Here is a 72089-nt window from a genome sequence, read left to right on the forward strand (position 1 = left end):
GACACCAATCAATCTTCCTTCTCTGCATTTACCAAATGAAAAGGGTGTGAAATGAGCTTGTTAGCCTTTTAGTGATTAAAAACAAAGTTAATTGTGATGGAACACTAACCACAATTATGGTAATCAACTTTAAAATGAGAATGAATCCTTAATATTAGATTCAATTTTGTTAATCAGAAACTGGATTTAAGAACTGTTACTTGATTAACTAACCAAGAGATGTAAAGAAGCAGGGAAAGCCTGAACATGATACATCACTCAAATCCTTTTGGGAAAGGGTAAATACTAGAATATCAAGTAGCACACAAAAAGCAGCTGTGCTCTGCAGCCACCCACTACTAAAGGCATTTGGAAAACACACACCAGCAAGGGAAGGCATCCAATCAGGAGAAGCAATAGGAGGTTGTATCTTGGAGCAAGCAAATGAAAGCAACATGATACAGGTGTCAAGAGGCCTTGGAGAGAGGAGGCAGAGTTCAGATTTAAGGGTTATAGGACACAGTTAATCTGCCTCTATAGTGGTGCTTATTTGAGGTACTGCAGGTACTGCCTTGCATAAACCAGTAATTTTCACAAAACTTCACAAACTTCACTTATTCCCAGACTGTGAACACAGATAACAGGGACCTCTGAAGCTGAGTATCTAAACTCAAGCAATGCTTGCTTTCCAGGCAGTGGCAAAGGCCCAGAAAGCATGGGATTTTTTTTCCTCATCCCATTCTTAGCATGTCAGCACCATGAGCACCTAGGAAGGTCTACTGATCATCGTGCCTTGGGGAAATCCTGTGAGAAAAATGTTTACGTTTACAGGTATGTAAACATCTGCTGATGCAGTGCACACTTAGGCTGGGCTGTCCTATTGTTCAGGAAAGATGTGTGCATTGCTTTAACATAATAAATTATTACCTCATCTTTATTATTACAAAGGAAGCCCTTGGGGACTATATCTGGGCTCACAACTCTCAGCGTTGCATTCCCTAACAGCACCAATTGCATTAAAATCAAACAGATGAGCTCCATTTTGCAAGTAAGAAGCAGAAAAAAACAGTGGGACTCCTGAAGAGTTGGAGGCAAACAAGCACCAGGACTCACAGTGTTCCTTAAAGCCACCGGTGGCTCTGGTGCTGCCATCCCCACCACCGTGGAGATCTCTGATGCAACTTCACCGATGCTGGGAAAGCGGTGCCCCGAGCCACAGGTGCACTGAGCACCCACTGAGGCCACAGGACTGACTTGCAGCCACCTTTACTCTGGTGACATTGCTACCGCAGCCTGACTTGCTGCTGTCTTTGTTACGGATCGCTGCTGATTCGTGGTGCCACGTGACGGTGACTTAATTGAAATTTGTCATGACTTAGGTAGTGGCAATTTAGATTTGATTTCCAGTATTTGTGAATTTTATCAAAGTAGATGTGATCTCGACAAATGGATTAATCTACAGTTTTCTTTCCATTTTCAATAGAAACCAGCCTTAATTTTCATACATGTAATTTTACTTGCAGAGCAACTCTTTGCTCACAGACCCTTCTTTGACCAAGGCACATAGGTCAGAAAAAATAGATGCCAAGTTATGATACAGAGACAGACATTTGTAAATGCAGATACGAATTTTCTTTGTTTGCCTTTTATGCGGGGGAATAAACCCTGACTGAAGCTCTATAGTATGCAGACATCTAGTGGTTGGATAATATAGTGCAATTAACATCTTTATAGGACACCTGTAAAAATTTTGTGCAGTCAGGTCACCATCTGAATGCCAGATATCTTGGGTCCTGTTGAAAACAGATTCTTTGGTTCTGCAAGTCCTTTTTCCATTCATTAGGGCCCTAGTCACGGGTATTTTGAGATGCTCTGGCCTCGTGTGTTTCTAAGATTTCATTTTAAATTGTGCAGAACTGGGGTGGTCAAAACATAAAATGCCAAGTAAACAGGAAGGTTCAAAATGCTGCAGCACATCTGCTAAATCACAGCCTATAATTTCACACTGAGACTCATGCACTTGGTAATCATTACTGGCTTCCCTGCCAAGAGCACACAGCTCTCAGGGTCTTTTGTGTTTGTTTTTTATTTGTCTCTTGAGTAAACATCTCCTTATCTATGTGAATTACTACATGTTTCTAAGCCATGAATAAATCTTTCCACTACCTTTGGTTTGCATTTTTTTTCTTTTTGCTCAGCCACACATATGATTATCCAACTAAAGCGACCAAGCCTTTTTCTGATTATGATTCAAGATAATGAAATTCACTTCCAAATGACCTGTAGTGCATCAAAAAAAAATCTGGTATCTTCACCACATGAGGTTAAACACACATTTTCCAGAACTGCTTCATACCTGCTATTTAAAATAATGCTGACGTGGTGTATCATATGCAGTTGTATGTGTTTCACTGACTTATCATAGCTTTCATCTGTTTCATGCTCACCACTGTCAGATGTTTACATGGGAGGCACTTCTGAAAGCACTGTTTGTAGTGTATATTTATATTAAATCCTAAGGGAGGCAAAGAGTTTATGTCTATGTAAGATCAAGATGTTTTTGTCTCCATCTCAGACACAAACACCACCTTAAATAATAAGCACAAGAGTTGCTTAAGTGCTTGAAGCTCCAGCCTGCTCAAGTGCTTTTACTTTTTAAAAGAATGGAGTTTGTGTTCTGACCTTATTTCTTTACTGTCTTCCAGTGGGTGGGCAGGGGGGGAAGGTAACCCAACACAGGGAACATGGTGAACAGTCAGCGTTTGGGATAAGGACTGGTGCCCGAGGACGAGCAGCCAATTCCTTGGCATTGGTGTGAGAGGGACAGAAGAGCAGCAGCCTCGGGGAACAAGGCTTGCTAGACATGGTTTCTAATCACTGATTTGGGAGCTGGCTGTTAGTGAGAGGGTTTTACCCAAACCAGAATGAACCACTTCCAACACAAGCAAGTTGAGATGGAAACAGAGAAGGAATATTTCCAACCACGTCCCTGCTACAGAAAAGGACACTTAAGGAAATTTCTTTATGCTGTTTTTACTTTATGCTATCTTTATGCTTTCTTTTTTCTTTGGTATTGGATGCTTGAATAGCTCGCTGTGTACTTTAGAGGTCAAGTTCTTTTCAAGTTTATGATATTTCCCTTCTTATACCTTCTTATACCCCCCCATCATCAGTTGTTTGCCCAATATTTGGGGAGGACAAGGGCCTCTCTGGATCAAGATGGGGTCAGGCTCTGGGGAAGTCCAAGCAGAAATAAAGAGCTGCCACTGCCTCTGTACACAGCATGGTAAGAACATTGGTGAGAAGGGTTTGAAGATACTAGACAGAAGGGCTACAAAAAATTACCCAGCACTGAAAAGCAAACCTTGCAACAGAAGTCATCATCTCAGCAAATTTATCAGGGAGAAGACAAAAGAGGTGACATGACTACTGAGTCAATGCTGTTTTTTTAACTTTGCAGATAAGGTTCTCCTGGACAAGGACCACATGTATTGCTGCAGGTCAATATGAAGATTCTCACTCTTACATGGCAGACTGCTGAGACTTTTTCTTATGCCTGGCATCATACAGACAGCCACTCTGTGATCAGAGACAAATCCTCACAGGATACAGGGGGAAACGGCATTTGCAAAGTGTGTGTAAAGATAAGTTCATTAATACATCTGAAGCATTCAAACGACTACTGTAAGAGAGAAATCCCCATGAGAAAACAAATGATTATGTCTTCAGAGCAAGTCTTGAACAGCATTCAGCATAAAGGACCTGGGACTGAATAATGAATAGTGAGGGAAAAGAGAAGGGAACGGGACTTTAACCATGTTCATTAAGCAAAGGGAAAAATACCCAATCAAATACCAACAGTATATGTACGGTGCTGATGACCTGTTGTTAGGCACACAGTCTTCATACTAGAATTTATTAATTTTAATTAGAAGTTCTAAAATTAATTTTAAATTGTCCTCATTTTAAAAAGTTTTTCTATGTATAGCATTCTAAAGATAGGAATACAGACACAGATGTGTGCTTACACTGACAGTTACGGTTTCATAAAGAAATGTGCACACAAACACTTCCAAACACGTTCTGCATGGTCCAGCCTCAGGACATGTGGTGGATGGTTCTCCAGATGCCTGACATTTCAGCAGGCAGCACTGGTGTATGAAGGAAGAACACATTTCAAAGCTAAAACTCCATGGCTGATCCCACCATGAAACCCAGCCAAGGAGGAAAAGGCAGGCCAAAATTTGTCCTCTTTTCAGAGTCCTCTAACAGGCAGGAGCCCAGGACCATACCCTGGGGTGCAAAGTGCATCGCACCACAGTCTGAAGTCAAGCTGAGAGCTTAAAGCCTCTAAGTTTTCCTGGGAGCTTCAGAAAACTAGAGAGGAGCCCAAAGAACACATCACCTGCAGAGGGAAGATCATCAACAGCAGAAGTCCTGCCCCAGCACACCTGCCTTCTCCCAAGAGCTGGATTTCTTCCTGTTCCCCATACCTTCCTAAAGTTTACCAGAAGGCGGCAGAGCCAGATTTTGCCTCATGAGGCACATAGCTGCTTCTAAGTATTATATCATTAATTTCTTGATCAACAAGTGTGTAACTGCTCAACACCTCTTGGAAACTTGTAATTCACATTTCTAATAAATCTTTAAAATAATGTGGAGCATCACACACATTCACACTTACCTTTAAAAATACTTCCAGTGCAGATAGCAATCTGATTCAGAAGAATTTTAGTGGCTGTAGGCATGAAGAGGAAATTATTCATTTAGGGCCTTACACTATCCTCAGAACACCTTTATCAGTTTTTATGATTTCTTAAAAATGTTAATACAAAGGCAGGCAGGTGGAATTCTAATCAGAGAGTAGCAGAGCCTCGCCACACTCCATAAAACCTCTCATCAGTGCAGTGTAACTGAAGTAATACACAGAGAGCCCTTCCTGCAAATTCCCCCTGTAGATTCCTACCAAAACCAGAAAGACTAATTTAGCTTTTCCCAACACACCATGAACGTGGGTTCACCAATCTGTAATTAGAATGGGTGTGTTTTGTGAATGAATTTGCTGTTACAATTAAATTTAGTTCTAAAGAAAAAAATACAGTTATAAGTATTTTTACCAGTGGGGTTTTTTTCTCTTTCAAAGCCAGGCCTAAAAAAAAAATTCTGACAAATATTGAGACAAATTTACTAATCTCAATTTCTCAGTAGTAGTATTTATATGACTAGAAGTTCATTGCACAAGGCAATGCAGGAAAGAACAGCAAACACAGGAAGGCAGCACAAGGAAGGGAAATAATGGACTTTTTGGTGGAGACATTACATCATTTGCTTTGCAATGTATCTGTATTTCACAGACAGAATAATATCAGCCAGCTCCAAGATAAGGAACACATTTATTTAGAGAATAAATCTAGTTCAGATTTCATCATAATGTCAATATTTGCCATATTAATACTTCAGTTCCTCTCAGTTAATACCCAGTAGTTAATAATATGTGGTGTGCAAAGGGAAAAGATCTTCCGAATGAGCTGTGCAGATAACCTGGGAATTGCCAGGTTCCGAACGCGGGTCACTCTGCATTTGGAGGGTTCCTTCATTGCTGGGTGCAAGGAGATAGGAATAGGTCTTTAACTGGCAGAAACCAGTTGATTTCCACCCCACGGGGCTTTGTTTTGGGTTTTTAATTCAAGATTTTAATACCAAACCTGACCGTTAGGACAAATTATCAGGCTCCTGTCAAAAACTGCGGACAGTCCAGCCTAGGCATAGCAGGCCATTGCAGCAGACTTTACGCAGAAACTCCTCCCTGCCCTATGGCAAGATGTGAACTGGCGGGAGGCCAGGCTCTGGTGACCAGCGTGTTGGGGTTGGGCTCTGGCTGCAGCTGCCTGGGGAGTCATTGATGAAGGAAGAGGGGCAGCAGCCCATGAAGCTGCTACATGGACATTATGGAAGTGCTGAGGACATTGCAGATGGAAAGCTTGGTTTTGGCCAGCACTGAAATCTTGAACCCCTGGACTAGATAATGGACTTACATTTCATTAAATTTGGGTGGAAGGAGGTGAAGGACTTCCTTAAACATAACCCTAAGAAATACAAGTTTCTATAGGCCCAAAGAACAAGTTGCCAATTGCTACTCTGCTAAGCCCAAAATAAACAGATGACTTCATGGTGCACTGCTTGCTGCAAATTTTCTACACATTTATTGCAATGCACGCTGTCAAGGGCAGCTGTGTGTCTCTCCAAAGGAAGCATGTGTTTCTGCAGTACACACAGTTATGAACACATGAAGTAGTCAGCAGCATCCACTCCCCTCACCCAGCTCACATGTGGTGTCTGGGTTTGTCCTATTGTTGCTGCTGTCCCTAATATACATGTAAGCGACTCGGGAGGATTTGCAGCTCATTGTTCAGCAGCAGCTCTCCCGTAACCCTTGACGAGGTGGATGAAGCATGCCTTCTGACACGGCATTTACCATTGCCTGCTGATGACTTTGTGACTGATGACTCAGGGATCTGCTCCAAGGGAGTAACCTCCCCTTTGTGAACCCTCGGTTTGCATCTCTATCGTGCCCCAGCCTGGATCTTGACATCTGTGCCTCCGGTGTTCTTCCACTCACATAGGTCTCTGCATAAACCTGCCCTCCTCGTGCTAGTAAAGTGGACCTCACTGATAGCTATGGTGATAAAAGCTACTGCCCACCACAACACTGACTCTGTCCTTCGGATCTTGTTGTCTTGCAGGAATCAGAAGCTATGAGCTTGACTAGCTGGCTTAAACTACCGTTCCCTTATCTGTTCTGTCAGATGTGTCATGTGTGGCCCAGCGTGGCAACCCCCATGCTGTGCAGCGAGCTCAGGACATGCAGAGCAGGTCCCCAGACCACCATCCTCAGCAATGTACAGAACAAACAGAACTGTCATAATTCACAGGAGAACAAAGGCTGATCATTTTCTGCCTGAATTGAACATGTCTTTGCAAAGATCCATGACTCACCAAGTAGAAAATAATCCAGATGATCCTGTTTACTGTTATACCAGTTAATTTTCCTTATTTCAAAATTGTCCTTTATTTCAGTAAGATTCCTAGTAATGCAAATGTCATTCAGTCTTATTTAGATAAATCATCTTAAGTGCCTAGGTTTGGCAGAGAAGTGCTCTTTCTGCCCAAAAATTAACTCTGAATTTGTATAATACTCTCTGTGAACAGTGTTTTTATTAGCTTTATGGAATGCACTTCCCCTCTACAGAAAAGATGGTTACTGAAAGTACAAGAGATGATACGGAATAAAATTAAATCTAACGTTCAAAACAAAAATGAGTATTTCTACATATCAACATTCATACCAAGCTTAAAATTAGTACTATTTGGATCACAGACCACTATTGAATGCTATGGCAAAGAAACTATATAAGCAATGATAATTACCATTTAAAAATAGTTAACAGTGTGAATTGGAAGATTTAATGTGTTTTCTTCTTTTAATGTACAGCCCCATTCCCAGAATTTCACTGGACCATGCGGACAGACCAACTGGCACAGCTGTCTATCAAGGCTGAATTAGATGAAGACAAACAATACAGGCTTTGTGGTTCAACTGAAGCAGCAGCCTCAAAAGTTTCCATTTCTCATCTGAGGCACTGTGGGAGCATTGTCTTCCCCCTCTCTGAAAAGAGAATGGAACAATTATGTTACTGAAATTCCTCTGCAGTAGGTCTGAAAGACTGTTTATGTCCAGCCAGGGAGACAGGGAAAACTAAAAGCTGGGATTTCATGACAGCAGGTGGGGGCAGTTTCAGGGTATATACTTCAGTGACATAATGGTCCTGATTCTTCTCTTTTAGGGTAAAGCCAGTGATGGAGGATTTACTAGCAATGGAGGAAATGGCAATAAAAATACAAAGTTAAATGCAGTGCTGAACTTATTAACTTGAAACAAAGCTTTGCAATTGGCTTTCTGAATCAATCGGGTAATTGATTCTAATGTGGAGAGCATGGCGATAAACTAGAAAGGAAAATATACTAGTCACAGAGAATTTTTTACTGTTTACAGTTTTATGGGCCCTACCAAGTTAAGTGCCAAGTAGACAGCTCTCAGGGGAGTCAGGTGGGCTCAGGAGATAGAAAGCAATCACCCAATTTGTCCCTCCTAATAGCAGTAATATTCATGAGCAGCAGAAATAAATCTATACTTGGTTTCATGCAAACACATATGCATGTGCTTCAGCATAACCTTAGGAAATCAGCTGCTCAGGTTGCCCCAGCGCTCTCGGTTCAGAAGTGGTAGGTATGAGAGTGCCAAACCATTTCATTCTCGTTTACTAGTAATCTCATTTTTTCCTGAGGTTATTTTAGTGCTAACTATAGCTCAGTAAGTACACACAAAAAATCTGTGATTGGGTGCAAACGGTCACCTGAGGCTACAACTGGTTGCAGGAAGAGTCAACACATCTGTATAGAGTTTCCTCTCATATTTTTAGGGAGGAAGGGAGTGTAGAGGCTGTCAGTCACCAGCAGTGCTGTTAAGAATTCGGAATCTGTGCCACGATTTCCATGTGCTCCCTGGTTACCATCCAATACCCCCAAAAGTCATGGTGTCTGGCAGCAGGACCATTTGATGGTCAACTTGAAGAACTTTCTACCAGCTGCCTCCTAAAAGAAGCTGTAAGCCCTTCACAGAGCAGCTGGTTTTAGCCACAGTTACGCTCTACGTAATAGCACAAAGGATTCCCAGTTCTTTCTGGGGTTTGGTATAAACGTGTAACATAAAAAAAACATCAAATAATAACAAGTTATTCTCCATCTCTAGAAAAACTCTTGGCATGTTTCTCAATGGGCTACTGACAGGAGGATGCAGGGACCAACCCCTCCTTCAAGTGAACAGAAAGGTTCCTTTTGTGCGGACAGAAGTGATCAGGGAATTAGACTGAAAAATCTGAGCGAGGAAGCTCAGCAGAAGCCAAAAACTTTGTGTTCTTAAGGTTCTGTGTAGGCAAACTAATGCTGTGACACAGTGACACTTTCTCAATCTCAATTAGTGCTAAACTAATTAAAAAAACTGTTTTATACACTGCAGTGAGTAGTATCTCTCTTCTTTCTTGGATAATCCCTAGTGTAATGTAAGGGTGATTGAGTATCTAATTGCTCCTTAATTGAATGCACATCTTGTACATTTTTCACTAGTTCAAGCTTAATGCTTTTAGTCCAAAAATCAAAGTCAGTGAAATTAAGTTGAACTGGGATTTGGGCAGCTATTGTATTACTGGATTACATTTGGAAAGGAGCCTAATTATGAGCCAGTCTGAAGAATTCAGTGGTGTTTGTTATAGAAATACTTAACATATTGTCTGACAAAAGACTTTATATATTGGTAGCGTTGTTACTCATGTTTACCCTTTATTCTTGTTTAAGTGTAATTTTTCTGCCATGCTAAATTAATAGCAGTGGTCTATAACATATGTGGTCAAGTAACACACTAGGCTAAAGGTTTATGTAGGCATGAAGATGCCTGCTTTTCTTCTGAAAAGTTTCTGGAAATGTTATATTTGAGCTACAAATGGGCATGTGTATTGTAATTAGAAAACTGCCTAGATGCCTTGCTTGTTTATAGATTATATTTCTGCCTCTGAAATTTCTTTTGCTTAGGTTGAGTACTACATATAGTAGAGTCCCACTGCTTCTGGTGGAGTCCTCTACAGATCAGACAACCCTTCCCAAAGAGATGCTTTCAGGATCAGTGCCATAAAGTGTAAATACCTGTGAAATCTGAGATCTATTATCACAATACCCATGGTTAAAAAAAAAAAAGATATTAACAAGGTCAACCAAAATTCAGAAATCATCCTCAGAATGTAAAAAAATCATTATGATACCAAGAATATTTATTTCTAATTCTTTCATAGAATAATTTTATGTACTTAGATTCCTCACAGAGAATAAATTTTCTTGTACAAAACTGGGATAAATGCAAGACTGTAACTTTATCTCAGAAACAAGGAGCAGCAGCAGGAGCAAAGACAGGGCCAAACTGATGTATTCTTAAGAACCAAAGGTCCCAGTGTTCCCATAGTAATAGACAGAACACATTTAAAAGAGAAGATATAAGAAAACTTCAATGAAAAGGATTATTTTTCAAAGTCTTCCAAAAGTGTTGAGAAAGTGCAAATAAACGGACTATAGAGAAATGAAATAGGATGGCCACGATAATACGCCTTTCCATCTGATAGGGAGGAAATAAGATGCTCCACTGCAGCAGCCTTAGGTCAAGATCACTACACAAGATCAAAAACCTTCTTCTGCTACTTAAAAGTAGTCAGTCTGCTTTCTGGAGAGCTTTTCCACCTCTTTTGTCTTACCATATTCCTTGCCATTATTGTCTCACACAATGCCTCTGGATTTTTTCCCTATAGACGTATCTTGCCTTCTCCTCCTTAACACCAGGTTAAACTAAAAAGTTTAAGAGTTTAAAAAAAATCAACAGCAAAAACCACTTTAACACTGACTACACAATACCATTGTCCTATACCTTCCTAAAAACAGCACCTGAAAGTATGGTCAGGCACAGATTCAGAGTGCCTCAGAAAGAGAACTGACTACCTTATGAATCCTTATCTTTCCTGAAACACTTTGCATTCCCTCCATGAAAAGGTCACAATTTATTGAGTCTACATCCAGTTCTGTGGACATTTAACAACATCTAGCTAACTAAAGTGTACCTTTGTTTCTCTTGAGCTCTGGGGATGCATAAAAATCTTTTAAAAGTTACAGTAAGTTTTGCTTTGTAGCACTGTTCTGTCATAACACCACATCTGTGGTGTTAGTCATAAAACATTGCTAACCACAGCCACTGCTGGTATTCCAAAAACATTTTCAGTAACCCAAATAACTTAGTCTTGTGTGCTATTTGTTTTTACAACATTGCTGTCTGCTTAGCAAGAGTTTGTTTGCATGCTTTCATTGCATTGTTTTCATCCATATGAAATCATTAGAATTACAAATTCCAGTAAGAGTGAGGAGCTGAGACTACCTTGATCTTCAGTTTCAATGGAGTAATAATGTTCTGCTTAAAACTCCCTGGGTGATTTCATCTAGGTAAAAGAGTGCACTCCCACTGCCTAACATATATAACATTGCTGAAGAAGGAATGCATATTGCAGGCTTTCTTCTCTGTCTGTGTACCTGTACATCTTTCTAATATCCTTGACATCTGAGAGCTGTTACATTACTATATTTCAAACATACTAACCTGAAGTGTCTGTATTTTAAAAAACAGGTGTAGTTTTATCAAAGGGACTTAAGCTTCCTACCATTTTGCCTCACCACTAATTTGCAGCATTTTCCCCATAAGTGAAATTAACATGACAGCGTTTCAGTGGGTGTTCAGACTCTAACTTTTGTCTTGAAATTGCCAACTGCGGTGGTGCAACTCCTCCCCCCCACTTCTCCTTGCTGGGCCACTAGGTGCTTGGTGTGATTCTAACCCCCTCCTGGGCCACATACCAACCTGGGGAGTTAAGGACTGGTAACAGAAGTAAACAAGAGCATTAAGGTGCCCGTTTGACCAGCCTGGCTCCTGTTCTCCCCATCAACTGAGAACAACAGCAGAATTGCACACTCATCAAGTTCTTGTGCAACTGGTGGAAGACACCAGAATACCTCATTGTTCCAGCTGGGCCAGAGTGAAAATTACCTGACGAAAATAAATTATCTTGGACCCTATAAACAGCGACCCCAAGTGAGACCCTTTGAGCTTTCCCAGACCGGAGGGGGCTTGTGACCAGCATCTCCTCTGAGTTCGGACACCTCTCAGGTACCAAAACCCCTAAGATACCATCCACTGTTGGAGCCGATGGGAGGCCAGGGCAAAGTCGACCCACTCAAGTCTCAGTTACTGCCCGTTGAGAAATGCCAACACATTGTGATTATTTACTCTAAACTCAAGAAGAGGGAAATTTTAACTTTGAGCTAGATTTTCTTTCACCTACTCTCTCTCTGCTAACCGATGTGTTTGGGTATACACAGTTATTTTCACTACTGTGGGTACATGCTTATTCCACTGGATCCAAATATTTTTGTCTGTGTGTTTATACATCTTGTGGTTTTGAATGCACATGTAGATATGTATTGTTTTAAGGTACCACACAGTAAGTTAGTGTGAATTTAGCCATCTTTGCATGTGCAGTTAAGTCGCTATTTTAATTATAACATATTTTACTGAATTATTTTGTAAATCTTTAAATTGGTTAATGATTAAGTGCTGCTAGTCATTAATAAATCTTGATTTGCTGCTAAATCATTACTGTGTTAATATTTTCATCTGCGACACCAATAAATGTGCTGTGAGGGTGTTTTTTATGACAGGCACTCCCAGCTACATTATCACTTCCCAAGTAGCTGTGTACAAACCATACATGGTTTATGGTAAGCAGCAGGAAATTACATTCTCAAAATGCTTTTCATAAAAAAGCTGATGATAACAGTGCACTGTGGATAGCAAAGAATATGTGATGCTGATAGAGAGTCACAGGTCACGAAATTTGGGAGCCTTTGTCAGCATGAAGTATCTTATTTGAAGCATAAGTAGGGGGTTGATTCCTAGGCTACCTTGTGATTTTTTTTAGATTTGAAAAGGAAGCACAGTATCTTGTTTCTTTTTTCCTTCTTCTTTACATGTTAAGGGATTTTGACTGTTTTCCATTCCTCCACCAATATTTGTGTATTTCTAAGAGCTCAGTAAAGGATTGAACAAGGATAATTCCAATATGGTACTAATTCTGGAAACAGCTACAACTCAAAATGGTTTTCTTCCTCATTTAGGGCTTGATCAGTCCCTATATTGATGCTCTGGCCTGGACACAGCATAAATTCCTCCTGTGTCAGTGACTCCTGGGCTGCCTGTGGCTACCAAATCCCTAAACTGTGGCTCCTGTGTCAGAGGTACATCACACAAGCAAAAAAGTGTTTTGCTACTCACAACTTGAATCCTCAGCAGCGGGAAAAAGTGTTAAGCTGACATTACAGGGATCACTTACAATCTCAGAGCACACCCCCATTCCCTGCTATTACAATAAAGTAGTGGGAAGTAACCTGAAAAGGCACCATCTTTCAGACATTCCTGAGGCTTTTGGTCCCCTGAATGCTCCAAAAGTTTTGGTATGTTTCCAGTAGGTCTCCAATTATGGTGTGTGGCTCACAAGCCAGAGCTGTTTGGCCCTCTGTCCTGTAGTCACACACTCAAATGTAAGCACATTCTCAAGTACTCTGAAGTGGCAGCAGAGTGTTGGGCACTATACATAAGCTCTTAAAAACGGGATAACAATAGTCGTTTTTGTTGATAACATGAAGTTCAGTTTCTTTCAAAGACTGAAAATTAACAATTAAACCAACCGCCTTTTAAGCACAAACCCTAAACTCATGGAGACAAACAATGACAGATGAAAAATCACTTGCTGAGAAGCAGCATAAATACTCATATTTCATCAAAGCTAGGAAATTGGTGTTTGTATTTCTAAAGAACTGATGTTGATAATCTTTGTGCTTGTTGTTTTTTTTTTTTAAAAAACAGGAAAAAGAGAAGAATGGTCATAGTAGCCTAATGATGCATGGCTGATGAAAGCTCACTCCAGCTCTGGATCTACACAACAGGAAAGGATAAAATGTCCAAGTGCTGGAACTTCCGCAGAGCAACTTGTTTGTGAACTTCAACATTTACAAAGGCTACTAGTGAACTGAGAGTAAAGACACATATTGATTGGTAATGTAAACCTCCACTCAAATGCAAAGCACACTGAGATCTGCTTAGGCAAAGAAATACAGACCATATCATCGTGCCACTCTTACCTCCATTTCTCAAAGGCAAGGCACAGCTCCATAGCTCACTTTGTATTTGAATATCCCTTCATATTCTATAACCCAGTTACCACACAATGTGCAATGCCACAAAGAGGGCAGTGTACCATTACCTGTTCAGTACTAGCTCATTCTCACTGGCAACACTGATCCCCTGTTCAGTGTCCTGTGGAAAGGGCAGCATAGTTTTGCTGCCACTGGAGCAGTTCAGCAGCTTCAAAAGCAAGTAATATGCACTATCCACTCACTAAATGCACCAGATACAGTCACCATATGGCCCTCTCTCTTTACAGTGAGACTGTACCAATTTCTGCTTGTCTGCTCAGACCTCTCACTATCATGCAGACAGTCTCTGCAGTATCAGGCATGCAGTCTCTGTTCCTCCCACCCTAAATTACTCCTTCCTGTTCCTCAGGCCTAGCACAACCTTGGTATTTTAATGATGTAATTTATTTTTTTTTCTCTAATCTTGAATGTACAACTAGGAAAATGATAATTATATTAAGAATGGGCTTTAATCCAAATTAATTATTGCTATCATAATTTACAGGACATTGGATAAACTTGCAGCTACTTACAGTCTGAGGTCTACCAAAGATGTGTGTGTATGTATGAATGTGTACATGCATTTGTGTACATAAAAAATTGATGCTTTTTCAGCAGTCTCTGAACCAGTCACAGAAAAAATATTCAGGAGAACTGGAGTAATACATATAGGTAGATGGAGTAGGTACAAGCCATCATCACACTTGGTGCACAATTCTTTATTTATGGATACAAAATAATGTCTGGGATGTGCAATTTTGAGACAGCACACTGGAGATCAAATACTTTATTAATTATGTTCAGTGGAAAGTAAATTAAAGTTTAGCACTTTCAAAAGAAAATACTCTTTCAATATTATTTTAGCAAGTTATTTTTTAGAACTAGCTCTTACCGCCTTCTATTAAAAGAACCTCATTGATTTTATTGACTTCTGTACCAAGCACTTATTTGACCTCCTCTTAGTAAATGGGAGCAATGCCATTTAACTATCCTATGCATGGAATCATGCTTAGACACCCTGATTTATAAAGGGAAGAAGACATATAGGCATGCCATACTGAATTCAGTAGCATTATCAATTCAAATTGATATTCAAGTGTTTGAAATCAGACATCTTGCTCATTCACAGATAAAGCTGTTCCACTGACGTAATAGAGAAAGGCATGTCTATCAAATCAGTTACATGTAAAGCAACAAGGATCAAAGAGAGGTTAATAAATCCATTGGAAACGACAAATGATGCTGTCTTCAGTAAAGAATACACTACTGAAAAAGTACTACCCATTAGGTAAGGTGGCAAGCCCCAAAATAAAATAGCCTGCTGGAATACTCACGATTCACATGTTTAAAATTAGTGAGTCAGGATTCAAACTGCCAAAAAACTAGCCTTTAATAAAATGGAAGATTTAAGTTTTTTCTTATTTGATTTCTAGGAGTGGTAGCTTTTGTTGTCCCCATTGTTAAGCTTTGCTGTACAACAGTAAGAATTACAAATCTTTTTCCAAAATCACCTGAGATTATCAAGAAATAGTCTGATTCCCATCGCAAGGGCTCTGAGTCAAGTATGAAGTATCAAAAAAACCTAGTGGTAACACTAGGAAGTCACAATGTTATCCTTTCTCTCTTCTTTCAGAAAAGGATCTGGGAGTCCTGGTAAACAAGTTGGACATGAGTCAGTAATGCACTCATGCAACAAAGAAGGCCAACAGTCTTCTGGGCTGCACTAGGAAGCACACTGACAGCAGGTGAAGGGAAATGATCCTTCACTTCTACTCAGCACTGATGAAACATCCAGACTACCGGGTCCAGTTCTGGGTTCCCCAATTCAAAAGAAACATGGACATACCAGAGTGAGACCAGCAACAGGTCACAAAGATGATTAAGGGATAGCAGCACCTGTCATAGATAGGCTGAGAGAGCTGGGACTGTTTAGCCTCAAGAAGAGATGTTTTAAGAGGGATCTTATCAATGTGTATAAATACTTTATAAGAACAAGTATAGAAGATGGCACCAGACTCCTCAGTGGTACCCACTGAAAGGAGAAGAGGCAACGGATACAAATTGAAATACAGGAAATTTCATTTAAAATTTTAAAAAACCTTTTTCTCTTCAAGGATGGTCAAACATAGGTACAGGTTGCTCAAAGAATTTGTGGAGTCTTCATTCTTATGATATTCCAAACCCAGCCAGACACGGCCCTTAGCAACCTGTTGCAGTTAATGCTGCTTTGAGCAGATGATTGGACCTTTAGATCTTCAGAGGCACCTTCCAACCGCAGTTATTCTGTGATTCTATTGTTCTTCACTGTCTAAAATTGAAAATTTTTTCACCTTCCATGGCTGAAAGCAAATCTGTACTGAGCTTTCCCTCCAAATTCCTTAACAACTGACTGGTTCTATCACTACTGGATATCATTTAAAGAAGTTAGAAATAAGAAAAAAAATGGCTTTCTCAGAAGAAACATATGTGAAAACTTTGGCAACTGCAGGAGAGAAAGGATGTAAAGGCTGTTATATAAGGGATATATTTCAAAAACACACAGAGTCCAAAGACTCATTAACCCCAGGCTATAGAAGAGAGATGCATTTTTAGCAGAAAAGCAGAGCCAAAAGAGGCCAACTAGATAGCAACAAACTTATTCTAGAGGGTTAAAGAGAGCAGTGAAGCTACAAAGTTCAACCTGTTTTGTCCTCCTGAAGGCTCCCTTCAGAGCCTGACCAAACTTTGTTCTAGGACTGGAGGAGGGTATTTTGAGATCTGGGCTTTCCCATGATAGAGGAACATTTTTTTTAAAAAAAGTTGTTCTTTATCAGTTCTTTACCTGAGGTTACACGACATGATATACCATGTTTGTGTCAACTCTGACTTCAATTTGACAAACTAGCACAAATTGCATCAAAGATCAACATACACCATCTGATCATAAGCCACAAAGGGTTCAGTCCTGTCAAGGTTTAAATTAAGGCTGAAGAGCAGATATTCTGAAGATCTGTGAACATGGCATGCATTCTGATTCAGTCAAAACTAATTAGACCTTCTAAGCAACCCCTTTTTTCTCCTATGTATACAACACTCATGGAAATACTTGTCTCCTTCTTTCCCTGAGTGATGAGGCCATGGAAAACTAATGTTCCTCAAGGTTCTGCAAGTGGCTGTACCACACTGGCTTGGAATAAAAGAAAATACTGAAAACTTTACTGACAGGAGTTCCAACAGCCTTGGCAGAGGGGCATCATGTCAGAAAAAGAACTCCACCAGTGTGTTTGTAATTGTAATATTCAAGACATACCAAAACTTTAAAATAAAAGGTAATCTCCTCTTTGAAAGGAATAAATGCTCCCTCTTGGATCACTATGTAGATGTCACCCTACAAACTATCACCTCCCCATCTGCTACTGAGTCTTCATGGTAATATTCAGCTGATGTCAGCAGTCCCAGCTTAAGGACCATTACCCATTCCTAGGAATGAGAGGTGTCTTTTCTGAGGCTCTGGGGTCTGTGTGAGGAGCTGCTGTTCCTCAACACCTTCCTCCTGGAAAGACCTGTGTGAGGAAATCACTACAAAGTAGGCGGGGTTTTTTTCCTCCCTTTCTCCCTCTTTGCATAGAAGAAAGGTGATCAAAGCCACACAATTTCTTTTTACACTTCATTTTTCCAGCTGCCCAGAGACAAACCCTATAGCAAGGATGTATTATGAACCCTTGATTGGTTCAGTGCTATTTGCACTTATGTATCCAAAACTTAAAAAGAAAACCTGCCCAAATGAATTTCTGATAAATAATGCAATCAGGTGTAGAGAGCCAAGTGCCATTTCTTCTGTGGGCTACAGAATGCCTGAAGTCAAAGTTCTTTCTCAGTGCTTGAGAGTCTGTATTTAGCACAGCCCTACAGTGAGGAATATCATTTTACATTAAAAATTTGATCATTTGGGAATTAAAACTGCAGATTATTTTGTGAAGCTTGGCCAAGATAAATCTTATTATTTAAAACAAATCTTTGTAAGTATTGACAAATGCAAAAAAATTTCAAACATGAAAGCAAAAGGGAAATTTTTACATTTCAATTCCAGCATTGTAAAGGAAACTCTTTCATGCTTAAAATTCAAACTCAGCGTGTCAAGTAATTTCACTGTTACAGACTTGAATTACCTCCACTGGCCTGAGGGCAATATTCACTCTCTGAGAAAAACTGTACTTTAATATCGCTATGATTTTCCCAAGTAATTTTTATGCAGAAACCAGGATGAATTTGAAACATCCATTTCAAGATTAAAGTGATGACATTTGGTGACTGCAGAGAACCATGTAATTGAGAATTGAGTTTAGGGATGTGCCCAAAATTAAATATGGGAATAAGAAAACAGTATTAATAAAAGGACCAATGTTTTGCTTTCTTTGCTTAACTTCTGGGATGCAGATATTAAATAGGCTTATAAAATACAAATAACCCTCACTTCAGAAATGTTTAGATGCATACACTATATTGAATGCTTATGCTATATGGAAGGGCCATGAAATTGTTGGACACTGTCCCAGTCCATTTAATAACTTCTGACACATGCAGGAGGAAAAATAATCTCCCCACTCAGTTTTAATGGATCCATTTTTGGAAGCACTGAATTATCAATCTCCTTTAGGGGTTATCTGCTGCCCGATCATTTGTTAACTTCATATGAAGTTGGGGGCTGGACCTAGAGCATGCTCTGAAGAGACTTAACTTCACAAGAGTCTGATGTGAATTAAGAAGTTCCATCATTGACCTAGATAGGGCAAGAATTTAATGTAGAAATAAATGTCCTTACCCAAAAGTGTTTATTAAAAAACTTTCAGCAGTATGCTTCCAGGTGAAACTCTGGATGAACTGGTTCTCTTGCAAGTATATGGCTTTGAAGATGATCAGGGGGCTGCAGCACCTCCCCTATGAGGACAGGCTGAGAGAGTTGGGGTTGTTCAGCCTAGAGAAGGCTCTGGGGAGACCTTATAGCAGCCTTCCAGTACCTAAAGGGAGCCTACAGGAAAGATGGGGAGGGACTCTTGATCAGGGAGTGTAGTGATAGGATGAGGGGTAATGGTTTTAAACTGAAAGAGGGTAGATTTAGATTAATATAAGGAAGAAATTCTTACTGTGAGGGTGGTGATGCACAGGAAGAGGTTGCCCAGAGAAGTTGTGGATGCCCCCTCCCTGGTAGTGTTGAAGGCCAGGTTGGATGGAGCAACCCGGTCTAGTGGAAGGTGTCCTTGAATTGGAACTAGATGATCTTTAAGGTTCCTTCCAACCCAAACCATTCTATCATTCTAAATGTGCAGATAGAAAAACTGATGCTTTTATATAATGGATTCTACCAGTAAAATAGGGTAATGGGGAATACCCCATCTTTTTATTATTTAAATAAGTTTTATTGTAGCATAGTGGATAAAAAAAAATATGTTAAAAAGTAGCAGGAAATATTAAAGAAAGCAAGTGAACAGATTCATTCTTTTCTTGAAGACTTCCCAGATTAGCTGTCTTACTATTTGTATCAAAGTGGGGCCACTTCTTTACAAAACCAACCATAAATTTTGGTGTCTTGACTCACTACTTTCAAGGTAACTAGTTGTCTTGATAGCAAATTTTCTTTAACTCTCTAAGAATCCCATTACCAGGTTTTTCATTATTCTAAAACATTGATTAACTAAGTATAATGAGGTTTAGGAATAACTGTTGAGCGTTGAGGGAATTTGTCCTGTAAGTGAGAGAGTCTAGGGGAACATGACATGGGAGGTTTTAATAACTGAAGTGGGGATAATGCAGGTTCACATGTATACTAGCTCTTACACATTGAATCCAACATCATCCCTCAATTCTTGCTCTGTGAGCCAATGAAGGCTGAAAACACTGCTGAGGACAAGTAGCAGCAACTACTTTGATGAATGAAAAATGAAAAATTATCCATGACAAAAGCTAATTAGTTTCCTCTTGTATCTGCATTAGTTTTGCCCAAGATTCAGCCTTGTTGGTAAAGAACAACATTCTAAAGCAAGAAGAAGGTATCAAAAAAAAAGGTGGCCTCCTTTGAGATTTAAAGGCCTTCTTCCAGAACTACTAGCCTGGTTTTTAATAGATAAAACTGGAAAGATTCACCAATGACTGGTCTTCTAAAAATGTGGTAAGAAATCAACCAGTGAACCTCAGTAACTGGGGATATCTACCACATAACCTAGGCATACTGTGCTGTTGCTCACTGCAGTAGGAGAAATTTGAAGCTACAAGAAGTAACTGTGATCTAACTGTGCGTGATCCACTGCCTACTGAGGTCAATACAAATACTTCCATTCACTAAATCACGTATTATATTCCAGCCACTAAAGAACCTAATAGTAGCCAAACTGTTCCAGCCACTAAAGAACCAATAGTAACTAAATTATTATACCACGGGACAAAATAAAACAGTACAGTGTCAAAATTTACAATTGTGACAATACATCATAACATTAGCTGAAATGAACTCAGTTCATTTTCTGCTTTAGCTAAATCTCCCCTATGAATATTATTTCAATGTTTTTTCTGCTAAGCTTTTACTTACCTAAATAAAGATTTCTTTTTGTTGTTCTTCTACTACTGAAATGCAGCCCTGATGACTCTATCGCTAAGTGGCTGAGTTGGTCTGAAGTTATCTCCTAGGATTCCATCACAGCCCTCTAAAAGTTCAGCACCTTTAACATGTGTCCTCAGTCTACGAAATTCCTCTATCTGAAAGGCAGAAAAACAGACATGAAGAAGATGAGACATATTCTTCACTATGGGACTAATGATCAAAATCCAGCCACTTCTGCAGCTTTGAAACTTGGACTGTTCAGGTACCATATACTAACATATATATCATTAATATATCATTAATAACATTTTAAAATAGTTGTCATCACTGTCAAAACATTTAACATACAGAGAAAAACAGGAACTTTTATGCACACGGTTTGGCAAACTTATCCTTTGCTTTTTTGTAACTTCTTTTGGGATCTGTAACTTTCCTAGCCATTGTAGACTACATTCTATCAATCAATCTCACAGTTGTGACGTGAGAGTAATCATTCTCATTTTCTTCAAAGAAGTGCATTTCAGAAATAGCTTGGTTGACTATAAATTGTTTTGAATTTTTTTCAGTGATTTATTTATTGCCTGAAATTGTTGCTTCATTTAAATAAAAATTATTTTCTAAACCAGGAGAATTCTGAACAGACTCTCAGCTCTAGAAGTCTGTTGACATTTTATATGGAAAAACACTGGTTTTCCAATCAAAAAAAAAAATACCACTCCAAAAGTTCTGCAGATGTAGGTGCTAAGTGTACTTAGAAAATCAAATACAGTCAAAAATCAATATAAAGCATTTCAATTGGTCCAAAACACGTATGTTTCCAGTTTGTAGACTCTTTTTAGATTTTTCTATATCTAATCTGGTGTAGGGGAGAATGTGAGAAGCTCCATCTCCATCCGTGGTATCAGCATCAAGCTCTGTGCGATAAAAAACTAAGAAAATCTATGCATATCTCAGCAGTATTACATCTTATTGTTCAACAGTGCTGTTTTTAAGAGTCTGGTATTTCAAATAAGTAGTTACAACTACTAGAAAATTGTGTTTGTTTTTGCTTTGGCATATTGTATCTTAGCTGGATACAGCAAACCTACTTGAAGGCTGACTTCCCTAGCAGGAGCCTTTTTACTTGTACTGACCCTGTAATGCCTCAGTATCCAGCTCAGCTATAACTTGAAACTGAAGCTACACAGAAAGCAAAATGGAGCCTGAAGTATTTAATCTTTTTACCATCTAAGAGATTATAGAGAATTAATTTCTCCATGAAAACCACCCTATGAAGGATTACAGGGAGAATGCAAGTATGATTCCAGAATTAAAAGAAATGAGGTACTAAACAGCAGGTAATGGCATTTAATTCTTATACTGCCTGCAGAGAATACTTTCTTACTGCAACCTGGAAGACAACTGCCTTCACTGTTTTCCACTCTACAGCAGAACTGATACAAGCTTATTTACTCAATTTAGAGGCTAGCTCTGACTTGCTTTATTTTCCTCAAAAAACAGTGTGCTTAGAAATCAACACTAAACTTCTTGCAGCCGAGACATAAGGCAACAGCTTAGACTCAAAAGATGAAAAGCAGAACGAACTGTAAAGCTCCTTGAAGGTGTTTTTAGAGGCAGAACCCTGTTTTGGAAGATTATTTTGTTTGTTTACTTAAAGCAAGCTGAAAACAAACCCACCAGAGGCTTGGAACTGAAAAAGTCTTCAGGAGTCAAGTGCTAGTAAATCACTGAATGGGTTTTGTAAAGGTAGCCTCTTTCACCACCTGAATCAACTCTGGAAAGACTGAAATAATTGTAGTTTAGGAAGTAGCATTTTACAAGAACATGGCTTTTGTTTGATCTTTTGAGAATGAGAGACTTCAAACAAACACAGATGAAGGAGAGGGAAGAACAGACTCTGCAAAGCTGGCATTTGTGAGCTTTCTCCTACCATAACTACAAATGCTCTGCCACAATCCCCACAGTGAAATCCTTCTCCAGGAGGTACTCCTCACAAAGCAGCTTCCAGTTTCTTCAGTCAGGAAAGTAGGACTGACCCCATGCCTGCTCTTTAGTCTTCAGGGAAGTCAAGAAGGTATCCCTGCTCCAAGGGGGAATTGCTTCTGAGATCACCAGCCTCCTTGTTTAGTCCTTCATATCATGGTTCAGACCCCTGTGACAGAGTCCCTCTATACACATGGTGGTCCGCTTCACTCCTGAGAAGTGGTTCTGTCAGAGAAGGATGCTGGCTGTGCTCACATTACTTTCCCTATTAAATTTCCACGTGATAAAGCAGTACGTGTGCCCCACTTATTCTGCTTCATCTCATATGGAAGCACTTACTATCTCCAACCAACTCCTCACAAGTCAACCCTGTAGGACTGCGAGGAAATAGGTATTTTAGAGGCACACAGCCAAGCATCCTTGGTTGTTCATACACTTTCAACAGGAACAGACATTTATAAAGGCTCTTCTCATGCCCAGAAGACACTAAGGATGACCTGGGCCTGTTCACACTGAAATTCAGGATCAAGTTCTAACCAGTTAAGGGGTAAAAACACAATATTAACAGTCATGTTTCTACTAAGTAAAAGCACTTAGTCAGTATTTTGTAGAATTTTGCAAGAATGTTTTTACCACTTCCCTGTATTCAGATCCTGAACACTGCTTTCTTTATTTTTACTTAAATATTTGCTGAAGAACAGAACACACAAAACAAAGATTTTGCATGTTTTCTCTACAAATGTTTCTCCTATATGAGGAAGAGAAGAAACATCCTTCTGCTGAAAATTTCACGTGCCTTTGTGACACCTTCCAAGAACACAGAGCTGCTTCCCAGTACAGAGAATACCACAAACCTCTCGTAGTGCTTTACTTCACCGACTACATAAATTTTGCACAATTCCCACTCCAGCTCCATATGCTAGTTACTATTTCTGTCCTTTAGGAGGTCTTGATTTTGAATGAGGTAGACAAAAGGACTAGAGACATCACCATTCAATACATAACCAGTTAACTCTGACAATGAGTACAGCAGAACGACAGCTCCTTGCTGCGTCATTGTTTAAAATCCTTATTCTGAGTGGCTTAGACAATGTACTTGTTCTGGGTTCAGTGAACCACAAAGCACATTATTCACAAATGTCCAATTTTTTTTAAATATAGTGGAGAGAAGTACAAGCAAGTCTTTTTCAATTATTTCCTGCTCTTTACTGGCCTAATAGGAGGGAGTTTTCTATTTTCTCCTATTGCATTTCAGCAGTGTACATGCATGGGTGAGGTGTCTCACAAATGCAGTCGACACAGTTCTTTCTGGGCTATATATTTCAACATAAGACAAGTGAGGATGATAAAACCACAAAAGGAAGGTAGGAATATACAAAAAGAGCACTGCAGGGTGCAGCTTTCCAGGCATGCTCCTTTCCACTGAGGTCATTAAAAAAACTCCAAGAACCACATTTTGTAAAGCCCTTATTCTCCAGGGGAGAATAGTTACCTGCACACTTTTTCCAGACCTCACAGAAAGACCCGTGAAGGAAAGAGCTCTCTGATGGAAGTGAAGCCTCATGTCAAAGAAAATGAATTCCAGTGAGGAAGCACATCCTGATGCTGCAGTCCTGGATTGCTCTTTTGCTACTCCTATAACCCACACACTCAGATCCCAGCTGCTGCAGTGAGGTGCATATGGAGATGAATCTCCTTTCACTTAACATTGACTTAGATCAGTAGCAAATCAACTCCTCACTTGAACTTTACTATCTATAAATGTCTTCGGGAGAAACAGAAAGAGGTTCTCTACTTTGCAATGGTCAGCCTTTTAATGCCTATGCCAAAACAGTTATTTCTCCATTGTTTCAAAATAAGCAAATGTGAAAATATATAGATGTGACCATGAACTAGAATTGCAGTTTTATTCATTTTTTCTCCTTATGGCCCACAGTTTGTTAAGCTAATCAATACTGCTATGTTAATTACAGAAAATCAGAATGTGAATGAGTATCTTGTCTCCAATATATTAACTAGCTTCATCAGAGGAAGGCAATAAAACCTATTCAGTATCAGACTGTGTCATTCTTTCTTGTTACTTGTTACTGACACTCAGAAATTGATTATTTTATGGCATGAAAAATGAAAACAGAAAGCCTTGAATTTGTATCTTACTAGTTATAACCACAGATGCTACTAGACTTTATATAAATCACTTGAAGTTTCATAAGCTGTGTTCATTAGTACTCCACAGAAGAAAGTTCTACAAGTTAATGACACATATAAAAATAATGTATTTAAATCCATTAGAAATGCATTTGCACTGAAATCTATGCTTTAATACCACAAGCAGGATTAATAAAATTAAATGACTTTACCGGCCTTCCATGAATGATTCAGAATGGTACATGCTATACTACATCCTCTTATTTCCCACAGACAAAAGCCCATGCATTTCTAATCTCTCCTTAAATGGAAACTCTCATAGGCACTCATGGCTACACGACAAAAGAGGACAAATACATGCAGCCAAAATCATAGAATCATATCACAGAATCATAGAATGGTTTGGGTAGGAAGGGACCTTAAAGATCATCTAGTTCCAACCCCCCTGCCATGGGCAGGGACACCTTCCACTAGACCAGGTTGCTCAAAGCCCCATCCAGCCTGGCCTTGAACACTTCCAGGGAGGGGGCATCTGCAGCTTCTTTGGGCAACCTGTTCCAGTGTCTCACCACCCTCACAGTAAAGAATTTCTTCCTTATATCTAATCTAAATCTATCCCCTTTCAGTTTACAACCGTTACCCCTCATCCTATCACTACACTCCCTGATCAAGAGTCCCTCCGCATCTTTCCTGTGGGCCCCCTGTAAGTACTGGAAGGCCACTATAAGGTCTCCCCAGAGACTTCTCTTCTCCAGGCTGAACAACCCCAGCTCTCTCAGCTGGTTCTCATAGGGGAGGTGCTCCAGCCCCCTGATCATCTTTGTGGCTTCCTCTGGACTCAACTGAGCAGGTCCATGTCCTTCTTATGCTGGGGGCCTCAGAGCTGGACACAGTACTCCAGGTGGGGTTTCACGAGAGCGGAGTAGAACGAGAGAATCACCTCCCTCGACCTGCTGGCCACACTTCTTTTGATGCAGCCCAGGGTACGGTTGGCTTTCTGGGCTGCGAGCACACATGGCTGGCTCATAGTTTTCCATCAACCAATACCTCCAAGTCCTTCTCTGCAGGGCTGCTCTCAATCCACTCATCACCCAGCCTGTATTTGTGCTTGGGATTGCCCCGACCCATGTGCAGGACCTTGTACTTTGCCTTGTGGGACTTCATGAGGTTTGCACAGGCCCAGCTCTCAAGCCTGTCAAGGTCCCTCTGGATGGCACATCCCTTCCCTCCAGCACATCAGCCGCACCACACAGCTTGGTGCCATCTGTGAACTTGCTGAGGGTGCACTCAATCCCACTGTCCATATCGCCAACAAAGTTATTAAGCAGCACTGGTCCCAATACTGACCCCTGAGGAATGTCACTTGTCACTTGGACATTGAGCTGTTGACCAGAACTCTTTGAGTACGACCATCCAGCCAGTTCCTTATCCACTGAGTGGTCCATCCACCAAATCCACGTCTCTCCATTTGAAAGACAAGGATGTCAGCAGGGCAGTGTCAAAAGCCTTGCACAACTCCAGGTAAATGATGTCGGTCACTCTTCCCTTACCCACCAATGCTGTAACCCCGTCGTAGAAGGCCACCAAATTTGTCAGGCACAATCTGCCTTTAGTGAAGCCATGTTGGCTGTCACCAATCACCTCCTCATTTTCCATGTGCCCTAGTAGTTTCCAGGAGGATCCGCTCCATGATCTTGCTGGGCACAGAGGTGAGACTGAATGGCCCATAGTTCCCCGGGTCCTATTTATTTTCTTTTTTAAAAATGGGGGTTATGTTTCCCCTTTTCCAGTCAGCAGGGACTTTGCTGGACTGCCATGACTTCTCAAACATGATGGTTAGTGGCTTAGTCTCTTCACCTGCCAGTTCCCTCAGGAACTGCAGATGCATCTCATCAGGTCCCATGGACTTGTGCACCTCCAGGTTCCTTAGATGGTCTCTAATCTGATCTTTTCCTACACTGGGTGGTTCTTCCTTCTCCCAGTCCCCACCTTTACCTTCTGCATCTTGGACAGAGTGGCTGGAGCCCTTGTCAGCAAAGACTGAGGCAAAAAAGTCTCAGCAAAAAAAAAGTCTTAGGAAGAAATGCTAGTTGCAAGTTAAAATCTTGGATGTCTAGGCTATAGCAAAATATTCTGGCACCCCCAAAATCTTATTTTGGGCATCCTGGAGAACTCTCAGTTGCTTTTGATTTTAGAATCCCAGAATCACTGTTTCTCACTTACTTGTCCCCATATTTAATAGACATCTGAAAGCAGTATCTGATGCAAGTAAAATTTTTATCCCACCTTGGCAAAAGTCCTTCACGTCTTTTCTGCACAACCTTGACTTTAATGCTACTGCATTCATAGCTAGCAGTGAGGATTTTCTTTCTAATTGATGCTGATCTACAACAAGTACAAAGTATGGTGGATCACAGAAGTCCTCACCGATATCTCACTCTGCTCCAGTGCCACATCTCACCTGCATACTGTGTCAGTGGCAGTGAAAAAACCCCTCCATGACTTGTCCACCGTTTATCACTGCAATGTTCTTGCTGGATTGGGTTTATACCAATCAAAGTAATGCAGCAACACAAACCAGCCACCCCTCACCTAAAGAAGGCCATGGTTATGAGTCACACTCTTTTCCCCAGGCACTATGCGTCATTCTTCTCCCCAGGCACAGTATTTTCTTCTGGAGATTTATCCCCTTCATACCATGCTCCACCATCTTGTTTTCTTGTGGTAAATGAGTACATAATAGTATTAACTAAAATTGCATTTCTCTGCTTAATTCCTCTTTCATTCACCCTCTCACCATCTCCCACATGTGGATGGCTTGAACTGTGCCCTTCTCTATGCATTGACTGGATTAAAAGGGAATAGAGATTACAAAATCTGCAACTAGCATGAAATAAAATATCATACAATGTCTCGGTGTGATAGCTACAGTCTTTATACTTCTGATTAAGTCCTCTTATTTATCTATATCATAGCTGGACAACTAGCTGCCAAGTTACAAAATGCACTCTGCCTTTAAAAGTTATTCTGAATCCAATAATGCCAACAGAGTTCTGTTTCCATTTACTCAGCAGTAGGCAGCCATAAGACTTATCCTTTCATAAGCAAATAAATACCAGATTCATGATGGGATACATTGAAGTTGCAGCTACCATACAAATAAGCTTATTGGGAGCTATTGCTTTTATCCTATGACTAGAACTAGAATACAGTTTTCATATGAAAAGGAACACTGCCAATTTCAAATTGTTAAAATTGTTAAAAAATTGTGCTGGGATTACTAGCAAAATATTAGATTATTAAAGACGAAAAAATTTAAATCTGAATTTATCACCTTTTATACTTTTTCCCCTTCTGTTTGCACATGCTTCAGAGCAGGCAATGAAAATTAATGCATTCAGCTTCAGGAACTCTAGATAGTTTCACTTAAATTAAACCCACATTCCTCCATCTGGGGCTCACAGACTGTGGGAGAATATTCATCAGGAGTTTTCAATGTTTTTACTGGGATTATCTGTAGACAGATTTGAAATGTTTTCTATAGAAAGGCTCACATGACTGTTAGATATAATTTTTTTTTTAAAAAAAAAAGCACTTTAAAATACATACATGTGAAATCAAATTTAAATAGGTAGTTTCCATTAGACATTTATTACAAAACAGAATTAAAAAAGAGCAAGATAAGTTAAATATAGTTCAATGCAATATAGCTAGCCTGTACTATGTTAACATTTTTCATTCTCCAGGACATAGTGTCTCCCTGTGCTTTTTTGTTCCTTTAACATCAAAAAGCAGTGATATTTGAAAGCTGACAATTACAAAGAATTGAACTTCTTTTGCCCATTGACTTCTTTCTTTTTCTTTCACTTAAATAAAGAATTATTTTAAATGCAGATGATAAATGATAACAAGCTTTTTCATCTCTGACCTTTGCATTGCTTTCAGTGACTCAAAAGGCTTAACCTTTACTTGAAAAGCCATGTACTGATCTAATGGGATCTTCAAGGAGAACAGATATAATGTCCTGATATATATATTGCACGCTATAACCTTTAGCTCATAACCATATTCCAAGGTCACTTTAGGCACAGCTGTTACCTGCACTTGGGACACAGTCAAAGGATAGCGAAATAATATCCAGGTGACACCTTCACTGCAGGGTGGAATGGTTAGAGAGCCCTCATACACCCAGTAGTCACGCAGAAGAGGATCTGAAATTAAAAGAAATGTGGAATTTTAATGACATTAAGGAACATAACTGTGTCTTTCAATTATGACGGCTTATGAGAGCCATGGGCTTGCTCATATGATGAAGTTAGTATGCAGTAAGCTACGGTGTGAATTTATAACCTGCCAAACACTGTCCACTACTTTCGCATGTGAATGTACATGAGCTTGTGGTCATTATATTACAGCAACCTCCCCCTGCAGATGAGTAGTTTAAAGATGGAAATGCTACTTTACAGACGTGAAAAATAACACGTGCACAACTCCTTAAACTAGCAAATAAATAATATGGTGGGAAAGAACTCCTGTTAGTGTCAAAAGCTACAAGAGACATCCCACTTTAAAGGCAGAGGGGCTGTGGTGATCAAATTTTAACTGACTTCTACATTTAGGATATGTCTCAAGGATTAATTTATTTCATTTTTTAGAAAAATTCAGTGAAAACAGCTCAAGCCAAAGTTTTCAGTTCGCAATTCTGGTGACATGTTTTTTGAGATGCACTGGTGCCTCCTAGCTTTGGAAAAGTGAGTTGAACTTCACAGGGGAAAAAAATCAAGGTTTATTTAAGAATAAATTTATTTTAGTAAGTTTATAAACTTAGTAATAGATTTATAAATAACCATTAGAATAAACGGCTGTCTCTCGAGAAAATGTACAATGGTTTGTCCAAGCAGAGTTTTAACTCTACAACACGCTTGATTTTAATTATTTTAATTCCTCAAAGATTCCAGTCATGCTGTACTTTGTAAGTGAGCTACACAGGGCTTTCCTTTGCTGCTATAGGCCATACTCACAAATGACTGTCTGACACAGCTTAAGAGGAAACTGCCTGACTGTAAAAGAGGTGACAAAAAACAAACCTAGAGAGGAACTGGAGACAAAGGGTGGTTAATTATGGCATGGAGAGCTAGGGGGAAGGTTGTGACTAGCTTGACAAGGACAGAATGGGAGACTGGAAACAAATAAACTTGCTTGGTTGACCTAACCTGTTACTGCCATTTCACTACTAGCTCAGAGGAGTATCAGTAGAATTAAATCTTGCTAATGAAGCCTGTGATTGTCAGTGAATGGATTTTGCTCTGATGGTGTAATTTTCTTTCTCACTTAGGGAATTACATAGCAAATCCACTGAAAGCAAGTTGCATTATCAGACACTCAAAAGTTAAGAACTGCAAGAATTAATTCAGCCCATCCTGTGCATGCATTGTGCCACCATCTTGTTACATGATCACGTATGTCTCTTCTAGAGAATCTTTCATCATTTACTTGCAAAGATGGATGATTTTCTTTTGGATTTGGATTTCTTAGTACAATATGTGGTCCTTGGTCTTCTTTTTCCCATGTTATTCAAATCCTGCTTGTTAGAAGGACCACGTTTTCTCATTTTTCATATTTCTAATGCACTCATTTCTTCAGTGTCTGAGTGCTTCACAAACATGAATTTATCCTTCCAACACTCCCGTGTGGTGAGGAAGGACAGATTACCCCCACACTTTAAAGCTGGGGAACTGAGGCACAGAGAAGTTAAGGTCAAATGCATCTATTCGAGATGTTCAATATGAGATGCTTAGAACCTGATTTCTCAGAGTAGTTAACTTTCTATAGCACTTAATGCAGTCAGAGCACTGCTCCCATTGACTTCAGTTGGAGGTGTAAGCACTCAGCACTTCTGCAAATCAGACCCCATGATCTCAAGTCGGGCACCTAGAAAATGAGGAACACATAGTTAGAGATGACTTATGAATATTTTGGTTTATGTGACTTGATTAGCATCAAACAGGAACTGTGAGGCAGGGGTCCTGTAAAAAATAACTTATGGTCACGCAATTAAAATATGTTTTATAACACATATGCATGAAGGTGCACAGGCAGCCTTAATTCCTGCAATTCCTAATTGCTGAGCACTTGACTTTGCAACCTAAACAATACTCTTTTGATATAACTAATATGTTTAATGTAGACCTGGATTACTCTGCAAAATTAAAGATCCTGCCACTATGATATGCAGTTTAGCTCAGAAGGATTCCATGCAGACACATTCATCTTGTCGAAATGCATTTTTTAAAAAGTCACTTTGTTTTTCAAGACAACATAGAGGAAGTGGTTGTTTCTTACTGTTACTCTTTAACTTTTAGCTATATGAATTTGAATTTGCCTCTCATTCTCACTACTCCTGTCCCTACTGTCATTGCATTATGGCAATGTCTTTTGATGCCGCCAAAAAGCTGCCTTGGTAAGTGGGTAACCTTACACTTCCTATTTTTATGCCAAAATTGAGAAATGAGTACACACAGCTCCCCCTCTAGGTGGGATGATAAATCATCACGAAATCTAGCCACAGTGCTGCCAGCAGTTCATGGACTACAGTATCACATCCCACTCACACCACGAAGGTGCGGATTTATCCTAAATTCCAAAGGGACCTCATCCCTTCCCCTGTTCGCACCACTAGGCACAAAATGCATTACGCACTCTCAGGCTTGTTATTAGGCTATGCTTTGGATCAAGATTGTCTCAGCCTCTGCAGTTAGCTAGTAATACACACACACAAAAATAAGCAAAGGCACCTACCTGGCAATAAAGAGTTGGGATTAAAACAGGGTATTGTTTTGGACTTTCCCTGAAAAAATGAATACAAATCAATCTCATCTCTAGTTTCTTATTAAAATTATGATGAATGGAGAGGTAAAACATACTGTGTGTTCTTATAACATTAAGCCTTGAATTCCTGTGCAAAGCAACCTCATTAAACAGTCTGCATCTAATCATCATTGCATTTGTCCTTGCAGCTTCACAAACACTTTTTTTTTATTCTATTTTATATTTTACTTCTAAGGTTATCTCAGCAATTTGTTAACTTTCTGCCTTTAGTACCTGGACTCCTTCCAAGTCGCAGCCTTGAAATTCGCTACATGAAATTCAGGGGTTCCATACAAAATTAGTTTAAAAAACAAAGGCCAAAGTGAGCTTTTCCTTGACCAGCGTGGATAACACTTAATAAAATAAAGCTGGTTCCACGTATTTAATGCAAGAAAATTTTACGTATGCCAACAGTATGTTTGATGCTGACCCTCTGGAAGTCATTAGTATAACATGCTCACAATGATGAGGCCTTTCATGACCTTCCTCTTCTTGGCTGTCCTTTCAGTAATGCAACTACAGAGTTCCACACACTACTCTTTTCTCTGACACTTTCATAAACAATGAGCTTGTAATATTAAACATCATGACTTAAGTTTACCATCTATTATTTGATGAAAAGAGGATTTTCAATTCCCTTCTAATAACAGCTTCTAATTTCTCTACCTCAGCATCCACTGAAGTGAATGGCTAATCTCTCCAGACCAATACAGAACATCTCATTAACGCATCTCAAAATCCTTTAAAATCAAAGGTAAGTATGATTATTTCTATGTTACTGACAAAGACTATGAAACAGAAAAATGGAAGTAACTTGCTCAAGGTCATTTAAGATAGCACCAACATTCTGGAGAGCACTCATATGTCCTCAGTCCTGCTAGGATTATTATCTGTCCTTCAGGATCCCCACACATAATCCACCTGACAAGATAGCATTGTGGTTTTGCTGATTTCCCACTGCAAGTTAATATGGGTGCTCAGTTCATCTATTCTTTTCCTGTACAAATTAAAACCAGTTAAATTTGGAGATACTGCTGCTGGTGTTCACTAAGCATGTTGTAGTGCTTGCATTCACACTGACTCCATGATAAATCACTGAAAAAGTAGTATTTGCGATCAGTTACTGATATAGGAGATCAAACTTTCTGGCCACCAGAAAAGGAAGTAACTACAAACACTGTATATTATCTGGATACTGTAAAATGCTGAGGTTCTGATACAGGCCATCAAATGATGGCTTCCACACATGGTTTTACTACAGACACACCTGAAATCCTTCTCTTGGCTTCATATAGACCCTTCTCTCACTGTCTCTCTGGTCAGTGAAGGAAGCATTTCCTCAGACAATGCCTTACCTTGTACTGGATGTCCTGGAGAATTTCAGTTACAGCCTTTAGGCCTACATGCTCTTTTCCTATCTGAAATACAGCAAGCAAAGATGAGTTTCAGTGTTTTGCCATTTCAGAAACTGTGAGGCAAGACAGAAGTCAACCAGAACAGTAAGTTCTGTAGTTGTTTTTAGTTAAGCTACACAACCTTGTGTTAACCACATACACTGATGCATGGCAACTCCAAACAATTAGATCACTATAAAGCCACCAGTCAGAAGTAAACGAGGTGTAAATAACATTAAACCAGAGGCAGAAACTCACAGAACAAGAGAAAGAGTCACAGTTAAGTCTGGCAAGTTTTGACTAATCCTGCTTTGCAGTATATACTGCATGTGGAGTCAAAATCACACAGCATTATGGCATATAAATGCCAAGGATACAGTTTGACCTTACCACTTCTTGTCAGAAAAGTACACAGAAAGGAACAGAGTGAACAATCATGACAAACACTTTTTGAACGTGTTCCCACAGTGCTGTAAATCTGGCCCAAGGTATCTCTGAAGCTTGAGGGATTTTTTTCCTGCCTTCAGAGCGCAGAATGGCAGATCCCCTCCCTCACAGCGTCTCTGGGATCCTGCTGGCAAAAGCCAGGCTCCCAGCAGCCTGGAGCACTGACTTTACCAAATGCCTTTAAGACACAGATGGGGCTTTCAAAAGGAACCCGTTGTTGAAATAAGAGATTCTTATGTTCCATGAACGTTGTTCGTTGTTTGCTCTGCACACCAATTTCAGCTGCTTCTGATCTAAATCACCCATTCTAGGACCCTAGCTTTTACCTTCAGAACAAAATATTGTCTCTGGAAGGAAACAACCAAATGTCAGCAAAAGGTACTTTGTTATTTCTAGGAATTTAAGAGGATTTTCTTTTGTTTCAGAATGGGATTTCAATTTAAAACCTTCCAAGTGCATAAAAGATATCAAAATCACTTCAAAGGTGCTGTTTCTAAATTAATAATCACCAAGGACTGTCAATCAGTGAAAATATTCTCACTGACCTTAAAGAGATGTGTTTGAGAACTGTGGTGCAAAACTATTATATTTCCATGCCTTCAACAGGAAAAAAATGGTCACCGAATTTCGTCTCCCTGTTTCATTATTAAACAGCATAAATACTATTTTTCCTTGGTCAATTGTAATTATATGATGCCTTTCTTGGCTAATGAAAAAGCCCTTTGGAATGCTTAAGAACTCTGATGAAGGTGAGAGACCAGAACTGGAGAATGTATCATTGAAGTTTCAGATTCATTTAAGAACTTATATATAACTTTCTAGCTAACTCAAAGCTTACTTCTGCTGGAATTAGAAGGTGACTTACATAAGCAATTATCACACAGCCCTCTAGGATACAAAACTGAAGACTTTATAACTTCCATTTTTAGCAGTTCTACCTGAGTGTTGGAGCTGTAACCAACGTACCTTTAAATTCAAACAGAGGTAAATCTCAAAGGCACTCAGAAACTCATTATGAAATACAACAAATGAATAATATCACTGTGCAAGAAAATCCATTTGATCTAAGCACAAACTCTAACCCTCTTCCTCCAAACCCATTTAAATAAAAGTTTGCCATTTCTCGTGAGGAGGATGAGAATCTGGTGTTGGAGGACTAAAACTGAAAATCTTCTTTATAGGGTGAAAAACGTTCAACAGCAATTAGATTATGGGGTTAACTTCCCAGCTTGCATTTCACCTTCTCGACAGGAAGCTTTACGCCTCTTCGTCGCAGGCTTTTCTGAGGGTCTGTGGCAAGACTTGTTCCACTCTATCTGGCATCTCTGAAGAAGTAATATGACCCCACCTCACATTTGTCCTGTGTGAAGTAACACACTTGTCCATCCCTGTGTTCAGAAAAGCATAACCCTACTACCAGTGTTCAGCTGTGCCAATGAATTAGTAGGCTTTTTTTCCCCTTTCCTCCTCTCCTCTGTGTATTTCCTCAACCCCCAAACAGCAAGCCTGGCCAGGAATGGAGAAAAACACATTACAGAGACAGTGAAGCACTTGTACGTCCTGACAGCCCTCATTCTGCCCTCAGAGGAATGGAGATTGGGTGTCTGCTCATAGATGGAGTCACAGAGAGATGGCCAACTATGTATTATCTCTTCTTTAACTAACAGAATTCAAATATCCTGTTTAAAAAATAATTACTTAGCACATACACAGAAGACATGACTGAGAAGTATCTTTTGAATAGAACACCAGCAGTCATACATTGTTTTATTTTATGAAATCATTAAAAATGAAAGAAAATGGAAAGGAACTCATTTTCCTCAGACAAATGATAGTGCATGGTAACAAGTGCAACACAGGAAACTTACCTGCACAAACAAAGCAATAATAGCTATGCCGTGCTTCTTCCCTACTGCCTCATCAATGCTGCTGTACAGTGTGGAGTTCCAGTGCATTAGATGAAGCTAAAACAAAGCAGTGCAAATAGACCAATAGAGAAATATGTTTTTTAATAAAAAAACACCAGCAGTTAAGGTCAATTAACAAAATCTCAGCATGTGTGTATGCATGCGTGAATATACATATGTGCATGCCTATGGCTGTGCATGTATATATAAGTGGATTCTTATTATAAACATCAGGAATCTCAAGGAAAAAAAAGGTCAGCTGCAGAGAAAGTGATGTATAGCCAGTTACCAAATATCTACAACAAAGGTGTGAATAACTGTGCTAGTAACGCTAATGATGATTTACCAACTCCCTCACTTTGAATACTGAAATAATGTCAGCTCATTAAACCCACCAATGTTGCCTCTCAGCCAGACAGCTCTCTTCCAAGGCAGAAGTATTATTATGGACATAGGCTGTCCAAACACATGTTTGACTGTCTGACTGTACTATCTTATTGTCACCTGCCTCACATATCACCCCTGAAGATGAGTCACTCAAATGTCAGTAGTAAGAGTAGGCGAAGTGATTTCAGGAAAGGTTAAACATAAAATGGCTGGAGGACCACCTTAGGGACAGCAGTGAAAGGGATGCTAAAGAGTAAAATATGAGCCCTCAGCTGCCTTATTCCATAAGGTAGCAGGGCCTGTAGGAGTTAATGCATGAATACATGTCAGAAAGGAGGCATCGGATGGTAAACATGAAGTCTGTTCTGGTGAGGTGTCACAGCACGACCTGGGAAGTGGTGTTTGAGAAAAGTGCTGGAAGACAGACTAGCAGGCGGTCGGAAAGGGAGGGAGGAAGGGGAGGGAGGGAGAGGAAAGAGGAGGGTGGGAAGGGAGATAGGGGGAAGAGGGGAAAGAGAAAAGTGCTGGAAAACAGACTGACCATTGGAAAGAGAGAAAGAAGGAGGGAGGGAGGGAGGGAGGGAGGAAGGAAGGAAGGAAGGAAGGAAGGAAGGAAGGAAGGAAGGAAGGAAGGAAGGAAGGAAGGAAGGAAGGAAGGAAGGAAGGAAGGAAGGAAGGAAGGAAGGAAGGAAGGAAGGAAGGAAGGAAGGAAGGAAGGAAGGAAGGAAGGAAGGAAGGAAGGAAGGAAGGAAGGAAGGAAGGAAGGAAGGAAGGAATGGACAGCACTATCTACTGAGAGGTAATATGCATTTCAAACACGAGTGTTTCCAGCACTAATGCTAAAATGTAATCTCTGTGGCTGGGTCTGATAACATTGCAGAGTTTCAACATCCTAAGCACAGCTGCTTTGAAGTTTATCTGCTAACAACTTTTGCACATTTCACATAGATAAAACAGCTAAAAAAATACAAACTCTTAGATTTAATTCCTGTTGTAAAATCATGATCAGTGTTTCGCTCAGTCATGTCTCTAAGAAGTTAAAATGTCACCCTGGTCTCTAACATTGTTTTTATCTTCAGCAAAATTAGCTTTTAAAACAGAGAGTGTGTCTTCCTATTTTGTGTTTTATTTTTGCACAGTAAGAGCCTCTGTGAAATACTTATTGCCCCTTAGACAACAGTTCACCTGGGCATCTCAGCATTTCAGAAGACCAGTTCCTCAAGCAATCACTCTCCCTTTATTTCATCCCGCATGAGAATTTTGGGCATTACTCTTGATGTTCAGCATTTCAAAAGTCAATATAAAATTTTAAGTGAACATATTCTAAATTGAATTAAATTCCAAATTATCATACAAATAATTCTACTCATGCTGATCAAAGGCATCTGCTATGCTAAAACATGAAACCTTTTTCTTAAAAAAATATAATAATTCATTTGCACATGATAACACTTAATACAAATGTACTTGCCCACAGCTACAAAACTTCTACACATACAAATGCTTCCTGTTAGAACTAAGCTATCTATTGTCCATGGATTTACTTCGTGTCATGTATTTTATCATCTATAAAAAGCTTCGTTACACATTTGATTTGCTGTTAAAGGAACAAAACCACAGGATCAAATAATGAGATTTCAGTCTCCAAAGTTCACGTTGGCAGACACAGAACTGTCCCCACTCAAGATAAAAGTCAAAGCTCGCCCAGAGTCGAGCCTGGTGTTTACAGCAGCTACCCACTAGAGGGGGCCCACGGAGTCCCATGAGCCTCACCAAAACCTTGACGTTAAGAAGGAAACATGAAAGCAAAAGGGTTGGGGTGACTGCTGTCGGGATGGCAATGTCCTTGGTGCAGCAGGAACAGGGGGCACCACGACTCGGTTGGTTGGAAATGTCAAAGCAAGCTTGTCCTTTGCTGGCTGGAACAATAGCGCTGAGGGTGATCGCCAAATGTAAAGAGACCATGACTTTAACTGTGTCAACAGGCGGGTCTTGGCTAAAGCTGCCATGGCATTCAGCAGTGTGTTATGCTCCTTTGGAGGTGAAGTCTAATCCGACATTCGTCAGACTGTACCAGCAATGACCCCAGTTCATTCAGAAACTGTTGTCCCATCTTGGGCAGCAGGCTCATCCAGGCAGAGACATTCCTATGATAAGGCTATATATCAGCTAGAAAAATTACACCAAAACCTCTGTTTAATACTAAAAAACATTGAGGTCTAGAATTAGTCTGTGCAGCAGCATAAGCAGCCTGACAGGAAGACATGCTGCAAAATACACTTAGCTGCTGCATGAAAGGGGGACCACAGTGCACAATGCCCTGCAGCTGGAACTGTTTTACAAGGAAAATACCTATTGGCCAGCACCTCTTCCCGCATCTCCAGGGGTCATGGGGAGAGTAAGTTAAGTATTAGCTACACATTTTAAGAGTATCTTTAGGTCTCTGCATCCCCTCCGGGCCTCATTCCTTTACATCATCAGCTCAACAGAAGTCAGGATGGTCTACTAAAAAAAAAAAACAAAACATAACACACAGACAAAAAAGGGATGTACTTAAGGCTAATGTAGACACCCCTAAACTATGTTCAGGTTTAGTAATCAATGTTACTAAAGGTACTGAAGTAGGCAGTTAGCACTTTCTGGTCCAAAGGTTTCTGTAACTTTGAGGTTTTGCTCAAAGATGTTTAAAATACATAGTAGGCTCCTTGGAACAAGAATCATCATTTTGTACTGGATTGCTAAAGCCTAAGGTAGAATGGATTTCTGGTCTGTGTTTGAGGTGCTACTGTGTTACTTCCTTAGAGGTGGTGATAATTACAGTGGATTAGTGATCTATTTTTAACACAGAAGGTTGTAAAGTTGGTGTCATAAACACTGTGGTGCCAAATAGTATCAGCAGGTTCATAAATGGATTAGACAAATTATGGGCAAGTCCAAAAACAGACACTAAGGAGAACAGGTGGAGATGCCACCTCTAGCACTCCTAGTCCTACAACGGTAGATGACTGGGGTGTACAACAAAAGGTGATCAGGCTCATGTGCTCTCCCTACACAGCATCCCTTGCTGACACTGCTAAAGAAGCACACTGGATGGACCACTGTCCTGATCCAGCAGCGTATTTATTATGTTCCCATGTTCTGAATCAAGGTGATATTCGGAATAGCTATTCACAGAAAAGGTTCTGTCATTAGGGATTTGCAAACTGAAATTAGACAGGCAACCTAATGGAAAATAATAATTAATACCATAATATTTCTTAACAACAGGCCAACAGGCCTCACACTTTTTGCTCTAACTCTGATAAGCACATGCATGCACACTGAAATAAATAAATGGGTGTCAACATGCACTTAAATAAATGGAAGTCAAATCAAATTAATTCTTCTACAGAGCAGGGAAAATGTAGCTCAGATGGGGGCTGGGTAAGTACATGAAAAAGTGATTCAGAAAGGGAAGTGTTAGCAAGGCCTGAGTGTTTGTAGCAAAGTGTTGCTTTCAAATCATGGTTGATCCTGTGTATTTGGGTGGTTTTCTGGAGCTGCTCTGCCCTTTGCTCTTTTTTTATTTGTAATATGACATCAGATGAAAACATCAGATAATAATTTAGAAAAAAAATGGCAAAAGACTACAAATATTACAAAATTTGAACTCTAGAGAATACAGTCCACAAACAACATGGCCTGTAACTCTTGTTAATATTTATGGGAATCAGATGTGCACATAGGAAAGACTCCAGGGCTTTTACAAATCTTGAAACTGTCAATGTAACGCCCATGCACAGTGACAACTTCATACCCATGCATCTGTATCTTACAAGTAGCAACAGGCAGAGAGGCTTATTAATGTTCCGTATTTTGGTAACCTTCAGTTTTATATTGATTTGAGACAGCTATATAAAAAGTGCATACTCACAAGGGGTGCCAGCCTCCAATATGAACATAGCCATGTGGGTTTTTTTCAATAATCAGCTGCAGCATATTGGCAGCTTACCATTGGGTGGTTTTCAGAGCACAAACAAGCTGCACGTGTCAGTATGGCAGGAGAGGCTCTGCTCAACTTGTTAGCTAATGTTTTGATACTCAGTAGTTATGATGGTTCCATTCAACCAAAAATGAGTCAGCTATGTTGTTACTGATTATCGGTGGCTGACCTGGCATGCCAGACAGTATATTTTTACAAAATAATCAGAAAGCTGTGAGAAACTCCTTAGCACTCACAAAAATACATTTTTTTCTTGGATAAAAAAAATAATTTGGAGCCTTTTAACATTCTAGATGTAAATGAAAGAATTGTAGCAGTGACTTTCTTAAAATCAGATAAACTGAAAACTCATGAAGGCAAATGATAATAAAGTGCTGATAAAGTTGATTTGTTCTGTAAAGAGCTGGAGAGACTCTCCTTCACAGGCAAGATTAAGAAATTATTCCAGGTAGCAGAGCAAACCCCACAGAAGGATTATTCTGTATGGAACATATGCTAAGAATCTTCTCCATTTTCATCCAGTCCCCATTCCACCAAAAGCCTACTGATCCCAGCCCTGCTGTTCTTGCTTAGGAAAAGCTGACACTGACATTAACAAGGGGACTGTCTCAAATCAAGACTTTCTCAAAACTGAGTAAGGACGTGAGATTCTGGCTTTAAAATCAATACAGAAATTAAAACCCTCCACTTAAATTCATTCCTTTCTCTACCACAGAAATACCTTTTATGTCAATACAAAAAGAAAAGGCTTGGGATGGTAGATTTTTACACAGATTCCCTGGGATGGCAGATTCTGGCAAGGATCAGGGTCACTGTATATGACCTAGCACATTTATCAGTTCTGGAAGCCAGTTTCTCTCAATAAAAAACAGAGTCACAAAAACATGTACATTTTCCCCTGTCTGGGGCACTGTCTGCTCTGTGGAAATCTGCAGGGTCCTAAGCTCACTGAGAACAAAAACGATCTTTTAAGCTCTGTTGCTGACCTTACTTTATACCCAGCTCACACATAAAAACACATAATGACAGGGTAATTTGTGTTGGAAGTGGCCTCTGAAGTTCAACCTCCTCCTTCCCACATTCACAGCAGCACCAACTTCAAAGTTAGCTACTAATTCAAAGTCAGATCAGGTTGCTTAGGGCCTTGTTGGACTAAGTTTTGCATATCTCCAATGATGGAGATCTCACAACCTCTCTGAGCAACTTGTTCTGTGTTTGACCTCCTCCATAGTGAAGAATTTTTTTCTCCTTGTACCTAATCAGAATCTCTCTTGTTGCAGCCTGTGTCCCTTGCCTCTCACCCTTACACACTCCCCAGGTGTCTCTGCTCAGGAGCCCAGGCACGAATTGTCCATGACTGCCAGAGTGATGCCTCTTGATTGACTCCCGAATGACACCTCTTTCTCAGACCCTCTCAGTCATCCACCTATGTGAATGACCGTGTTTCACCTAAGCTTACTCTCACCTAAGCTTACCCAACTCTTGCAATGTCAAGAAAGTTGCTACTAGCTCTGTCCCTTGCTGAGACATGCTGGTGTGCCTCTGTCACCCAAGTGCCAGATCAAATATGAGACAGGTTCATTCCTCATAGAAAATACACTATGAAATAAATTACAGCTCATCTTTTGTAACGACACATCTGATTAACGGTAAGGGGAGAAGAAGGACTCTGTTCCAACATTTCTGCACTCTCATATAACCTTAATGTTACAAATTTTCTATAAACCTGCACAATCTGGAATTACTTGCTACCATAAAAAGAAGTCCATATACTGCAACTGCTTTCTTTATGAGTACTTACTGCTCAACTACTGAAACCCTCATTTGTTACGGGAAACCCTATAAAACACTGTTCAATGTACAGTGTTTCCACTGGCTAAGCCAGGCAGTTTGGAACAAGGCACCAAGCCCACACCCCACTGGAGTCAAGGGGAAACGTGACAACAGCAGAACTCCTCACCTCCCTGAACCAGGTCCTACAGGGGACTTATGCCTGATAAAACCACTCGCAGCTGAGGCAGCAGCAGGCAACATGAAGCACCTGCCTAGCCTAGGTGTAGGTCCTGCCTCAACCTAATTGGCAACCATAGCCCATATTGCAAGACATTGTGACATGGGGGATCCTCCTGCTCCTGCTCTACGCACAGTAGAAGACTGTCATTTTTAAATAATTCCTCTTCAGATCTGCACGTTAAACTCTGAGAACATTAGACTGTGACGCTATTGTCACTAGGCTTGCTTGAACCTATGCTGCACTTGCCCATTGTACTTTTTTCATTCTCTACCCTCTTACTCTTTACTAAGAAGCTAATTATTACAAAAGCTTCTTTCTTCAGTACATGCTGCATCATGTGTAAATTAATCTTCTGGAAAGCTTTGTTTCTTGGTCAGAACTAGGTTATACAGCTATTTCTTGTTAGCTGTGCAACTAGCAATTACAAGGTCCAGAAAAGTCTATTTAGTCTTGTAGTATTACAGAACAAGAAGGCATCTAAGGATGACAGATATGTTACTGCTCTCACATCTTCCCAACTTTTATTTCAATTCATATAGGCTGTAACTCAAAAGACTAATAAGTGAATACTGCATCACCACATCTTAACCAGAGTTGCATCTAAAACATGTTAGTCTGGAAATTTTGAGCATATTCCTTTTTGTCATATTTCTGTCACTGCTGAGAAGGAGAGTGGAGCTGAAACTGTTTTGATTCCACATAAATGCCATCTCAGGATGAATCTATTCCCTTAAGGTAAATTAAAGCAGCTTTAGAGCTGCTCTGCTAAAGATTGTAGAGCTAAGAACTCTTCTCCTGGACTCACCCAAGTTTGTCAGAGATCAGTATATTCCAATATGCCATTCACAACATGCCATAAAAGCTGAGGAGGGAACAGTACAAATAGGAAACTCTGGCTACCTAACTAGGGCCAGCAAAAAGCCTTTTTCCTGGTTTGAGAGGGATGAAATGGAGCTGAGGATTTCAGCTAGTAATAATGGAAGGCAACACAGCCTAGTCATACAATAATGATGTGTAATTTCAACAATACAAATATTGCATAAACATCTCAGGAGGACAAAATGTGAAAAAATTGTGTCTTACTTTTATATACCTGAACAAAAATTTATGAGTTGATACTTGACTTGGCACTGAATTGTTTCAGGAAGCAATTGAGTAAGCTGCTGGCAGTGACCATAACATACAGTAATTAAGTTCCAAATCCTCACCAGGGGACCAAACCAAGGATATGACCAGGGCATACAGCTTCAAGAAAAGTGATTTAAAAAATAGAAAGTTAGTTATTAACAGCCTGAAGGAGAGGTTTAGGAAATTAAAGTTAATGGAATTAATACAGAGGCTGTTTGAATACGTCTTAGGAGAAGCAGGAGTACATGTACGTACTCCATGCCATGAAAAAAGAAACAAAAACCCCTAAAGTAACAAAGCCAGCATGGTTAAACATTACAGTTCAGTCAAGGTAAATATGCTTCCTTTGAAAATGCAAATGCAAACAAAAGCAAATTACTAGATCATGAACTCTGGGCACAATCAAGAAGAAGAGGATGAGGAAGTAGCCAAGGGAGTTAGATTATTAATCATTGTACTTGGTTTATGCTTGTAGACTTGAATTTTTCAATGCTTCTGTTGTGGATATGTGCCAAAATGCCACTGAATTTCAGTAGAAATTAAATATTCTTTAAAATTTCATACACAGATCATTGTCATAAAATAATGACATAGAGAACTCTGCCTATCTTTGAAAGCAACATTAATTTCAGCACTAAGAGAGACAAGCTGAAAGCAGTGCCAAGAAACACAGATGACAACACTGTTAGAGTTAAAAACCTCCTGATTAACGTAACATGGGAGAAGGGAAAGCACAGCTTCTGCTGCACTTCTGCTTGTTACAATTTACTGAAATCATTAAAGATATAGCAGGTCTAGACTGTGGGTTAACCATCAGGCTCCAAGTATGTACAGAACAAGATGACATTCCCTGAACAAAGAAGTCTGTAATCTAAAATCAGAGAAATTAGGTGCAAACAAATCAAGTTGGAGCAGAGTACAAGGTATCCTGGACATACTGCTTAAACAAACAACTTTGCAGTCACAGTGTGAGACACTATATGTCTCGGGTCAAAAGCTAAATTCACAGCTAAAACATGCAGAACAAATGCTTGATTGGGACATCAGCGTAGTCCAGAACCCTTGCTGAGTGGTGCTCTCCTCTCAATGACGGAACAGTAACATGGCTGTAAATAAAATTATTTTAGCTGGATTATAAAAGGAAGGGTTGCAAAGCCATCTTCCAAAATCTATTCTCTTTCCAAAAAGCTAGCCAAGCAACAGCACAAGTAGTCTAGGCAATTGTGTGGCACACCCTCAGGTATGCCACTGAAAAGATAAGGACTAGTGGGACTACTGAAAGACACTTGTGCTAAAGAAGTATCTACATTGGTAAGCCATACTAAAAAAGAGTAATAAAAACATGGCAACAGCTAATATTAAACACAAATCTGTGTTCCCTTTGAACAGTCTAATCACATGCAGTAGCCTCATGTCATATAAGACAAAGAACTACTAGTCCATTGAAAAAATGAAATTAACAGCAGGAAGTACTGATGTATATGGAAAGACTCAAAAGACTACAGCTATGAACAATAAGCTAAAAAGAAAAGTACCATAAAAAGAACCATAACAAATCCAACTGAGTGCTCTTCTTTCTGTTCTGGCAAAAGAAGCAAAAAGGTTTAAAAAAAAAGAATATTAATTTAAATTTAATAAAAAAAGGAAAAACAGGTCAAATCTTGTGTCCCTCTTCTAACCAGAGATGGACTAATGCTTCAGAGAGAGGCTTCATTTCCACTGTATACAAGGTCAGGAAACAGGAAGGGGACACAAGGAAGATGACACAAAGCCAAACACCGCAGCAGTTCTCTCAGCCCTCACAAGTGGGCAAGACACGGGCATAAACTACCTTTATGGCTAATGCAACTGAAACACCAATGTCTACCTATCTTAAGTTTCTGTGAGGGACACCAATCAGCAGAAAGCTTTGCAAACCCCACCCCTTTTGTTCAGGCCTTGAACAGAAGATCAAAATACCTCCTCGTTTGCCCACAGAAGCTGCTGACACATAACATGAGCTTTGCCTGTTTCATAGGAAAATCACTGGCAAAACATCAAAGGGTATAGGGGAAGCTGAGGATGCTGCAATTTATAATTTGTGTGTATTTATTGTTTCTTCCCATTTGAAAGCACAAACATTGCTTATTTCTACTGGCATGGACAGGAGATGAAAAGAAAACAGGAATTAATCAAAAATTAACATTTTTCCAACTGTAATAAAAGTATACAGGCTAAGAAAAGGAAGGAAAAAGACAAAACACCGTTGTTTCTAGATTGCTGACTTGCGGTATCAACCTAACCAGTAAGAAAATGAAAACCTACACAGTTATTACTGTCAGATTCATAGATCAGGCTCTTCACTGTGCCAAGTTTCTGCTCAGTGTGTGAAGCAAGGAGCACCACAGAGCAGGTTATTGTTCCCTGATACTAGGTCTGGCCCCAGCAAACATGTAGGCTGAGGTGCCCTGGGTCTGCCCTTACCTATGCTATCAGGAACAAGCCTTTCTTTTTCCTTCCCTTCAACTATGAAGGCCAGGAAGGAAAAAGCAAGAATTTCAGTGCAGGACTCTCCAGCCTACTTTTACTCTGGATTCTTGCCAACCTGAGTGGGTGTATGTGTGTGTCTGCATGTGCTTTTATAGCTCCACAGTTAGAAAGAGTGAAGCTTGGAAAACTGACCCCTGATGAATAGTTGATGGTATTACAGACTAGCAATGCCATCAAGAAGACAGAAAACACAAAATGCTATGGGTTAAGTATTTAATTCTGGAAGTGTATTTATATGACTAAGCATTTAATATAAGCATGTCCAATTCCACAGAGTGTTGGCTGCAATCTGTTGTCTTGGATTTAAAAACAGACTGTTCATATGTAGAAGGATTTAAATCACTGATTTAATTTTCAACAATAGATTCTCTAATGAGGGCAGAATAAAAAACACTCCTTCCCTTCTAATTTACTAAGTTTTATTAAGAACTGATCTGAATCCCACAGTTCTGTTTCAAAGCTAAGGGTCTCTCTAAAGAGATGAGAATCTGCAGCTTGCATATTATCTTCTTAAAACATAATCCTGACAGTTCTCCAGTGACCAGTTGCTCTTCCACACTACACTCCTCTAGGAAACTCAGTCAGGTTTTTTCCTGTAATGTTGGCTAAGCTTCCATTGAAATAATAAACCTTGTTATGCATCTCCAACACTTTTCTGTTGAATTGCAAGTTTGCAGACTGCATAATGGTGTTAATACTTCTCTCCCATAGCTCCATAAACTCCCCAAATTTTGTTAAACTTTTTAACTGTTTCCCAGTCCAGTTCATTACGTGGCTTAATGCTGGCACAGCGAGAAGGCATGAATGACTGGTGAGGCTATCTAATTGACAACAGTGCTGTCTATGGATTAGGGCATCAGATAGCCCTGTGGTTAAACTGCTGAACTGAGATTTACAACCTAAACTAGATATTTTGGTACTACAGTGTCTGAAAGTCTTACTAGAATTCAAGCATCTAGGAATCATGAGTGAGTTCTCTGTTGGTTCTGAAAAAGGCATCATGTGTGACCACAGCCAAACAATTTCATCCCTTTGAACTTGTCTTCTACTGGTTCGTTGGCAATAGCAGAACTTTTCTCCCTCTCACTGACGTTTTAAAGACTACATTATTTGTGCTTGTGAAGCACTCAGGCATGACAGCAAATACTTGTGGAAGCCTTCAACGGCTTTCAGCTCTTAGATGATCTACAAGTTTCATCCTTTACCTCTTAAGAGCCATGCGTGCACCATTGAACTGGACCTGACTCAAGCATATGCAGCACGGAAAACAACAAAATCAAGAATCTCCTTTCCCAGCTTCTTCCACAAGTGACAGGTCTTAGAAAAACATTCAGGCCTAGTGGTTAGGGCAACGTGCCAAGGAAAACCGAACAGGAGAACTAAGGCACCACGAAGCTGAAGCAAGATGCGAGCAGAGTGCCAGCAATGATCATGGCAGAAATTAGAAAATTATGTACAACTGAAGCAAACCATGTCAAGGGCACACAGCCCAAGAAAAATGGCAAGGAAAAGACCTGAGCAGCCATCTCATTGCACTCAAACCTAGGTTTAAATCCTCTTCGAAAGTCCCATCTTCTAAGTGACTACACAAGCTCCTCTCCCACAGCAGAGAGAAAACATAAGTAGCCATCTTGTTAGAGTTGGGAATGTGGTTTGCAATAAGGGATGTCATGACAGCAGCCTCTATATACATGAGTACAAGCACTGTCAGCAAGACACTTGTGTGAGAAAGTAAAGTAAGTAGAAGGCAAAGCTGTCATTCTGCTCAAGGAGTGGAAAAGATTCACATCTTTTTAAAAAGTATCAGAGGCTATATTGTTTCCACTGTAGACAGGGATTGCTAAGAGCCATTTATTTAAGGTTACTTGCCTGCCTCCACGAGGGTGCAGTGCCACCAAACCTGTTACTACAGGCTGCAACTTAACATTGCATCTTAGCCCAACACAACTGCAAGAAAATTTGGTGTAAAATGTCTACTACAGGTAAAGCACAAAGACTGTCTGCAACTTCTGGCAGTACTAAACCAATAGGTCAGGTAAGATGGAACTTAGCCAAGAGGGCTCCCCTCTTGAGTCACTCATTTTCTTCTCATTCTCATTTCCTTCACCCAACTTCTCTCCATCTGCAACATTTTTCCTTAGAAGAGTTCTTCCTATTCTGCTAAGTCATTTGTAGTTTGGACCATTTATTTCTTAAAAGGATACTGAAATTCTCCATCCTGGTAGAAGTTACAAATCACAGACTATTGCAACTGCCACCTAAAAGAATTTTAAGTGTATATGAGCCACAAAGCTTCTCCACACATAACTGGCTGTAAATAAGATAACTCTTAAAGAGAGACAAAAAGATAAAGAAGCTTCAGTATAGACTGTTAATGCCACTCTTCTTTGACCTGGTGTCTGGCAGCTTGTACATCTTCCACAATCCAATAAATAAATTGCAGATTTTGCACAGAATGTAAATCACATTTGCTACCTCTGAAGATGCGTACTGTTCTTCCACAGAGCTTAACTGAGCATTTCTCAGGCACTAGCCAAGCTAGAAGCATGTTTGTGCTAGCACATCAGCCCATTTTTGCACCTGCTTTCACAAATCCACACAATACAAAGCACATAAATGCATTCCCTGAGAAATTCAAACTATATGTGACTGAGCAAAACAAGGGCCAATCCGAGCTCATACTGACAAATTACCTAGAAACAAAGTATACTTCAGAGACTGCATGTGCCTATTTAGGTCAAATTAACGGTCAACCACAATAAAAATATAATACTGAAAGACCTTAGCAACTAGCAATCTCAAGAGTCATAAGCTGCTCACATGTGCTTTTACAATGACTGTAATTTTGTTTTTATCTTGTTGCTGGATTTCTGTTTCCCAGTATACTGGGAAGGGATGGAGACCTCCCAGCGTTGTACCACTACAAAAAGAACAAAGAGAAGTCACCTCAATTAGGGGACCACAGAGTGTACGGTACATAGAAAAATGCAGAAAAATATTTAAACACCTGCACATATGGGGCTAGGACCCCACATAATACAATTCACTGACAGCCCTGGAATTGGTGCTAGGACCAATTTTGCCCATGAAGTGCTGTGTAAAGCTAAGTATTATTGTTATGTTCATAGATGGCATCTACATAACGTGTAAAAAATTGTTTATGTATAAATCATTGCCAATTTGGAAAACAAAACTGAAAACATCTGCTTAGATATTAACTTGATTTTCCTGTGTTTTTCCACAATTCTGTCCTCAAAAATTAGATAATGTCCAATAGGCATGTCTACTTTAAACTATTATTAATCTGTTATTCATAACCTGCCAAGGATATAGGTATTACATGAATGTCATCATTTTCATATAAGACACACTGTTTTAATCATGGCTCACAGTATTCATCTGCAATGATCCAAAAATTTAGAAAATCATCCAAGCCTTTGAGTAACAAGTTAATTTTCCACCAGAAAACCTGGATAATTCCTGAGCAGAGTTCCAGACCTCAGCATGAAGCTATGTAAACCCTTCGGGAATCTGTTCTTTTTGCCTCCTCTTAAATTCACGACTGCCTAAGCAAGATATTTGTCATTGATAGGTCTTGTGCTGCCAAAGTGAGCAGAATGTATTAATTTTTTTTTCACAAGCAGGTAATCAATGAAGTCAGATAAGGCAACAGTATTTACTCCTTGGTTTAAAATTTTTTATTCTAGGGTTTATGACTGGGATCATAGTCCCATTAAAGCTACTGGCAAAAATCCACAGATATCAGAAATGAGCTCACATACTAGAAACTACTGTCATTACGGATTAAATCCTGTTTGCCATTCACACCTACTCAGTCTCTCTGCAGTTCTTAAGTCTCTGCGTAAAAAAGGAAAAACATGCTTGCATGCACACTATCTATCTCCCAGGCCTTCTATTACAATTACAAATACTCTGTTTTATTTTTGTAACCCAATAAGGTAATAAGAAACTGATTAAAACCAGCGGCAAGATTAAATAACGTTGGCAAAGATTATTAAAAAGTTGGCAAAGAATAAATTTCCATGTTGAAAGCATGACACCTCCTCTAAGAAATGCCAGAAAGCGGATGCACAGTGTGCAGGAATCCGATTTCAGAGCCGGGCACAGAGAAATCCCCACACCAAAGACTGTATGGACTTGAGTAGGTAAGTGTAATGTTGACAGCCTAACCTGAAGCCCTAAAGCTGTAAACCTCTTTGATGAGGTCCTTAGGCAGGTACCATTTCACGTGAACAAAGGAAAACTTAATGGTTTAAATAGATTGAGGGTAGGATATGTTTTCTGCATTATCTTTAACTTCACTGCAGTAGGTATTTCAGTAACTCTGAAATAGTCTACAGAATGAATTAGTCTGCTCTATTACTACACAACAGAAAGGAACATCTTTTTTTCCCTGTACAGAACTGATTCTGGTCCCTCAGGCAACTGGATTTTCTTCTGTTTCACTCAAAAACTGTAGGACAGACAATAATACAGCTTTTAATCTTCCTGCACACCTTGGCAACACTTTTTAAATTATTTTCTGCCAATCCTCTTCTACTGAGAGCTTTCACATGGTTCACAGCTAATATAATCCTACATTTTAAAGAGGATGGATTACAGAGAATTATCCTCCTGTGTATTAAAAGTGGTGAAAGGAACCTTTTTATTTTCTCAGATACAGTTTCAGAGCAGCGGCCTGGAAACAACTGTCCCCTTATAGTCAGATTGTCCCTTTGGTCACACCACCTCTTGAGTAACTAGCACTTAGGGATATGGTGTAGTTGGGAACTGTCAGTGTTAGGTTAATGGTTGGACTAGATGATCTTCAAGGTCTTTTCCAACCTTGATGATTCTGTGATTCTGTAACTAAGAGAAAGAGACACATTGAAGGCATAATTTTCCTTGTTTTCCTTCACTTCAGAAGCAGTGAAAACTTTTTTTTTTCCATAAAACAGCATTAATGCCATCATATGGTTCACTTTCTACTGCTATCTTTCCTGTCTTTTTTGACTGTAAATTGATTCAGCCTGGCACTACAGTATGCTGTGTTTATACAGATATTAGGTACGATGGACTCCATTTTTAGCTGCCTCTATCTTAACTTTGTTAACAACAAAAATAAATAGCAGTAATTTGCTATTCCTGTTCCCTTCTATCTCCCTGTTATACATCAATGGTAAGGGAGAAAATCAGAGATTCACTAGATCTTCATTTGTTCTTCTTCCTTCCCCAATCCATACTCTTGGCCTGAATGAGAGGAATAAAGGTGTCAAATAGTTCCTCTCTTTCTTACACCTAAAATAGGCTCAGGTAAGTCACATATATAGGTGTGGATTTTACTGCTCTGTGGAAATGTGTACTGTAAAGCACAAACTAATCTTTGGTACCCTGTTCCATTTGCTGGCAAGAAATAGTGTCTCAGTGTTCAGATCATGACTACGTATTTAGCACAAGTGGTGGCCAAAGTTACTTTGGCCAAAAGACAAAGCAACACCGTTTACGTGCAGTAGCAGTACTTGGTGAGAAAGATTTCTGGAGAAAGCTGCACAAATGTCTCCTTCCAATTTCTGGCCAAAAGACAAGAACAGCCTTCATGCTCTTGTTTTAATGGAACAGAGAGCAGAGTATTGTACTGATATGCACAGCCATCTGTTTTTCCTTTGTTTAAAAAGACATGTTACAGTATTTACCTTTGACAACTATTTATTGTTTTCTCCTGCTTTCCTGACTGATTGCAAACACAGATGTTTTGGTGAAAATGGTAACACTGGTGTATTACTGTCAACATTCTCGTTTCTTCAGTCAAGGAAGGATCGAAAAAACACCTTTGCTGAACTTCACATAATAATAAAAATAACAACGAACTCAGCCTCCAAGCCACATGAACAAAGCTTTTCGACAGTGCAAATTATTTCAAGAAGCTGTTCCAGCTGTTCCATATGCTTAGTAGTCTAACCCATTTTACCATGAACCTATATATCCTAACCACATGCAAAGGCCCCAGCTGTCTACTAAGAAATAATAGATTTTTGCACTAAGAGACATGGGATATTACCCAACTAATACAGGATATTGCCCAATGTCTATAAAAGCAGTTACAGTATCGAAGGTGAAGAGACTAAGGAAGTAACTGAAGAGTGCTCTTCCAAACTTTGAAAAATAACACTCTTTTTTAGTCATCCTTTACAATGATCATTACACTGATAATCTGAAGCTGTTCCACAACTATTTGGTCCAATGTAATAAAATGAAGCCTTACAGTCTTCAGTCTTAAAAAACCAGACTGTTGCTCCAGTCAAAAAACAGTCTTAGATAGTCATCTCAGATAGATCTCTTCAAACTCAAAAGTTGGTTTCTGGAGAACTGCTCAGGGTTTATAACAGTGCAATGGAATATTTAATCTGGGCCTAGTTTGTTGTGTTGTTAATGTACACACTTAAACCAAGCACTTATGTTTTCACACTACTGCTTGTCCCTTTGACTTGTCTTCTTCCCACAAAGAGAGGAGAACTTAAAATCCTTACCACTTGCTTTGTAAATCATTTCTAGTTTCTTAGGAAAATATCCTACTAGATTTGCTCCGCTGGCAGAAGATCAAAACTTATGCACTTGGTGCTCAACACATTTCTAGGCATGCATTTGTGCAGAAACAACTGTCAGCTTATTTTGTATTAGTACAGGACGAAAGCATAAACTACACCAGACTGCTTGTATATAGCCAAAATAGGCACCCATCGCCATTTTTGTTCAGTAACTAACAAACCCAGTGAAAATCAAACCCAATATGCGTTCAGAATATGGTGATTTCCAACAACTGTGTAAACCAGTGTTAATGTTAAAAGTTAAGAAAATAAGATTTCCCAGTCTCTTGATCAAAATTATTGTTCTCCACCAAAACAAAACAAAAAAAAATTAGATGGGGCCATCCCTGGAATGGAAACAGAAAATCTTCCACTGTGGTGTCTCAGGTGTACTAACTCATAAACATTTATAGTCATCACAAGCACCTGTTTTATTATTGCTCAAGTATATTTGATTTAGACAATTTGAGATGGAGTTAATATAGCAGCTCTTTGTGCATATAGCAGAAGGAAATGCAGCTCATCTGTCAAACAAACTGCCCTGCACTTTCTTGCAACATGGGGCAGAAGATGATGAATTGGCTCAGCCAATACACCTGTGTGCAACTGACCTTGGATACCACAAGCTATGCTGTCATTTTCTGCCAGAAGAATTAATCTGCATCAGGATCTGTTTGCAAAATCAAACATTCACACTGTATTTAAAGTGTATTATGAGTCATTTTTTGTCTGCTACAGAATTTTTGCATCAGTAGTTATTTCTTGGTGATCAGGGTCTTCCAGAAAGCTGCTCAGATGCAGAGACAGCATAACACCAGCTTGCTCACCTCCAGGTGATGTTCTTCAACTGTGCCAGAATTCTGTTTGTGCAGCTGCTGTGCTGCTTTTAAAGCAGGTGAAGAAGGAAATCCCTTCATGACTGATTTAAGTTTGTTGTTTTGAATCTCTGGGTCAAGTATATTTTTCTCTGGACTGATTTGGAATTGAGAATTCTGGGGTTTCTGCAGATAGACTGTTGCCACATACCACCAAGTCTGTTTGCAAAGTGATCCTAATTAAAGAAGGAGATCCTGACAGACTCCTAAGCACAGTTCTTGACATAGTTCATGTCAATATTTCTTGATCACCACATGCTAGATCAGCCCTAAGGAAAAGCACTAAGCGAGCTGTTTCATAAAGAACAAGCTACTTCCTGACTCAGAGGAACACTGCAGTATCCTGAAGGTCTTACTGCCCATATAAATCATGTTATATATATTATGTCAGGTAACCAGGATGCAGAGGTGATTCCTCTGCTTTCCCTTTGCTTGATGAGTCTTGCCAATTCAAGTAATTCTCTTGCACTGCCAGGCACTGCCTGAAATCAACCTCCAAAGAGGATCTACATGTAGCTGTGGCACTTAGGGACATGGTTGAGTGGTGGACTTAGCAGTGTTCGGTTTACAGCTGGGTTCAATGACCTTAAAGGTCTTTTCTAAACTAAATGATTCTATGATTTTATGATCTGCCTCAACTCAACTTTCAAAGCCCTTTTGCGTGACTTTATATATTTTTTTGTATATGGTTTTTTGATGGACCAGTGCAAAATAGCAAACAGCAGAGACCAAAATCTGACCCACAACTCTTAAAGAAAGTACCTGAACAACCCTAAGAATTAGACTGATGGTGTAAGTCCACCAGCTTTTTACACTTAGCTGTGCAGTAGTTGCTCTAATACATTTTATATCCTTTTCCATAAAGCAGTTCTGTTCCAGTAGTCTGGCACTCATGAATGTAATGCTACAATAACAAATTTGCTATCACTGAACAACACAGAGAAAAAGGAAACAGAGTTTCAGGCTCATGAGGGATTATGGTAGATAAGTAAGGCAAAAATAACTCAACTCTGAAAAAGTCTTGAATTTCTTTAAAAAAATAGTGCACAACAGATGAAATAAAAGATGCAAAGCTGAAGTCACCAAACATCAGGGTTGGTTTCTGTTAAAATTAGTCTTGCAGTCCAGAGTCTAAAGGAATACTCCAAGCCACCCCTTGACAAGTGTAAGCACCGGGACAGTGGGAAGTGAAATAATATGATGAATGGCTGCTGGAGGGCAGGAGAAATAGGTCCATTTTGGGTTGCCTAGGAGCTCAAACTGACACCCCATGAACAGCTGATTTTTTTCAGACTGCATTATCACTTTCCTTGTGTTTCATCATTTTGCAATTCATTGAGATATTACAGAACATACCCGAGAATATCACATAGTCTTCAATTTTCAGGTATCTAAAGCTATTTCATGAGCAAATTGCTCTACACTTACTCCAAATTTACGGAAGTTGTTCACCATTGAAATATTTCCAGTGGCTAGTTCTCCCCATCTGTAGCTATTAGTCAAGGTGACACAGAAAGTGTTGAAACGACAGATCCTGTTAGAACACTAACATTATTAAGGCAGAAGTTAATAATTCTGCAAGTTAACTTTACGACCAATTAATCACACAATGTGATGAGTGCTGGAGGCATTCTATTCCAGATGCATATCCTAATTTACCTGCAGTAAAGCACACCTCAACAAGATAACTTTGTGGTTGAAATATAAAGCAATAAAATGCTGAGTTAAAAGAAACTCTCTTTTGAACTACCAAGAATTCAGGCTATGAAATCAAATCTTTTGCATTCAGCAGGTGTTATGCAATGCAGTGTTACTCTTACCTCCATGGGAAAGGCCTTAAAATTAACCGTGTGTTCAGAACCACGCTGGTTTTCTCTCCCCCAGTGAAATCGAACATCGTGTAGTTCAAACTCATGTCCTCGAGGTAATGGCCCCCCTATTAACACTGTGAAAGAAGACAAATGGTAAAGAACTTGGCTTTCAAAGCAGACAAGCCACTGAATACATCCTCCAAATAGAATAAGGAGATTGTTGCAAGCTTCGTTATTATCAGCAGTACTAGAGAGGAGAAGAGTAAAGTTGACAAACTTGACATCTTTACTTTTGAAGTACCACACAGGTACAGAATGCGAAGTCAGGCAGTTACAAACAACAGTGAAACTGCTGTCATGCTGCACTCTCTGTTTTATGAGGCAGAACAGTCGGTCATAACACAAAATAAAAACATTGTACCTTTATCAGTCGGAAGAGTGAATATATTTATTGCTCTTATCAAGACAGTAGCTATGTGCTCTAAACAGATGGTGAGGGTTCTGAATTGAACTGGTGACTACCTCCAACTTGTCCGAATGCTTAATCTCCATCACCTATATTTGCTATGAGTCACAGAAACTGATAGAAAACTTTTGATTGCCAATATTTTGCCAGGTAAAGGTGTTCGATCATATACCACCTGTCAGGCTTCTGAGATACAGAATGCCTCCATATCCAAATATAATCAAACCTACACACAGGAGCAACAACATACTTTGTTTACTTAAAAACAGCTTGTAGGCAGCCATGGCTTGTTTTTTTACTTCAGTTTTTTAAACATCCAGAATTTCTTAAAAGCATCTGTCCACAATTGCAACACATACACAAAAAAATTTATACAGTAGCTTGATACTTTTGCATTAATAGAGACTTCCACCATAAGTAGTAAAAGCAAGCAATTGTACCTTATGAGGCCAAATCTACTTTGAAATTAATCAATGGAAACATTTTGCCCAGGGATTTCTGAATCTGCTTCGGATCAAATATTACTCCACAAGCTGTAGGTAACTTCCCACTGAAATCACTGAATATTGGCTTCTAGGCAGGGCTGGTTTTTACTTAAGAGCATTCAGAGTCTTCCCCAGAATCCATTAAATTCTAGCTTACATTTCATAGACTTTGAATGAATCTTTTACAATCTCTGATACTTGATAAGGATTATTTAATTGTATAACCTACAGCTTTAGGGAATTAAAGTTCCATAATATAAAGTTATTTTGACACACAAACTAAATGGCCTTAGTTTGGAGCACAGGACATAGTGTAATACTAAAACATGATTTAGCACCTGAATCATATTGTAACTGTACAAACACAAAAACAAAAGTACAGAACTATAAAAAACCTGAAAGAAAACTCATCAGTTATGGTTTTCATAAGCAGTTACATTGCAGAAAAAGGCAAAATATTCAAATTAAGCCTCCTTTAATAATTCTTCACAACTAAGCTAACCCTAACTAGGGTTTCTAAAATTAAATGTCCTAAATTTAGTTATAGATTCAGATTTTCTTCTTAAACTTGCTTTATCTGTATTCTATCTACACCTGTATCCCACAGGGAAAATCTACAAATCTGGTGGACACCGGGGGAAACAACCAATTGAAGTGTTTAGGGAAATCTACTCAAATAAACCCATGATACTCAATTAGTACTATTTCTTAGGAAAATGAAGCATTTACTCTGTTTTAAAATATTGTTCCTGGAGAAAGTGTAACTAGAACAAATGTTCTCTACATGATGTAGTTCTGGGTCTCCAGGAGCTTCAAAGAGTTTATTTCTGAAGCTTAAATTATAACACTGATCCCGTGATAAAAGTATTTCAATGCATGAAGCACGTTTATCTTTCCTTTGCCTTTCATGAAATCTTGATCCTTGTCAATGCATGAAACATGTTTAACTTTGCTTTGCCTTTCAGCAATTTTTGATCCTCATTAGAATATTATTCTGAAACCACCATCCACTGTGCAATCCACTGCTGGCTTAAGAGAAGTCCCTCTGTTAGCAGGATATCCTCTAAAGCATTTTTCAATATACAATTCCATTACACAGTTGGTCATGCTTCTTCCACCTAACGCATAACACATGTACAATGATCAAACTGGAAGCAGCCTGTGAAAATGTTTGCAATTAAATAATGAGAAGGATTTAGGAATTCCAGATGGACTGCATGTCCTGAATTAAAGGATAAAATCAATCACCAGTAATGACAAATTGATTTTTAATATCTCTTAATCAGTTTACTTTTTTGCACAAAGAAGTTTTTCTTTGACTGTTAATATTACAGTAGATGAGGATCTCTTCCACATTCATTGAACAGAGTTTCAAAAGCATTTAGTGCTCAACAGTTCCCATTAAAATAATCTGGCTAAATGGATTTGTCATCAGAGATCCCCTGTGAGGAAAAGAAGCTGCAGGAGTTTCCGAAATCCCTGAAAATTGGCCAGAATACTAGGTCATACACAGCTTGTTAACTCTTTTCTCCTCTCGGTGGGGATAACAGACGTTTTCTTCCCCCTCCCAAATATGGAAAAATTATCCCCAGTTTATAAATTGAGAATGGGAAGTGATATCATACGAAATCTAAGGAAAAGCTGAAACCAGAGTTAAGACTTCCTAGATCATAATTCCAGGCCTCAGGCATAAACTTATTCTATTTCACATTTGCTTATATTTCAAGACTCGTCAGTCTGGCATCACACTGCCTTCAAGTTTAAAAAGAAGTCTTTCCTTCTCTTAAGTCTTCAATGGTTTTTTGCACATGCATTCAGGTGTGTTGGTCCCATCTTACTAATTATTGCTACGAAGTTACAAACTGCTCTTGGGAAAGGTAGGGTTGAAGGAGTTGCATTCTGGCACGCAAGCGATGACATCGCTTGCGGTCACACTCACATCCTCCACAGGAGAATTCAAGAACCCTCCTGATCCTGCAGAGAGAACTTTACTCCTTGGGAAATGAGCTCTGCTTCTAATACAGGCAGTAAAACTGGCTGGAAGTACAAAATTTCTATTCTATTGCAAATCCGAAAAATTCTGTGGACAGAAATGTTCTGTGTTGCAATAATACATGGAATTTATCATGGAAAGGAAATTATAAAGGAAAGCATCATTATTAAAATAACAAACCTTTCCTTTTTAAAAAATTCAGTGTAAAACTGAACTGACTCCCTCACTCTCAGCACAGCTGTAGCTCCCAGGACTACTGGGATCTCAGAAGAAAACAAAAGTTGGAATGTCTCACGGTTTGACAATGTTCAGCTGTTTAAATGCCCCCAAAAGCTGTTACTAGCTAAGATTGGTTAGAATAACATGAATGCTCTTCCAAACACATGGTAAGAACTACCACAGTGCTGGGAAGCACAGTGGACTTTTCTCTCCCTACTTTCTTGACAGTTGCCTCCTTCATACAAAATAGTTTACCCAGATGAAAGGTCAGCATGAGATACTGCGATTTCACTTAAGTTGGAATTGTTTCTTTTATTATTTGCTCGGGGGGCTGATTCTTGTTTGATGAATGACACAAAACACCTCCTTTAAGAAATTAGGACTGCTTTGCTACCTGCTCTTCATCACTTTTGTAAGCATGTGTAACTGGAGTTTCTCTCTTAAGCTGCCCAATTCTGTAGTTAGTATTCAGAACCCACTCAAATTAATGAAAAAAGCTCTTTTAACTTACACGGTCTTTGGATCAAGGACAAATTTTGCCAGCTGTACAAAATAGTTTGGCATCACACTGTCTTAGGGATAGGCTGGACTGCTTCTGAATGCAGACAGCAGTGCCGGTGAATTGGATGACACACCACAAGAGGAAATTCTGGACTTGCTGTGAAGCAATCTGACTGACCACACAGTTTGGCGTTGACCCTTGCAGCTCCCATTGCAAAGCTTGCTCCTTTTTCCTACCGGAGTCAACTGCAAGACTCTCACCGGCCGCAGCCGATGCCGAGCGAGCACACCCGCTCGCTGCTGGGAGCAGCTGCTGTTCCCACGCTCCGGGACACACGTACAGCGAGTCTCAGGGCAACGCCAGCTTTAGGGGGTAAAGCAAGGGCCGTGTTTCAGCATACCTGATTTGGACTTCAGGGCAATCTGAATTGAATGCCCGTCGTTGATCACTTCACAGTCACGACACACTACGTAGTTTGGCGACAAACGCACTTCCAGGAGCGAGGGGTCGTATTTAGCTTCTCTCGAGTTCAAGTTAATAGGCGACTGGTACTCCCCGTTAGCATCAGGAAAAATCAGCCCCCACTCCACTCCTGAGACACAGGGGAGAGCCGTCACGGGCACACCCGGCACCCCGCGCTGCGCCGCGGCTTCCCGGGCCACCCCGACCCTCACCCCGGCCCTCACCGCCCGCGCGCTGCCGCCCACCGCCGCGGGAAGCGGGGGGCTGCAGCTCCGCGCCGCCTCGGCCCGCCGGCCCCGGCCACCGCTGCCGGGCGGCCCCGCGGCCGCCGCCGCCCCGCGCCGCCCCCGCCGGCCGCGACCGACCCGCCGCCCGCTGCGGGCCGGCACCTCCCGGCTCCCCGCGGCTCGGGCGGCCGGGGGGCGATTTTCTCTCCGCTCTGCCACTGAAATCCTCCCACCGTCACCCCCTCCTCCCTCCTCCTCCTCCTCCTCCTCCGGCCGCGGCGAAAGTTTCTCCCCGCCGGAGCCGCCGCCCGCTCCTCACCTTCCTCGTAGCCCCACTCCGGAGCCTCCTCCCGGCGCGGGAAGGGCTCGGCGCCCTCGATCAGGCTCCTGTCAGCCATGGGCGGGCGCCCTGCGAGCGGCCCCGGCTCCCCTCGGCCGGGCGGGCGGCGGGAGCGGGTGTGCGAGTGTGAGGGGGTGTGTGAGCGGGTGTCAGTGTGTGTGAGCGGCTGTGAGCGGGTGTGAGGGTGTGTGTGAGCGGGTGTGAGGGTGTGTGTGAGCGGGTGTGTGAGCGGGTGTGAGGGGCGAGGCGGGCTGGCGCCGCTCCCCGCCGTGCCTCGGCCCTCCCTCCGCCCTCCCGCCCCCGCCGGCGGGTGTCGTCCTGTGGCGGGGCAGGGGCCGGGGGCGCGGCGCGGCCGCCGGGCGGGCCCGGGAGCCGGTCGCTGTCCCAGCGAGGGGTAGCGGGGCAGGCGGCGGAGCGGGGAGGAGGCAGCCGGCGGCCCAGTCTGGTGTCCCCCGCGGGCCGCCGCTGCCCCGTGCTCCCTCGCGTCGTCCGCGCCTTCCCCCGCAGGCCGCTCCCCGCACCTGGGCGCCTGGGTGTCCCCGCAGCTCCCGCTGCCCCCCGAGCCGAGCACAGGCGGTCTGTGCGCCCGGGGACACCGCGGAGAGCAGCTTCAGCAAGGGCAAGGGCAAAGCCCTGCCCCTGGGGAGGAACACCCAGGCACTGCTCCGGGCTGGGGGCCACCAGGAGGGAAAGCATCTTGGCCGAGAATGGGGTCCAGGCGGGCACCCGGCTGGACATGAGCCAGCCGTGTGCCCTTGCTGCGAGGAAAGTGAATGATGCTTTGGGCTCCATTAGGCAAAGCAATGCCAGCAAGCTGAGGGAGGTGATCCTGCCCCTCAGCGCTGGTGAGGCCACACCAGGGGTGCTGGGTCCAGGTCTGGGCTCCCCAGTACAAGAGGGACATGGACATGCTGGAGAGAGTCCAACGAAGGGTCACGAAGATCGTTAAGAGGCTGGAGCATCTCTCCTCTGAGGAAAGGCTGAGAGCTGGGACTGTACAGCCTGGAGAAGAGCAAGCTCAGGGGGATCTCATCAGTGTGTACAAATAACTGAAGGGAAGATGCAGACAAGAGACAGCCAGCTCTCTTCTGTGGTGCCCAGTGCCAGGACCAGAGGCAATGGACCCAAACTGAAACACAGGAGGTTCCCTCTGAACATTGGGAAACAATTTTTACTGTAAAAGCGACTAACTAAGCCCTGGCACAGGTTGCCCAGGGAGGTTGTGGAGTCTCCATTCCTGGAGATACTCATCTGAACATGGTCTTGGGGAACTTGCTGTGGGTGGCCCTGCTTGAGCAGCGGATTTGGACAAGGTGATCTCCAGAAGTCCCTTCCAATATCAGCCATTCTGTGGTTCCTCCTCACCACACAGCACTGTGCCCCTCCTACGGAGGGATGGAGGCCTTCAGTGAGGACAAGGGGGCCACTGAATAAGCAAGGGAGCCCAGCTCTGTCCCTTCCATTCTTAAGGAGGGCTGAGGCCTCTGTACTCTTTCCAGTGACCCCTTCATTTAGGCCACATCCAGGAGTGTGGCTTCAACTCCTCCTGCAGAATATACAGGATGTAGGGTTTGAGGAAAGTCTAAAGTCTCTCCCCAACACAAGGATGCCTCAATTCAAGGATACAAAAGGACTCTTCCTTCTCCTTCTGCCAACAGCCATGTATGGACCTAGAGAGCATTCATTCTGTCAAGGGAAAAAAGGACAGAAGGGACCTCTCTATTAGAGATCTCCTCTAGGCAGTGGCCCAGACACTTGCATCAGTGATAGCAAGGGGAATGGGAACCCAGCACTGACAGTCCGCAATCCCTGACACCAACCAGCAAAGCTAACAGAGGCGGTCAAATAGAGTTGCTGTCATGATCAGTGGAAGTGCCCTCTGCTTACCATCCTTGGCCCCTTAAAGGCAGTGAGCAGACCTCCCTGCATTCTGGTATCTCAACAGGATAACAGCCTGATCCTGTGTTGTTGATCCACAAGGTTTGATCTAGGTGTGGATCGCACGGTGCTTCAGTGTTCCCCAACTCAGCAGTAGTACCTGTGGTTCCTGTGCAGGGCTGACATGGGAGCAGGAATTATCATCAGTGTGAAAGTGAGGTGAAAGGAGAAGGACTGAGCTGGAACTTCATTAATGAAACAAGAAAGTACTCGTTTGTGAGCTCTGTGCAAGGTGAAAAGAAAATAGGACAAAAGAAGTAGAATGTACTGGGTTGGGATTTTTTCAAGATCAGAACAGAAACACAGGTTTCTTTCTGCAGCATCATTAGTTACTTACTATCTTCACTATTGATGGTTGAAAAGAATATATACTACCCAAAGAAACTACAACTTTCAACTTACTGAGTCAAAAAAAGCAAATAGACATTTTTCCTCATATAGTGAGCACCTGACATCAGTACAAAAAATACCTCAGATTTTTTAACATGAATTTTAGTCACATGAGATATCATGTTTTATATGCATACCTGTCTCCCATACAAAACTGCCTTTATTGCTTTTTAAGTTTTATCCCCTAATCACTTCTTAAGCATACACTAGTTGTTTCTATTAATGTCAGTCCCTTTGAATCATTGCTCAACCAGGTGGGGAAAAAACAAACATTCCCCTAAGGCATCGCTGATTCTGCTCCATCTGACTGGAAATTCATTTTCCTCTTCAGAGTCCCACATTTTGAAATAAAAGAGTCTTAGGAGGCTGGGTTCATTCCCTTGCTTCTTGAAGCACAGTACTTCATTCATGCCCTCTATTAAGTCCTTTCCTGCAGTAGCTTTCCTGTGGGACGTCTGTTCTAGAATTTCACACTTATGAGGGGCAACATCATCAGACCTGTGAGTTCCTGTTTTGCAATAAATACTTTTCATGGCTTTCCATAGTTTTCATGGCTTCCATTCATAACTGAATTTAAGAACTAAGCTACTTATATTTGTTGACCTTCCTTTTAACATTTCCATTCTTTCCATATCTCTCTGCAAAATCAGGCATAGCAGGTAAAGCCTTACTGAATAGTTGGCATTTCTTTATTCCCATATGTATGCTGAGTTGTTTTCTGTGCAGATATCCTATTTCTTCCATAGGTATAGCATGATCTAATCATCAGATTAGATTCCATTAAAGATTTCTATTTCTTTAATGGTGACGTGTGTAAGTAACAAAGTATTTCAAGGGTGTGTCTCCACGATGAGATGGAGCATGGTACAGAGCCCTCACATTTAACTCCAACCACAAATGTGTATATTGACCTGAGCAATCTCTGCACAAACTCATTCATTTATGGATCCAGCTTCAAGTACAAGGATTGAGACAGTCAGATGGCGATAGTGGCATGATCTAAGCCTTCTTCAAGATCAGTGGGATGTGGTGTCCTTTAGTGATGTGGGCACACTTGAAAGCGTTGTGCTCTGTTAGTCCAGTTTTGTCTCTATATAGAGTATACTGACGGTGCCCTATGCACTGCCCTTTGCCACATATTGATGTACTGTGCAGTCACCGAGAAACACTCACAGTTGTAGTATTGTTACCTGATATAGTTGTCCCAAGGCATCCACTTCCACTTTACAGTTCTTTCCTCTTTAATTCAGTGTGCTCTTTGTGGGGATCACGTGGTTTACGTCAGCCATCTGTGTTCCAACTCTCTCTTAAACTGACCTTACATCAACCCTCAGAAACTTTATTATTACTAGACATCTGAAGTTTAAATTTGTGTGGAAGCTCCCAATAGTTGACTTTACTATGAAAAGATGTTAAATATATAACTATAATACAGATAAATACACTCTTCATTCTGTAAAAATGCATTGCTTGAGGTGTTTGCTACATCGGCTCAGCATACTGAAAAATCTGTAGGGAGGCATAGTTACAGCCCTCAAGCTAGTATCAAATTGATGGGTGAAAAGTAGGAGAAGCCCAGCCAACGTGACCTTCATAAGTGACGTGACACCTCACCAGCAGAAAAGCAGGAGCCTCTCTCCTGAATCCCAGGTTCAGCCTTTGATTCTATGGAACATGCTGGCTTCTTGTTTAACTGGGATTAGCGATCACACCCTTTGATGATACCAGGAAAAAAAGCTCAGGCACAGATCCAAGGCTTAACAGTTCCTCTTTGAACTCAGAGGACAGTAGTTCAGAAGCAGGGGAGTTTCTGACATTGCCTTTCATCAAATGAGAAGCAGTATTTTGAAACGTGTTTGGTCTAATACTTAATCCTGGTGAGATTGCAAACAACTATTCGTGTATTTCCTATATCTAGATATTATTTGTTATACAGTTACTGATTTTTTTCCAAAGGACAATACACCTTCCCTAAACACCTTAAAGTGTATACACTGGGAAAACCAGGCCTGAAGCAAAATTCTGCATCCAAACACTGTGAAATTTTTATGCATTCATTGTCAGTAATGACTAGCAACATTTTTTTTAAGAGGTTACATTTCAACAACTGTATTTATTGCTTTCACCAGTCTGAAAGGGAGAGGTCAATGCAGGGAACTGTACAGGTTACTAAGAAATCTGTAGGAAAAAGAAAAGCAGAATCAAATACAAGTTATTTTAAACTATACATTCCTACTTGCAGGATTCTTTACAGGTCACAGAACTAACAGCTCTGATTCGAGGGATGAGGAAATTAGACTGTGAGGTGATCATATTTCCTTTATCATTCACTTTTTTCTTTATTACCTTGCTGCCAGCATACAGTAGTTGAGGGCACGTAAGACAATATTATGATAAGGAGCAAAATGTTCTGTGGGATATTAGGGTATTCCATTCGGGGCAATTTAGAGTACATTTATGCTTCTCTAAGCCAAATCTCAGTTCTTACCAAGGTAAAGGCAATGTCCATACAGCAACGTAGGCAACTGAAGGGATCGGGAGCATCTAACTTTTTCAGTGAATAGGGCTTCCTATTTTTCTTCCTGTGTTGGACTATGAGGTTGGCCAGCAATCATGTCTCATGTGGTCTTGTTTCTATCTTTATTTCTTGCTAGGTTACTCTCTCAAATAAGTTTGATTCTTTTCCAAAGTTTCTGCATTTGACCATTAAAGCACAAGCTTATATATAACAAAATGGAAAATCTCTTCACATTTTAAAAGGAACTAGTTCATTACAAGGAATAATATTCCAGTATTCCTGGAATAATATTATTTGTCTGTCATTTTTTTTCTGCAGCTGAAGTAATATGTTACGAAAAGGAAAAGGATGGTCGGGTAGTATAAATAGTCCAAGATGAAAAGGTAAAGAGAGACCATTTTCAATAAAGGGACCATTTATAGCAAAGAGAAACCCTTTACAGTGAAAGACTCTGTATGTTTGCAACTCAGGTTTACATTGGCAACTGCTGTCCTGCAAATATTGCAGAATATGTCAGCGGGATCCTGATTTCCCCTCACATCCACACCAAAGCGTGGTTTCAGTGACCTTGCGCATTTTATGGTCTATACGTGTAAATTTGTGCTTCTTAGCTTTGCCAGTTAATAGGATAGCAGGCTGGTCCCACGCACACTTCACACGTTTCACTTTACGATATACATGCTTTTGGGGGAATTAAGAGATCAACACATTGATCTGAAAGTCCATATACAAGTTTTTCTACAGTACAGGTATAAAACTCTTACATGCAAAATTGCATCTGTAAGAGGGCACAAGAGATGAAGGGAAAATGCACACAGGCTAATATTTCTAAACCGATGGTCATAATCGGCAGGTATTCTTCCAGTGTTGAAATGTGTAAAACAGGAATATTATGGCTGCCCATGAGAATTCACACATACAGCTAGAGGACACTAAAATTGCGACAGGATAGTTTCAAGTTCTTTAAAGAAAACCTGAGGAATAGAAAGCCATTTCTAAGGACTAAAAATACCACAGTCAAAATGGAAGTGAAGAAATAATAAAAAATACAGTGTAATTAAGGGCACTAAAAAAATAAGAGAATAACCCAGTGCAGTCTCCTGAAGCTTTTCTTTTCACTAACAGGGTCTAGCCCTAGGAAAAATCTGTAAAGAATTATAAAACATGGCAAAGACAACAGGAATTGCTGATTAAGTAAAATAAGTACAAAAGTAAAGTGAAATCCTGTAGACAATAGAAGAGTAGAAGGGAAGTGAGATTTTTTTCCCCTAGTAGGCTAAAAGGAAAAGAGAGATAAAGGATGAAATGGGATGTCTCTGAAACACAGAATGCAAACAATAATCAAGGGCCCTGACATGGCAAAACTCCTATGTAAATAGTTCTTTATTTCTTTAGGAAGGAAACAGAACTAAAGGTACACCCAGACCCAAATTCAAGGAAGAAGATGGGAAGCTCAGAGGAAAAATCTGCAATAAGGAGATGACAAATATTTATTTACTTAACTGTAATAATTTCAAATCTTTAACATTAGATGAGATTCCTGAAGGATTATGAGTTTCATCTAATACCTATTGAAATGGAGTGGCTCTTTGTCAGCGGAACTGATAGGCGTTAATCCGCTACTTGCAAATTAAATGTTTAAAAAAGAAGCACTGAATCAGGGAAAGACATAATATCTTCTACTTTTTAAAATAAAAGGAGAGAACAAGTAATGATCCTGAGCATTTTTTCACTAGAAGAGCACAAGCAGGTGTTGGCTTAAAGGTGTTGGCTTTTTATCTGGGAAGCTCGTGAAACAGGGGAAGCACTGATCAGGATCAAGTGACAAGGGAATAACAACATATTTGAGTCTGTAAATTGATGGCGAAAGGAGAGTCAGGTTCTTCACTCATTCTACTAAGTTTTGCTTATCAATGTCTAAACATCCATAGATGACAGAGTGCTCATGTGCCCCATTCTAGTAAAGCTATGAAATCATGCATTCAGCATGCAATCTGGCTTCCTGTATCACAAGCTATTACATTTCGTACAGTTACTCATGTATTAAGTTAATTATTTGGCTATCAATAAATAATAACTTGTGTTTTGCCACAGCACATTTTCCAGAAATTCATGACCTGAAGACAGCACGAAATGAAGAATTCATTACTTTGACAGTTTGTTCCAGTGGTTAATTCCCTTCAGTGTTAACTAATGGGTACCCAATTCTAATTTTAATTTCTCTGGCTTCAACTTCCAGCCACTGGTTCACATTATGTTTGTTTGCCTTGACGGAAGAGCCTTTATTGCTTTGTGGTTTTTCTCTAACGTATCTCCCACTTTAGTCTGGTCACCTCTGTGTGGTCTAAACAAGAGAAGCTCATTAACACTTACTAGAGGGTTAAGACCGGGATACCTTGGTTTTAGCTTTTTTTCTGCACATTTTCCCATTTTCTACATTAAAAATACAGGCACCAGAAGTCTCTGTGTAGCTCTTGTTTTCACCTCTGTGTTCTCATTCATTTCTTTTTTATCCACACACTGACGATTCACATTAGTCTTCTTTTTGCTGTTGAGTCAGACATTGGAGCTCTTGTTCTGCTGCTGTTTAGTATAAACATTAAACACTCTTCCTGAATCAGGGTATCCAGGAGCCAGTCTGTAGAATGTGGACACAGCCTGCATTATCATTTTACATTTAGTTGACCTAAAATGTCATTCATTTGAATGAGTCCTAGCATTCATTTGTAATCAGAATCTTGTACACTAGTAAATCATATGCTTCATAAAAATCTGTCATCTCATTATATATGTTTGTTTGACAAGATATACTTTCAGTAAAACTATCGTCATTAGCATTAATTATATTCCTCTCCATCAAGCTTTTATGACTGTAATTCCATATCAATGTTTTTTGTATTTTTCCTGGAACTGTTGTCAGGCTAACCAGGTCGTAATAACCCAGATTATCTCATTTCTCTCTTTTTTCTTTAATATTTACACAACGTTAAAATTCTTTCAGTCTTGTAACATTATCCTGGATTTGTTAAAAATTTAGAGAAAAGACTGAAGATCTGTTCAGCTAATTCTTGTAGAACTCTAGGGTGTGAGTACACAGATTTAAATCAGATTTAAAAATTCCAAGTTTATGATATTGTATAATACCACTTAGCTATTAATGAACTGCAAAATTTTTTACCCACACATGGTGTAAAAAGATCAGACTCCTTCTCTCCAAACACGGAACCTCAAAAATATTTATGAATATTTTATTTCTTTATCATTAACAATTCCACAGTCAGCCACTAATTGACTTTTCTTTTCTTACTAATGTAGTTAGTGAAATCTGGCTATGGATTTTGCCCTAGTGTTCATCAATATTCTATAATTTCTACTTCATATCAATATTTGTTTACTCCTTTTTCTACTTATTATTGTTTTTATTTCTAATTATTTTTTCTATTCACCACTGAATCAGCATCAGATTCTAAGTACAGCAGTTCTTCTTTTTTTCAGTGTGACACCTTGTCACATTTTATAACAATTAAAGAGCTCCCTATTTTCATTCAAATTTTTCTACCTTTTTTCTCTCAAGTCACGTCACTTGTAATCTTAACAATAGAAAACAAACTGTATGATTTCAAAGTATATAGAGCAGGAAGCAAAAGATATGGAAAGCAGTTTGCAGTTTCAAAGTCCAGTGGTCAACTGCAGATAATAATTATGAAGGAGCAAGTATTTAAAGGGAGACCAGGCAGTAAATGCTAGAGGATAGTGTGAGATAATACTGTAATGCCGCTAGAAAGACTCTTAGCTCACATCCTCAGTTTTGCAATTCAAAACAGTTCAACTGGAACCTAGGAAAAGGAGATGTTTCCATTCAGATTTAGATTTTACCATTCATTAATCATGTTTCAGTGTAGCTAACTAGGAAGAAGCAACTGATTTTGTTCTAATTTAAATGTTTGGGGTAGGAACATTGAACACTGATTTCTTGAATTAGTATTCTTCCAGGGTAATATTATCATAAAAAATAATGTAGTAATACCTGCCTTAGATTAGATGTGTTGTAAAAAGAATCACTAAAGGGATTTATCTCTGTATCCCGAACCTCAAAAAACTGAGATCTTATACAGACGCAGAAACATTCATACTCAGAAGTGCAAAGGCACTGCTAGCTTTCCAAGCCACTGAACAACTTCAAACAGCTCTCATTAAAAATAAAAATCCTTTCAAACTGAATATGAAATCTTTGCCCAAAATGCCCCAGATTTCCATGCAGCAAGTTATCCAGTGGCTCTAATATTCTATCAATGTCCTGCAATACATCCGTATATAGCAGTTTTATATAAAAAGGGGGGAAAAAAAGCATGAGAAGACTTCTCCACTAAAAAGAAGAGTGTGATATAAACCTTTTTTTATTTTTTCCTAGAAGATTTTGTATTCTCCACCTTCCTGTTCAAGAATCTGCAAACGGGCATTTTCTGGTTTACACTGAAACATGGGAGTCTTAAATATCTCTTCAGCTGCTTCCTAATGTTTGTTCCACAGGAAGGGAGTTAGTTCATAGCATAGTGAGCTCTGTTGTATCAGCAAAGCAGATAAGCTCAGCCTCTCTTCATCTGGAAAAGGGGCAGAGGAAGAGCACCAGGAGACAGTCCAGTACTTAAGGATTATTGTGAAGGTTTCAGGGAACAAGATGACGGTCAGGTAACCAGAAAAGGTCCTCTGCTATTTATGTTCTGTGCTGCTTCCCAAACTGCTCAACTGTGTGTAAGCACTTTCTCTGAAACAGCTTATTTTTGGCTCCCAGGTGTGGGTCAGTATTTCTCATAGCAAACTGAAATTCTCCTTAATTCTGTTATTATTCCTGCTCAGCACTTAAGATCTCATTCTGACACTGAAGAGCTCTGTCTTGGGTATGTTACCATACATACAAGTGTCGGGTATTTCCTTCATGCAGAAGATGGCCCATCTCCATCAGTTCTACGTGACATGCTTGGGCTCGCATCATATTGAAGGAGCCATCAGGACTTTTACTGATACTCCATGAGATTTGGCTACCTATACTTCGATTAAACAACAGTTTGTCCCAGAGAGACCTTATCATATGAAAGGGCAGGCTTCTCGTGAGTCCCTGCGTGTTTTTGGCTTTGGCAGATCACTCCTTGGAATTCAGGGAGGCAGAAGATACTTTTCAGGTTGAAAGGCATCATTTATAGTTTCTTGGGACTTTTCCTAGACTGTCTACATTAGGAATAAGTAGAAGGCCTGCAGCAATAAGTCTGATGGCACTAAATCAAAGCATCTACAAAGCTTCTAAAAGTACAATTCTTCTGTGAGCTTCCTGTGAGCCCTTTCTCCCCTGCCCTCACACTTCTTTCAGCGTCTCTGTTTGGGGCTGAGCGTTTGGCACAGTCATCAACACACAGCTTTGTCAAGTTGCAAATTATAAACTAAAAGTGTGAAAATACAAAATTAAAAGCTTGTTTATCACAGAGCTTCTTTGCTGGCACAGGGCACTGAAATGAGTTGTTCTGTGACAGGAGAGCTAGGTCTTTTTCAATGTCAGGGAAAGTGAAATCCATGCCAGGCAATGCAGTGCATCAAGCCCAGGAAGCTGCAGGAGTTTGCAAGAAAAAAAAATCTCCTTTCATAGTTAAAATCCCAGAGCGTCTACAAAATCCCTGTGGCATGGTGTTTAAAATGAGGGTACTGCAAGAGTGGCAAATAAAAGTGGGCATGCTCCACTAATGAGGGCAAATTGTGCCAGCTCTTTACAAAGAATAGCATGTTTTCACCCACATCAAACCAGCTCTGCTGATAGATGTGGAAAGAGAGGGAAGAGGTGCTATGGAACTCTCTATTCCTTTCTACTCCCCTCAGTCTGGCATCTCACAGAGACTGGATCATATTGAGTCTAATCTTGCCCTTATTGAAAAATGACAATGTTATGTGTGAAAGTTGAATTGTCTAGTGACAGTATTCAAATTCTCACCACGCACCCAAACATAACATGCTCTCACATTACATTGTTGTTTACTTTAACAGCAATAATATGATTGGCAACAGTAAGATTGTGGCCTTCGTTAGGTTCAGGAGTTAAGACACTGTTTGTCTTAAATGATAATATTTTACAACTACTACTTCAGGGTATTTATACGCAGATTCAGACAGCGCTGCAATACATGGAGAGCATCCATTTGGAGCATTTCGGTTGATAAGAAATTTTGTAGCTCTAATAGCATTCAACTAAGGCAGACATTTTTTCTAGTATTAGGCCTTTTTTGTTAAGTACTTCCTCGGGTAATTTAATAAATCATTCCTCATATCCTCATGTTTAAATTATATTCCCATACAAACTGCACCCATCAGAGTTGATGAGAGTGCAACAGTGCATGCTGTAACTTCCAAAGAGCTGGTGTCTCACATTATCATTAGCAGAAATGTATCTAGAAGTTACAAATGGTTTTCTAAAGATGGTACAACACATCTCCCTGTGACTTACTTCCTAGTTTCCTTCAAAAGCAGCTGAAAGAGGCACTCTGCACCTGCTTTCTCCTTGTGCTGACATCTGTTTCTACACGAGAAAGGAGGATGTTAAGCTGAAGGGACTTACTTTATTTATGATTGCAAAGATTCTTGGCTTGAAAAATCCGTTCAATTCCAGCACCTTTCACCTTCCACACTAAGCAGGGAGACAAAGAGAGCATTCATAAGCATAACGCATGTGACATGGGGCAGTCTAATGGCATTAGAACAGTTCAGTGAAACATTAATGAATTTACAGTGATGACAGCACAACAGTGCTAGGATCTAATCTGCTCTGTGATATGTGGTTTTCATAAGTGACCTCAAACACAAATAACCAGTCAAGACCCTAGCTAAAATATTCTACTTTATAACAAAACATAATAAACTATTTTTCTTTTGAAACCGGTAGCCATTCCCTTGTTTGCTGTATCGCTGGTGTTTCTCCAGTCTGTGTTATATCTCAGACTGTACTCACCAAGCTCAGATAAGACTTCACCTATTCTGAGCACCTGATATTTCAAATACATTTTTGCCCATAATCTCCTGTGCTTCATGCCGCTAGACCCAGCAGCTGCTTGGAACTCAGATACAGAAAAAAAAAAAAAACCTGCACAGAATAATAGGTGGTATGAGCTTGTCCATAATGCCATACCTTTAATCCAACTTTATATTCACATCCTTTTCTTCACCGTCATACCACCTTGCTGTCACATATCTGTGCCCACTTGTGTATTTGGGTGAGGTGGACATATAAGGTGTTAAATTAGATATCAGCAAGGTTCCTGAGATGAGGAAAGATGTGAGCACTGGCTGTTTACACAAGATCTTATCCTGCCTCACTGACATCAAAAAGGTTATTGCTATTGACTTAAATGAGCATGGTGACAGAGACAGCAACCTCTGCTAGAATGCCCATTTCCAGAATCCTACAGAGGAAGATGTTGGGCTTGAGGAGACAAATATATGGGGGAGCTTCTCTTCACAGTCTACCAAGAATGGTGGTCACACATTAGTATCCACAAAATTATTCACAAGATTAGTAATTTCACCATAGACATTCCCTTCTAAGGAGAACTATGAGTTCCATACTTGAAGCAAAGCAAAGTATTTCCAGTATTTCTTAAATCTCTCTGTTTTTAAATATATCCCATGATATTTCCCTGAAGAAATAGGTATTCTTTCAAATGCTACAAAGATACATATTCTAAATCACATTGTCCCTTCCCAGGAAAATGGGTAATGAAACAGGCAAATGAAACACAAAGAAGGGAAAAAGTGTCTGTCTGTAGGTTTTCAGGGATGTGCCAAACCTCGCTGAAGCTGGATTTCAGTTACTTAGATGAAGGCAGACTGGAGTGGGAAAAGATGACAGTAAGAAGTAGAGATACACTGCAGTCTGCGGTGTTCCTACAGCATGAGTAAATACAATGAAGCTTGCCTACTTTAGTTAACTCCAGCACTTGGTTTCACTCAACCAAGCAGTGTAGTGTGCAGTGCAGATCAGCTAATTGCATAAATACCCAAAGGTCTGGGA

General features: G+C 40.2%; 1 protein-coding gene across 2 annotated transcripts; it reads right to left on the reverse strand.

The window, feature by feature from the left end:
• Positions 1-5353: 5353 nt before the first annotated feature.
• Positions 5354-59422, reverse strand: CA8 (carbonic anhydrase 8). 2 transcript variants are annotated; one of them, XM_074893784.1, is made up of 9 exons: positions 59176-59422; positions 58568-58759; positions 54512-54636; positions 35154-35249; positions 32800-32862; positions 31376-31424; positions 28676-28788; positions 20435-20601; positions 5354-7645 (listed from the first exon to the last, which is right to left on the reverse strand). In XM_074893784.1, exons 1-8 carry the CDS (start codon positions 59252-59254, stop codon positions 20467-20469), a joined length of 852 nt encoding a protein of 283 aa, XP_074749885.1. In that variant the 5' UTR covers positions 59255-59422; the 3' UTR covers positions 5354-7645; positions 20435-20466. The 2 variants fall into 2 exon arrangements, with proteins under 2 accessions (XP_074749885.1, XP_074749895.1); XM_074893794.1 differs by lacking the exon at positions 35154-35249.
• Between the last annotated feature and the right edge of the window lie 12667 nt (positions 59423-72089).

Source organism: Strix uralensis, chromosome 1, assembly GCF_047716275.1.
Source record: "Strix uralensis isolate ZFMK-TIS-50842 chromosome 1, bStrUra1, whole genome shotgun sequence".
Taxonomy (NCBI): Eukaryota; Metazoa; Chordata; class Aves; order Strigiformes; family Strigidae; genus Strix; species Strix uralensis.

What these genes read in the sequence shown, in the direction of transcription:
- CA8 (XM_074893784.1), bottom strand. Translation starts at nt 59,254, where the DNA reads ATGGCTGACAGGAGCCTGATCGAGGGCGCCGAGCCCTTCCCGCGCCGG. An exon ending in TCCAGGACATCCAGTACAAG is followed by an intron (nt 31,425 to 32,799) that starts GTAAGGCATTGT and finishes TCATTTTTTCAG; the next exon opens with GGAAAGTCCAAAACAATACC. An exon ending in TCCCAACTCTTTATTGCCAG is followed by an intron (nt 28,789 to 31,375) that starts GTAGGTGCCTTT and finishes TTTTAATTTCAG; the next exon opens with ATCCTCTTCTGCGTGACTAC.